The following is a 72,089-nucleotide window of genomic DNA, read 5'->3' on the forward strand; positions in this document are numbered from 1 at the left end:
GGCCAGTTGTGTTTTGCTATGTTGGTGGTTCAATCTGTTCTGGATATTTCTAGCCATGGCGGGAGTTGATATCGGAATCCTTAAACGTTAGTTCAGGAACAACTTTAGGTTCATATAAGGACAGAATACAAACAAGGAATGCATGGATAGAAGTTTGCAAAGAACTGAACGAACGCTTTGAACGGATGTGTGACAAAGACACAAAGACAGGGACGACCATGGTAAGTACAAAGCTTTATTTTTTATGTTAAATACAAAAAAAAACACATCAGTGGCACATTAAATTTTAGATGAGTCATTTCACAGATTCCTCCCCCCCCCCCCCCCAGGGTCATAAAATAATCCGTCATCAATTCTCGTACGTTATTGTCAGAAAATCCCCCACGTACCTACCCTTTAAAGTCCAGGTATGGTATTGTGCAAAACAACACACGCCTTGACAATGTCAAGAGCAAAATCGGGTTTTAAATTTATTGCTCTGTGGAAAATCCTCCATATATTAGTCAGTATCCCAAATGAACATTCTACGTACCTCCGAGCTCATAACAGGCGATAATTGATGGAACCACAGCCATCAACGCTATAGACGAAAATCCTTTGTAAATGTAATACATTGATCGTGCATAGACGACACGAATGTACTTTACATCTACAGCTCTAATGCACTGAGGAAAATTTGCGCTTTGCTCTAATTTTCCAGCAATGTTTTCAAAGTCGTCTTTGTTGGGTGGAGGCATATATTCATAACGCAGACACCAAATAGCTTGGCACACACATCTGACTATTTTACTGACTGTGGAAATATTTAACCACTGTTTTAATTTTTCAAGGTGACAACAGAAATGTACATCATTTAGAATAATAACTTTTTCTTTAAATTTCAACTATTGTTTTCTTTTCCACTCACATGACTAGAATTGCCAACATCTGTATAGGCTGGGTACATTCTCGGAAGGATGGATTAAGGCGCTGCATGGAACTCTTCATTCGTGCATGTATATCGTCAGAAGTTCGTAAACCCATCCGAAAATAACTAAAAAACTTATTTCCATCGCCCTTAATTCCTCTAAAAGAACAAAGAATGCACCCCCTTCGTCTCTTCTCACATTGAGAGGATGAACCCAAAGCATTCCTCTTCTTGTACTGTTTTTCCAATTACTGTACAAGAAATACCACGCTAATAGCTGGTATTGCTCCATTTGTAGTCGAGGACAACTGAATATACCACAGACACGGAAGGACGGCACGGCATGCCGTGCGGCTGTTGGCTACGTGTGAAGAGGCAGTAGGTCCCGTGACGGCCCGGAAAAAATACCGGCTGGTCGGCTGCCGGGTTGGTGTGAAATAATCCATAGGTCTTGTTGACCGAAAGATCACTTTCTGACAGCCTCTTTGTTGTGCCAGCTACGACTCAACACCTCCGCTATATGGTGAGTAGCACCTAATTTTTTTAATAATGTTGTAATATACACTCCTGGAAATGGAAAAAAGAACACATTGACACCGGTGTGTCAGACCCACCATACTTGCTCCGGACACTGCGAGAGGGCTGTACAAGCAATGATCACACGCACGGCACAGCGGACACACCAGGAACCGCGGTGTTGGCCGTCGAATGGCGCTAGCTGCGCAGCATTTGTGCACCGCCGCCGTCAGTGTCAGCCAGTTTGCCGTGGCATACGGAGCTACATCGCAGTCTTTAACACTGGTAGCATGCCGCGACAGCGTGGACGTGAACCGTATGTGCAGCTGACGGACTTTGAGCGAGGGCGTATAGTGGGCATGCGGGCGGCCGGGTGGACGTACCGCCGAATTGCTCAACACGTGGGGCGTGAGGTCTCCACACTACATCGATGTTGTCGCCAGTGGTCGGCGGAAGGTGCACGTGCCCGTCGACCTGGGACCGGACCGCAGCGACGCACGGATGCACGCCAAGACCGTAGGATCCTACGCAGTGCCGTAGGGGACCGCACCGCCACTTCCCAGCAAATTAGGGACACTGTTGCTCCTGGGGTATCGGCGAGGACCATTCGCAACCGTCTCCATGAAGCTGGGCTACGGTCCCGCACACCGTTAGGCCGTCTTCCGCTCACGCCCCAACATCGTGCAGCCCGCCTCCAGTGGTGTCGCGACAGGCGTGAATGGAGGGACGAATGGAGACGTGTCGTCTTCAGCGATGAGAGTCGCTTCTGCCTTGGTGCCAATGATGGTCGTATGCGTGTTTGGCGCCGTGCAGGTGAGCGCCACAATCAGGACTGCATACGACCGAGGCACACAGGGCCAACACCCGGCATCATGGTGTGGGGAGCGATCTCCTACACTGGCCGTACACCACTGGTGATCGTCGAGGGGACACTGAATAGTGCACGGTACATCCAAACCGTCATCGAACCCATCGTTCTACCATTCCTAGACCGGCAAGGGAACTTGCTGTTCCAACAGGACAATGCACGTCCGCATGTATCCCGTGCCACCCAACGTGCTCTAGAAGGTGTAAGTCAACTACCCTGGCCAGCAAGATCTCCGGATCTGTCCCCCATTGAGCATGTTTGGGACTGGATGAAGCGTCGTCTCACGCGGTCTGCACGTCCAGCACGAACGCTGGTCCAACTGAGGCGCCAGGTGGAAATGGCATGGCAAGCCGTTCCACAGGACTACATCCAGCATCTCTACGATCGTCTCCATGGGAGAATAGCAGCCTGCATTGCTGCGAAAGGTGGATATACACTGTACCAGTGCCGACATTGTGCATGCTCTGCTGCCTGTGTCTATGTGCCTGTGGTTCTGTCAGTGTGATCATGTGATGTATCTGACCCCAGGAATGTGTCAATAAAGTTTCCCCTTCCTGGGACAATGAATTCACGGTGTTCTTATTTCAATTTCCAGGAGTGTATGTCTTTGACGTTTATAACTGATTACTGTGTAATTGTGATGTTACTTCAAAAGATTATGGCAATATATTTTAGTGGGTAGCAAGCTTCTCACTACCTTTTTCATAATTCTGTCAGTTAAATTTTTTTCTTACAATGGTGATCTAATGTTTTCATGAGCTAAATTGAAGAGCAAATTCACACTGCGAAGTATGTTTTCGGTGAGGTGCTACTGCCGCGTCTTTACATAAATACAGCGGAGGATCTGGCTGAAGGAGATACTTTGCAGATACTACAGATGATAGCTCGACTCAAGATCTTATCAGCGAAGGGGACAGGTGTCATCAATAAAAAGTGATGCTCCAAAACATGTTTTCAATAAGAATGACAATGAACTACGCTACTCTTCAAAACTTTTTGATGACGATATTTTCAGCATAATCGTAAAAGAAACAAATATATATTCTATTCAAAATAGATCTCTGTATAGGTGGAATATTGGTACAACAAAAGGATGGAATCCTACAAACATTAGGGAGATGCAGGCGTTCATTGGATGCCTTGTTATTGTGGGCATTCATGAACTTCCAGCACCACCAAATTTTTGGAGTGCAGATCCAATTCGAAGACTTGACGCTGTAGCAGAAGTAATGAACAGTAAGAGATTGTTGAAAATATCCATTGCAGCAACAACGAGGATCAGAAACGTCGAAACCACCCTCAGTATGACAACCTTCACAAATTGCGACCTCTTCCAACAAAACTTCTAGACAATTGCAAATCAAATTACGACCACTCCTCTTCCCTATCTGTTGACGAGAGCATCGTTGCTTTCAAAGGCCGCTCTAGTATGAAGCAGTACATACCGATGAAACCTGTCGATAGGGAATATAAAATGTGCTGTTTATGCGACACAGAGACAGGATACATACTGAATTTCGATTAGTGGAAAATCAAAAGAAAACAATGGTGGTTACTAACTAGCGGAAAGAGTAGTCCTAAAACTAACAGAATATGTGCATCTAATGGCTGCACTTGTGGTGTTTGACAACATTTTTAAATCACGGAAGTTGATGTCTATCTTACTGAACAAAGGCATTTACTCCTAAGCAACTGTCAGAGTGAACCGCAGAGGCCTGCCTCCTATGGTGAAAGATAACAGTAGGTTATCAAGAGAGAATTTCACTTTCAAATAAAAGGTGCCATCTCATCTGTGAAGTGGATGGACAACCGTGCTGTCACATTGCTGTCTTCATTCCATGAGCCACGACAGGCAGCAATAGTCACCAGAATAGAGATGGAACACGGTCACATGTATTCTGCCCGATAGTTGTGGCTGACTATAACAAGATCATGGGTGGAGTTCACAGATTTGACCAACTAATAGAAAGATACGCTCTAGGTAGTCGTTCTGTCAAATGGTGGCATATAATTCTTTATTTCTTTATTAATCTCGCTATAGTGAACCGATTTTTTGTGGAAGATTCACAAGCGCTCTACATCAAACAGGGATCAGTTAACACTTCGTTTCAAATTATCACAACAGTTCGTTGCTGGATATTCAAATACGAAACTTCGAGGCAAAATACCTTCATACCTTGCAAAAAAGGGAGTGGTTCCTGTGGACAGGCTATCACAAATTTGAAACCATCATTTTATTTTGGGAAGCAGTTATCGGAGACCGAAATTTTGCAGCAGTAAGCAGACTGAACACTGAACTCGATATACATGCACAGCTTGTAATTCCTCACTGAGCGTGGATCCATGTTTTCACCAGTTTCATGAGAAATAATTTGGTCTTACTCAATAGTGTGTTATTTTCAACTCATTCCGTCATTTTACGAGAAAATAAAATTAATGATTAAAACAAAATCGGTATTGTCATCATCTATCCTCATGATGAAAAGTGGCAGTGGGAAAAAAAACTCGTATTTCCCACTTGCTGGTACGAGTGAACTGTAGTTTGTAAACTAAATCGAGTTGCAAAATTGTAATTACCCACTAACTGTAATATTATGTTATACCTAACATAATTCAGTATCCTTTCCAATCTATTTTTCCGACGAAAGGGGTTAAGTTTACGAAATAATGACAAGTTTTATTCAACCTTTAGTAACTACTAGTAACTTATAAATCTTACACAAAAACGACAAACACTAATAGGATAAGGAATAATGTTTGATAGGTAAAGCATAAATTGGGGTGGAAGCTATATAATTTCTCATTTACAACGCATTTTGACTTTGTTTACATGAACCCACTCGGAGGTCCAACTCTATTCAAATGGAATTAACTACGATCAACTATCCACATACTATTGATCACCTGAGGGCAATGATCTGTGAATATCATTTAACAACCCTACACCAGTGCAGCAGTACTTTACCCTTTCATCTTCTTTAAGGCTGCAGCAGAAAATTGCGCGCTGTAGACGAGGAGCGGTCTTTGCGGCAGCTGCAATGTTCTGACACGGTCTGGCGTTCTGATCATCAGAGCGTGGGAATCTTCCCAATCAGACACCTGAAATCCTGGCAGATTCCTGTGTGAGGTGCATCAATGCGCTGGCCTGGCCAAACCAATCTGACTCACACACACAACGGTGCATGCTGGAATTGTGAAACACCAGAAGTCAACTCAGGACGAATAAGTTCACTCTCGTGATACACGATATGTCTGAGATCAATGCAGTTCCACTATTGGAACAGTTGAAATCTGCCACACGCTTTTAGCCCACCACAAGATACAGACCACAAATCTCTCCCATTAGGGAAAGACCTGAAGTTCCCCACCAGTGGAGGACCAGAAGACGAAGAAACTAAATAATCGTAGCCTTTCCACCAGGCCCCAGTGCAGGATCCGAATTAGCAAAACGAAATGCCCCCACATAGCACAAACCAATCGAACTATATTCAATTCACTGAATCTCTCCCCTTGACTGTTTTGTTGGCCTGGTAGCCAATCCATATACAGCACCGGGGATCCCATGCTGGGGTAGCAAGCCTCTACTTTGTATATCCTGAGAAGAGTCTATCAGCGACTCCAGATTTCTCTTGTCAGAAGATAAAGCGAGGCGTCGTTTTCACTGTAAGCTTGTCCATGTTTTGGCAAAAAACATCTAACTAGATGGAACCACAGACCGTCATTTATGCAGTGATCTAAACTTTCTGGGCTGACGATTTCCATTTTCTGAAAGAACGCTGTTAAGCTTCCCAGACAGTCATGCCCATGAAATATATGAGGGTTGTCCAGAAAGTAAGTTCCGATCACTTGCTAAATGGAAACCACAGAGAAAATCAGAAACATTTTATTTGCAAGGGTTAGCTACACCTTCCAGGTACTTCTCTACATAGTCGCCGCTCCGACTTAGACATTTGTCGGGGCGTTATACCAAATTTCCAACACCATCGTCATAGAAGGCAGCCGCTAGTGCTTTCCGATAATTCTCTACGTTCGCCCATAGCGCGTAGCCTGCGCCCAAGTGCTGTCTTCATATCCAGTGTTTCATGTGACCATAGATGATACTCAGGACGAGCGAATTAGGGTTGTGTTGTGGGTGATCGAACACTTTTCATCGAAAAGGCTGCAGGATCGTCTTCACTGACCCTGCAGAGTGCGGCTGAGAATTGATAGGAAGAAGGAAGTGCATGGCAGTTGTGTTATGTGGGCTGCATTCATTAAGGCGAAGCCTCTCGGCGGGCCCTCCTACTTGGCGAGAGCCATCGTTGTTCTAGGCACCTTTACTCGCTCACAGTGCGCTGACAAATGAAAAGAGCGACTTGATGCAATCGACGGTCACACTAGAGACACTACCCAACACATATGTGCAAACCTTCATCGGGTTTTCACTGTGGTGTCCATTTCGCGACCGATCGGGACTTACTTTCTGGACAACCCTCGTATGTTTTTCCGCTCACTAAATGAACGTAGCGACTTCATGGTGTCAGTGGGGGGTGGGGGGGGGGGGGCGGAGGGTTTACACATTAGACACCTACACCACCAGCTGTGTCCACATCATTCAAGACTCTAACATGAAAATTTATAGAGTTTTACGACTTCCACATAGTCAGCACAAAAGCTGTCTCTGTTAAATAACTTCCACCACCCACTTTGAGCCATCCGGGTGTCTTTCACAATGGACTACCCCCTGGCCCAGGTAAAATTTTTTGTGAACCAGCGCCCTTCTATCCGACCCTAAGCGGAAGGAGGAGAGCACGCCAGCCAGAAGTTCCTCTGCAGGTCAAAACCACTGAACACTGTTTCTACAGATTACACAATCAGTTACAAGAACATTCTGCCTACGGTGTAGAAAAAGTCATTAACAACACATAGCAAATATAGCACTGGAGAGTACTGAGATCATATCCTAAAATATGAATGTTAAAACTGGCGATGTTGCTGAAGTGAGAGAGTGGCGTGGCACCTCTCAGACACACTCAGTTGTGCTCTTCTGGTTGAATACGGGTGCTGATGACCACATTGTTGGGCGCCCTGTACATACCACCACCACCACCACCACCACCACCACCATCAAAAAACACTGCCTGGCAAATAACATCAGAAACCCAGCAGACATGGTCAAATTCACGGTAATTTCGTAATTGTACACATCATCAGCGAGTGTATAAGTGTTTTTATAATTGTAATTCCCCGTGACAGGTAGAACAGGCACCAGAGTGCATTAGTGCTGATCACCTTTACTGCTGTTACAGGCTCGGTAGAGCATATAAGGGGCTTAAATAGCGTCACATGTTCGGTGATCCTCCTGAAGGACATGAAGACGCCACGTACTCGTATGAGAAATGTTATCGGCAAGTGACAGAGTTTGAAAGAGGCAACTGCAGCTGGTCGAAGCGTGCGATATCCAGGTTTGTTGGGCGTTTGGATGTGACAGTGGCTCAATGTTAGACAGTATAGGAATGTGAAGGCACGCATAGTCGTCGTCAAGATTCTAGTAGGCCGTGGCTGATCATTGGAAGCAAGATTCGCCTTATTGTGCACTAAACACCTTCACGCATGGACTCCTTGTCTCTTCTGAAGTTTCGTAATTTTTCTCTTGACTGACCTCATATGGTAATCCTCTGGCTAAGAGAACGACGTTGAACATATTCTCTAATAGCTATCGACGAACTTCCCTTTGATACTGTTGAGTACCACACAACAAATAAAAGACCATCTTCTGTACCCCGAAAAACGACAAACAAAATCTCAAGGTACCACTATCACGCATGGTAGCAAGGTGCCTGAAACTCAAGCACAACGTCAGCGGGAAGTGTTGTGTGGTGGGGATGAAGGTTCGGCAACTTCGGGGACTTGCTGGGGCTGCAGGTCTCGTGGGATTGGCGGAAGACGGGCCTTGCCCCTCAAGTGCTCCCCTCCACCCCCCGCCAACCCACCCGCACGCACACACACCCTCTACACCTGCCACCGTACCTGTCAATCTAAAATAATTTTCAATAGACATTAGTAATCGAAGCTGGATAATGCCTTCCGTCTTCAACACGAGCAATATGACCGAATCGATTGATAACATTACAAAGGAACAGTGTAACAATATACTACCGATAAGCTACTTAATAAGCTTCTAGATGCGACAGCTGTATTAAACCACACACGCAGTGGAAGATAGTAAAGAGCATTAGAACCTGTAAGATTAACACCACAGAAAGTGCTTGGCATATTTTCACGGTCATGAAATCATTAGAGAGCTGGCGATAAAAGCCATCGATTCAGCTACTCAGAATTGTAATACAATGCAGCGGACTGGCGCAAAACGCGATGTGTTATAATTACACATTTATTACTTTGTAACGCATTTGCAACAGCATGTGAAGCTAGGAGCACTGAAGCGTCATAATACAGCTTCAGAAAATATGACATACTCATATTTGTATAGTAAAAGCGCGAATAAGATTAACTTCAAATACGGAGATTACGAGAGGACGTCGAGAGCCACTGATCTCTATGTTCGAGTTTAAAGAAGAGATAGTTTTCTGTAAGAAAAAGTCTATACCTACACACTTATCATACGATTTATGTATGTTTCTTTTGTGTGATAAATCTATAGAATTATGTATAACGTTAAACACAGTTAATGTCATGTACCTACCAGTGTAGAACATATCAATTACTCCTCTTTCTGTGTGTTTAGAGCGTGTATGCAGTACCGATTGTAGGTTTTGTGCAAGATACTTAAATAGTATATGTTGTACTGATAATGCTCTCTATACAAAATGAAATTTCCACTCTGAAGTGGAGTCCGTGCCGAAGTGAAACTTCGTGGTAAAACTAAAACTATGCCAAGAACCGAGATTCTAAGTCGGAAAGGTTCCAATTTCGAGTCTCGGTCCAGCACACAGTTTTATTCTTCCAGGAAGATCCTATACCAACTTTGTCGCAGATCTGTGGCACCAGAAGCCAGAAAGTAGGAAGCCAGAAAGTAGAAAGTAGGAAGCTATGAGGCCTGAACGCAATTAGTCCTGTAGGAGTAGTGCAGTTGGTTTTGCGGACTGGAAATAGACAAAATTTACTGTGTTGTCGATAGAGACGATAGGCTATACTAAATTAAAGAAAAAAATTACAAATTTAGTTTGAGGGAAAACTGAAACAATAGCACATTGCTGCCCATTAAAATTACGACACAGTGTGTATTACGTGCTTGCATATGCAACTGATAAAGCATTCAAGCGCAATTGCTCAAAGTGTGTAGGAGGAGGGCCATCTACATTCTGTACAAAAGCTTCGTTTACAGTGCGGATTTGTTGTTTAGAAATCGTTTTTGGTGTCGGAATTCGACAGCGCCAAAATCATGGCCTAACGGGGCTGAAGTTTATCATTAAACGTTATAACTGCTTGTATTGGTTGGGCCTAGACTCAAGGGACTCAGAACGACGATATTAAACGCTACGCAGGATCTCAAACATCCCACGCGACTAGAGCCCGAGAGTACAGACAAACGGCTCGCTTCACCGTGCGGGATCGTCTTTTGAGACGAGTGGTTCCGCTCATGTATCCGAGGCTGCCGCCGGGCGCATCGCGGTCGGCGCGCCTCCCTCTCTGCTGCTCGTCAACGAAAACCGCAACAACAATTGACATTCCGACAATCCGTGCTGCTCCAGATGTCGTCGCACTGTCTTTCTGATTACTTGTCTTGTTACAAACAAGCACATTTCCCAAGTGAAGGTATATGACGCAGCTGTACGAGCCCGCATGGCGTTCTCAAAAAGTTCCATAGTTTAAACTACTCATAAAAAGCAGTCGCGCTCACTAAATAAAGATGTTTCCTCTAAGACTTGAATAATCTAATACTTTTATTTCCAAATAGGAACATTGCATAAAGTTACGTCCTCAGAGGAAATATTTCTTTATGTAACCAGTATATGATGGCTGTGTACCCTGTTATAAATGAAATAATTGCTCACATAATACAAGGTACAGCGTGCCCATTAAAACTAAAAGTTGACAGCAGTGAGATTTTTAGGGTGAATTTAATTACATAGAGAAAGGATAGGCTAGTGGCCTACGTAGACAAGACACTCAGCTCCACCAAAATAGAAATTATAGCTGCATGCGAAACTATTTTTGCAAGACTCAGTATAAAATGTGTGCGTACGTTTGTAAATCAGTCCCACTATCCCCTGTCAGATTTCCACAGGATTTAACTAATCTTTTTTGAGAAAAACTCTTTAATACTTATACAATCATTTTTAAAGGAGAGTTTAATTACGCAATAATTGTTTGGGTTAATTACACTTCGCAAAACGTGGAGTTGACAAGACATCCTGCGAAACAATAAGTCTACGTAGAATTGAGAACTGGGGAGCCCAATAATGGTGGGAACATATTGGATCTAATAGCAAGAAATACACTTAATCACTTTGAGGAGATCTACTTTAAAACTAGTATCAGCGACATTAATGCTGTTGAAGCAACTTTGACCACCAGATTACAAAGAAATAGAAAGATGAAGATGCGTAGTGTATTATCTCCAGCAGGAGCTTGAATCTTTTGACTATAGACAAGAGAATGTAGAAGAAATGTGGAGAAAATTCACAAGAACATTTGAGCGAGCACTGGATGGATATGTATCCATAGAACACTCCGTTTTGGAACGGATATTCCATGGTATAGAGGTATAGAGTCTGGGTGAAGAAATTTCTAAACAAACGGCGACTGATGCACAAAAGGTGTAAAAGAATGTATGGGGTTACAGAATTTTTAAACATTTAACTGTCAAAAAGGAAATTGAACCGTGAAAATTTACTTTCAAAATCTTTTCTTAAAGTATTTACTTTATTTTCTAGCGATTCATCAAGAACATTAACACATTATATGAGCGTGGAAGTAGTTGCCAAGGAGTAACTGATGGAAGCAAATTAAATTTCAACCAATGGAAATTTTATTCATAAAAGCCTTTTCAGAAACAGATTTAAAGTTTATAAGCAGAAAAACACCCTCGAAATATCAAGTTACAATTTAACAAATGTGAATTTTACTCCTAAAGCTTTTTCAAAACAGTTTTAAAATTATAAGCAGAAAAGCACCCTCGAAATATCAAGTTACAATTATCTAGAGGCGGAATAAAAAGAAAAACGTTTTCTTTACAGTAGGAGCCTTCGGGCTGAGAAGCTTCCGCCCCCTTTCAACACGGCCGTAGTCACGACCGCTCACAACCACCTCTGAAAACCCACACTGGTGCAAATCTGTAACACACCAGATTACTTTAAACTAAAATTTTGAACAACTCACACACAAACACATTAACTAAGCACCCCGTAAAAGGGATGGAAATGGTACAAACACTCACACTAAGAACTAATTTTCCACCAAAAGTGCAATTTGTTTTTGAAAGGGCTCTTATGGTGGAAGTGTGGCAACCTTATAAAAATGACTATTTAAATAAAACCCATAAAATTCAGACTTACATAAAGTGTACAACATGCTCTACATTACACATATACCGCCTCGCAAGATGATAGGGAAGATAAAAACATATTTCAGGAATTCGCCCTTACCTTAATTCTATAAATTCGTTAACACCGTATCCTACATACATAACAGAGGCAGCTATTAACGTATGGCAGATTGACAGGGAGGCGGGGGGAGGGGCGGGGGGTTACTAAACAACCCGAACCGAAGATTACCCTAAACCTCCCCAATTCCACAAGGGAAAAGCGGACCACCCAATTCGCAATATCCAACTTCCCGCGGGGGGGGGGGGGGGGCAAACGGAGAAGAATGGTGGGACGACCCCAAAACAGAGCGGCTGGTGACCTCACCAAGAAAACACGTAGAATTTAACAAGTAAATGAAACAACATATCTCCAATCACTTCTAATAAACTGCGACTGCTGGCGAAGACCTGGTGCAGCACCCCCAACGCTCTCCCGAACCGTCCGCTGCCAGCCGCTTCAACGGACGCAGGAAGGCACGCCGATCTCCCGTCGCACGGCGTCGCAGCTCGCCCCGGCCAGCCCGATGTCGTGGTTCCGCTCCTGTTGTTCTCGTGTGGACCGCGAAGCCACTACCCCTTTCTATACGTCGCTACCCACTAGACTCACGTGGGTACCTCACAAGTGCCGACGCTCAAGACGGACAAGTCATCTCTTGTCTCAATGCGCCACCAACCAACCGACCAATCCATCCGCCAATGACCGTTGCCCGAGCAACTCGAGCAGACTGGCGAGCTAACGAGCAGACTCAGATGCAGGAATCAGCCCCGACCGGGCGACCACTAGCTGAGTTCTGTTACTGGCGGAATGGCAAGACTCTCATTTTCTAGCTTACAGTCTGATCCAAACGACAGCCATACTCGCACTCCGACGACAGACAGACACTGACTGCCCCACACTGAGCCAGCTGACCAACTGACTAGACTCGCCTCGACTGACTGTACAGAGCTCATAGCGCCCATTAAATGCCCGTGAACAGGCTACCTTTCCCCTTTCCCACCAGAGGGAGACACCAAAGCTGCGATTACCACAGCAGCGCTAACGCCAGAAACGGAGGGCGACTGCTTCACACAAGGCACTGCGGCGCGCTCTTCAAAACAGCAATTTTTTTACCACGGCTCAGAAATGTATGAAGCTTTCATTTGCTACTGTTGTAAAATCTAACCAAAAGCTCTTTCAAAAACCCAAATAAGTTCTACTACTGTAAACGCTAAACGCTGTCAGTGGCGCTAGAGTTAGAATCATACGTCCTGAGAAGAGTGTTACAAGAGATCTAGAAAACTACAATATCAATGAATCTTAGAGCATGTTATGAGCTCAAACGCAATGTGGTATTTCGAACAGAATGACCTTTTCCATGGCAACCAGCATAGATTCTAAAAATGGGCTTGTACTTTTCTCTCATGATACCTGAAATCAATTGATCATAGCAATCAAGTACATTCAGTATTTATTGACTTCCGAAAACCTTTGATTCTGTACCACGTAAAGGTGTATTATCGAAAATACGACCAAACGGGATATGAAACGAAATTTACGATTGATTAGGGGATTTCTGTGTTGACAGGAGGTATATATTGTCTTGGATGGAGTCATGTGTCAGATGTAAAAAACAATTCTATCCGTTCCAAGGGGGAAATGGGTTGTAATACTTACAGTCCATGTTGATTTCAGGTGTCATACAAAGAAAGTGCAAGCCCATTAGTAGAATCTATGCTGGTTGCCATGGAAAAGATCATTCTGTTCGAAATACCACATTACGTTTGAGCTCAGAACATGCTCTAAGATTCATTGATTTTGGATTGTATTTTTCTAGATTTCTTGTAACACCCTTCTCAGGACGGATGATTCTAACTCTACCGCCACTGACCTGGAAGGCTCTAACTTTGGTGCTACTGACAGCCTTCACATTATCAGAATTTCTTTGTTCTGTGAAAGGCCCTTTGGTTTGATTTTATTGTGGCAGACATTGAAAGCTTCACGCATTGCCCTTTTAACAATCTAATATATAAAACTTCTGTAACCCCATTTGTTCTTTTACACCTTTGTGCAGCAGTCGCTATTTGTTTAGAGATTTCTACACAGAGACTCTGTACTGTGTAACATCCCTCCGAAACGAACTGTTCTAATATTTACGTATCCATCCAGTGCTTGATCAATACGTTTTGCACATGATGTCATTCTCCATAATGAGGTATTGTTCCAAAAGAAGCTGCATTAATGTTCAGTCTAATATTGATAATATTTGAGAATAGTACTAAGATTTGCATATGCTATAACTATTTATAAATGTAAAATTTTACTTCACAAAACGCAGAAACCCAGTATCCTATGACTGCAGCCTCAATGAGACAGTTGACGTCCGTCAACTTATACAAATATTATTGCATATGATTCTGAAATGGAATGTTCACGTAGGTTCGGTAATAGGTAAAGCATATGACAAACTTCCGTTCATTGCTAAGACAGGGGAAAACGCATGGCTCTACAAGTGATATTGCTTGCAAGATGTTGATTACAAAACACTCATGCGAGCCATTGTAGAATGTTGATGAAGTGGAGCACTGATAGTCACTTGTGCATTTCACCCGCAAAGAAGCATGACTGATATACTGAAAAACTGTAATATGGAACCGTCTCGCGGAAGTCAGTATGCATAGTTTCAAAGGCTATATTAAGTGAGAGCCATAGGAATATAGCTCAGACCCATAGAAATCGCTCCCATAAAGACCACTGATACTACCTGCAGTGTACACGGAAGCTAGCTTGCTTCCTGTGCTCCAGACGCATATGGAACGGGGATAAAGCTCAATATGTGATACAATGCAAAGTGCTCTTCGCTTCGCATATAAGGATAATATGTAGGTACATATGCATAACAAGACATTCCGGATTCAGTGTGAAGATATCATGGAAAACTTGTATTTAAGTGTTTTGAACGTCTAAATGCGGGTCCTGTACGCTGATTACTGTGCCGTCGGGCAAGGATGACCTCTTGGAGATGAATTAAAGCACTGGTTCTTTTTCGGACTGACTCGTCCAGTTCAAAACTGGGCTTTTCTTACAGCATTATACCTCATCTTTACTAACATATATGAAAAGCGAAATATTCTTTTAACAGCAACTCGTCGTTCAATTTCTTATACTTCTTTTAATGAAGAAAATGTGTAACATGACGGTGTCTCACAGTTTTTAGGTGTTGTCGTGGTAATACACAAATTCTCATTGGAAGGCAATGCCTTAAATATCAGAGTTGTCGATTTGGCATAGCTTCCTGTGGTTTCTTTGGCTCAGTCAAGACTAGTTCCAAGATGAGTTCCACAGCAACGCCGCCTCCAGCTCCTTCCTCAACCTTGTCCACGTCTTACGACGACATTATCAACGATAGCATAATAGCTAACCATGAAATTTTTTCATTATAAACAATATATGTACGCAGCTCAGTTTTCACACTCATAACATACGTGTTGTTCCTCTCTATTCTGAAATGGCTGATACTAAAGTTATATTTTGAAATAAAATGACATGTTTATTTTAGACTGCAGTACCAAAGAAAGTGGTATAGGCATGCGTATTCAAATATAGAGGTATGTAAACAGGCAGAATGCGGCGCTGTGGTCGGCAACGCCTATATAACACAACAACTGTTGGCGTAGTTGTTAGATCGGTTACTGCTGCTACAATGGCAGGTTATCAAGATTTAAGTGAGTTTGAACGTCGTGATATAGTTGGCGCACGAATAACAGGACACAGCATCTCTGGGGTAGTGATGAAGTGGGGATTTTCCCGTACTACCATCAAATCTCAAACATCGCTGCGTCCGGAAAAATATCCTCCAAAAACGGGACCAACGACAACTGAAGAAAATCGTTCAACGTGGCAAGGGTGCAACCCTTCTGTAAATTGCTGCAGATTTCAATGCTGGACCATCAACAAATGTCGGCGTGCGAACCATTCAGCGAAACATCATCGATATGGGATTTCTGAGCCGAAGGCCCACTCGTATACCCTTGATGACTACACGGGCCCTGCTTGTCAGCATGTGAGGCTGGTGAGGCTCTGTACTGGTGTGGGGCGCGTCCTGTTGGAGTGACGTGTGACCCCTGATATGTCTAGGTACGATTCCGACAGGTGACACTTGCGTAAGCATCCTGTCTGATCACCTGCACCCACTCATGTCCATTGTGCATTCCGACAGACTTGGGCAATTCCAGCACGACAATGCTACACCTCACATGTCCCGGACTGCTACAAGTTGCTCCAGGAATACTCTTATGAGTTTGAACACTTCCGCTGGCCACGAGACTCACGAGACATGAATGTTACTGAGGATATCTGGGATGCCATGCAACGTGCTGTTCAGAAGATCTCCACCTCCTCGTATTCTTACAGATCTATGGACGGCCCTATAGGATTCATGGTGTCAATTCCCTCCAGCATTACTTCAGACGCCTGAACTATATTAGTCAGCTGTACCAGTTTGTCTCATCAGTGCATGATGGACTACTTGCACTATTAAAAAATCTTCCTGGCTGTCTAGTGTAAGATGTGACATTTTCTGGCAATGCTGCATACCTTATTCGCTTCAGTGATGACGGTGTGTGAATTGAACAGGTGATGAGCTTTAATTGTCTAGGGACTATTTTCATCAGCTATAAAGATAACCATGGAGCTGAAAAATCAAGTGACAAACGCCGGACGTCTGCAAAATATTGTATGGAGGAATAAACTTATGACAAGGAGAAAGAAAAATATATGACACAATTGCAGGTCCCGTTGTGAGATACGCAGCAGAAACTTGAGCAGAAACGATAAAGATGAAACAAAAGTTAACGACAGTGGAAACATAGGTAGACAGATCTAAAGAGTAACCATGTGGGACAAAAGAGCAAACGTCTCGATAAGGGAACAACTTAGAAAACAAAATGCAAATAAATATATGGACTCCCACAAGACTAGCTAAAATCTGTAAATATCGATAACCTCGAGGGAAATGACTGTACAGACGATGTGTCTCAAGTGATGAGACAGTAGCTGATCCAGTATATTAACGGATTGAGGCAGACAAACAGGGGCAAACCAAGTCCGCAGAAGAAGGAAGATGGATACTTACAGAAATCAGTACCAACTTTTACACTGAGGTCTCCCAAAGGCCAATAATGTGGTAAGGAAATATCTCATTTCAGTAAGAAGTCGCTGGTGCATAGCATAGTAGTTACCAAACATCATATTGTTTCTTGTGTAGAACTCTCGAAATTATCTTCAGACTGTATGGTGTTATGTATGAAGGAGAAGCCTATAATGTCCAGTAAGCCAAATTCATTCCCCATCCTTATCCAACTGACAATGAGGGAGTGATGTTTCACTAATGAAAATGCCATCACAGAAAAGATAACAGAGATCTTCCATTAACTTCAGCACTTCGACTGCCAGGTTACCAGTTACAGTGTCTTGTGAATGCTCGTGTATTCATTGATATACAAGGAACACATAGTAACTGACTTTCTAAAAATACTTTTGCTTGATTTACTATTGTATGTTCCGCCAAATTCACTGCAATAACACTTACACTGACAAGTGCTTTCTCTCATACTTATTTGATATTTTGCTGTCGTCTGTGACAAATTGTTTTTAATTAATCTTAACAAATCATTGACTTCCTGACATGATTTTTATTACCAGATCACGAAAATTATTATTATTATACACCACATCTGAAACCCAAATACATTTATAGATCAAAATGAGAAAATTTGTTTTCCACGTTCTTAGTGTGACATCTTAGTCTTATTATTATTATGTGTGACTTTTTGCAATAAACAGTGAATGGATATGCAGGGAATGTCATGTTTGTTCTAGTTTTGTTTCAGATGGAATACAATAAAACACTATTTATGGCTAATAAGATGATTTTATTTTTTGTTAAATATAGGTGTGTCAATCAGGGCTGCTTATTTGTAATAAAAGGCGGGAGCTGCGTGGTACGCGGCAGCGACTGCAGGGGCGGCGGCGACGACGGGGGCGCCGGCGGCCACAGCGAGTCCGTTGAAGTTCTGCGCGATGTACTGCGAGCTGTGCGCCGTCACGATGGCCGGCGCGGGGGCGGCGTAGGCCACGGGGGCGGCGGCCACCAGGGGGGCAGAGTAGGCCAAGGGGGCCAGGCCCGCCTTGGGGGCAGCGCTCACGCAGCAGGCGGCCACGACGACGATCAGCACAAGCTGTAGCAGATGTGAATGAAAAGATACAGAGAGTGATCGCAGTCCGAGAAAGCAGAAATCACTCTACAGCGGAACTACTGCTTTAACACTGTTCCGAGTATTCAGAATGAAAACACAAGAAACATAATGTGTTATAGGAGCTGCAGCAGAATGAAAATCATGAACAAATACGGGGTACCGTAGCAATTTTCACTCAAAACATTAGTAGCCAAGTCTTATCATAAACAAATTTTGTGAGGTAATGTGTCTATAATCAGAAATCTCATTAGCGTCACTTAATCAATGAGATTTTCACTCTGCAGCGGAGTGTGCGCTAATATGAAACTTCCTGGCAGATTAAAACTGTGTGCCGGACCAAGAATCCAAATCGGGACCTTTGCCTTTTGCGGGCAAGTGCTCTACAAACTGAGTTGCCCAAGCACGACTCATGACCCGTCCCCATAGATTTACTTCCGCCAGTACTTCGTCTCCTACCTTTCAAAGTTCACAGAAGCTCTCGCGCGAAACTTGCAGAACTAGCACTCTTGGAGGAAAGGATATTGAAGAGACAAGGCTTGGCCACAGCCTGGGGATGTTTCCAGAATGAGATTTTCACTCTGCAGAGGAGTGAACACTGATATGAAACTTCCTTGCAGATTAAAACTGTGTGCCGGACCTAAGCCTCTCTCGAGCAAGTGCTCTACCAACTGAGCTACCCACGCAAGACTTATGAGGAGAGCTACTGTGAAGTTTGGAGGGTAGGAGCGGAGGTACTGGCGGAAGTGAAGCTGTCAGGACGGGGCGTGAGTCGTGCTTGGGCAGCTCAGTTTGTAGAGCACTCTCCCATAAAAGGCAAAGGTCCCGATTTGGATTCTCGGTCCGGCACACAGTTTTCATCCGCCAGGAAGTTTCACATCACTTGATGATGATTCCTATGAGATCGTGTAGCACATACTTTTACCAAGTCTTATGATAAATAGATTAAAACTGAAAGAACCGGTCCGCAACTTGTGGTCGTGCGGTAGCGTTGTCGCTTCCTACGCCCGGGTTCCCGGGTTCGATTCCCGTCGGGGTCAGGGATTTTCTCTGCCTCTTGATGACTGGGTGTTGTGTGATGTCCTTATGTTAGTTAGGTTTAAGTAGTTCTAAGTTCTAGGGCACTGATGACCATGGATGTTAAGTCCCATAGTGCTCAGAGCCATTTTTTGAAGAAACTGCAAAAAGGTAGGAAATTAAGGAGATCGGACCTGGATAAACTGACTGAACCAGACGTTGTACAGACTTTCAGGGAGAGCATAAGAGAACAGTTGACAGGAATGGGGGAAAGAAATACAGTAGAAGAAGAATGGGTAGCTTTGAGGGATGAAGAAGTGAAGGCAGCAGATGATCAAGTAGGTAAAAGAGGGCTAGTGGAAATCCTTGGTTAACAGAAGAAATATTGAATTTAAATGATGAAGGGAGAAAATATAAAAATGCAGTAAATGAAGCAGGCAAAAAGGAATACAAATGTCTCAAAAATGAGATCGACAGGAAGTGCAAAATGGCTAAGCAGAGATGGCTACAGGACAAATGTAAGGATGTAGAGGCTTATCTCACTAGGGGTAAGATAGATACTGCCTTCAGGAAAATTAAAGAGACCTATAGAGGAATAGAACCACTTGTATGAATATCAAGAGCTCAAATGGGAACCCAGTTCTAAGCAAAGAAGGGAAAGCAGAAAGGTGGAAGGTGTATATAGAGGGTCTATACTAGGGCGATGTACTTGAGGACAATATTATGGAAATGGAAGAGGATGTAGATGAAGTGGAAATGGGAGATACGATACTGCGTAAGGAGTTTGACAGAGCACTGAAAGACTTGAGTCGAAACAAGGCCCCAGGAGTAGACAACATTTCACTAGAACTACTGACAGCCTTGGGAGAGCCAGCCCTGACAGAACTCTACAGTCTGGTGAGCAAGATGTATGAGACAGGCGAAAAACCCTCAGACTTCAAGAAGAATATAATAATTCCAATCCCCAAGAAAGCAGGTGTTGACAGATGTGAAAATTACCGAACTATCAGTTTAATAAGTCACAGCTGCAAAATACTAACACGAATTCTTTACAGACGAATGGACAAACTGTTAGAAGCCGACCTCAGGGAAGATCAGTTTGGATTCTGTAGAAATGTTGGAACACGTAAGGCAATACTGACCTTACGCCTTATCTTAGAAGAAATATTAAAGAAAGGCAAACCAACGTTTCTAGCATTTGTAGACTTAGAGAAAGCTTTTGACAATGTTGACTGGAATACTATCTTTCAAATTCTGAAGGTGGCAGGAGTAAAATACAGGGAGCGAAAGGCTATTTACAATTTGTACAGAAACCAGATGGCAGTTATAAAAGTCGAGCGACATGAAAGGGAAGCAGTGGTTGGGAAGGGAGTGAGACAGGGTTGTAGCCTCGCCCCGATGTTATTTAATCAATACATTGAGTAAGGAGTGAAGGAAACAAAAGAAAAATTTGTAATAGGAATTAAGATCCATGGAGAAGAAAAAAAAAACTTCGAGATTCGCCGATGACATTGTTATTCTGTCAGAGACAGCAAAGGACCTGGAAGAGGAATTGAACGAAATGGACAGTGCCTTGAAAGGAGGCTATAAGATGAAGATCAACAAAACCAAAACGAGGATAATGGAATGTAGTCGAGTTAACTCGGGTGATACTGAGGGAATTAGATTAGGGAATCAGACACTTAAAGTAGTAAAGGTGTTTTGCTATTTGGGGAGCAAAATAACTGATGATGGTCGAAGTAGAGAGGGTATAAAATGTAGACTGGCAATGGCAAGGAAAGCGTTTCTGAAGAAGAGAAATTTGTTAACATCGAGAATAGATTTAAGTGTCAGGAAGTCGTTTCTGAAAGTATTTGTATGGAGTGTAGTCATGTATGGAAGTGAAACGTGGACGATAAATAGTTTATACAAGAAGAGAACAGAAGCTTTCAAAATGTGGTGCTACAGAAGAATGCTGAAGATTAGATGGGTAGACCACATAACTAACGAGGAGATATTGAATAGAATTGGGGAGAAGAGGATTTTGTGCCACAGTTTGTCAAGAAGAAGGGATCGGTTGGTAAGACATGTTCTGAGGCGTCAAGGGATCACCAATTTAGTATTTGAGGGCAGCGTGTAGGGTAAAAAGCGTAGAGGGAGACCAAGAGATGAATACACTGAACAGATTCAGAAGGATATAGGTTGCAGTAGGTACACGGAGATGAAGAAGCTTGCACAGGATAGAGTAGCATGGAGAGCTGCATCAAACCAGTCTCAGGACTGAAGACCACGACAACAACAACAACATGATAAATCTAATTTGTCAATTGAGGAGTTTAAGTTCACCAATAACTTTACATCCCCTAATGACGATTCCTATGAGATTGTGAACTTATTGTCGTTACCAATAATATTTCCATTGCGATGTTATTAGACTAGCACAAAATGGAAAAAATGTAGAAATTTGTCACTAAAGTTGAGTTCCTCATCAAACATTCATTGAGGTCACTGAAGAATTGTTCTGCATATGCGGCCTTAAGATATTGCATCCTGTTGCAATCATATTTGATTTACTACACAGTAATATTTCGTTACTAGGATCATAGAGGATTTGTAAACAATTTAGAGATGTCGGAACGCTCTCGATGAACATTTTCTACCCAATTTACAACTATTTTCCGCTAACTTTGTTTCACAGTTTGAAAGATTATGTAGTAGAAGGGATGGCTGTTCCAAAAAATTTACCGTCACATCTGAGACATCTGATATACCTCACTGTGTAAGTGTATGGTATTGTAATGGGCATGTGCAGACAGTGTTGATCCTCTCTCGAACACAGCGGAATATGTCATTCACGACCGTTAGCAAAAATTTCTTACCAGACAGTCTATGAGCAAGGAAACCGGTTGCTGACACGTATATCTGTCAGAGCAGTGAAATGCAGGGGTCGATTTATGGATGGAACAATGTCATCTGTAGCCATGCGAGCTGATCATACACTGATGTAAGTGATAATCTTTCATGTGTGTTGGTTGCACCATTATAAAGAAGACTGCCAAAAGATGCTGGTCAGTAACATATTGCACCAACTGCTGTCGTTATGGAATCAACATGATCATTAGGACTCGCTCACAGTGTTTGAAGGTCAAATGTCGTTGTGGTTTATGACGTCTCTGTTAATTATACATTCAGTTCTGAACATTCTGTTAAGCAACACACGAACAGTTGTCACTACGGGTATCATACACTCAAAACTATCACACAGAAACGTAGAACAGAACATAGACTGTACCGTATCGTTCAAAATATTAGCTTCTGCACGGTATCTCATTACTTTCAACAGTTTCGAAACTCCGTGTGATAATATTGACACTTTAGCTGGTGCAGCCAGCCTTCTTCCCACAGAACATCACCACCTTCGACTAGTGTCTACGGCATATCGTTCGTTAACTCCATACGGTGACCTCTCAAGCCATTTCTCTACTTAAGGCATTTGCTTAAGGAGAATAGATCAATTAAAGATGCAGCGTACTCTTTTGCGAATTCTATCTTTTTTTATATGAGGAGGAACTGCTTTTGTAGCTGGACAATATTCGTTCACACAGTCTCCTGATTACTTGAATTGACCTGGAAGATATCCAACAACTTTGGTGGGAGCTACCACCGACTGTTTCTCCATTAAGCCTACGAGGAGAATGATAGCTCGGTGGGGCAATACTTACGACCTTGCCTGCATACTGACCAAATTCCTGGACCAGTTCTGACAAACAGTGGGAATGGGGTGTTTTCTTCCAAGGCGACGCCTGCATCAAAATGATTTACGCATGGTGAACTGTATATGCATGATACTAGTAAGATGCTGAAACTACTGTCCAAATCCACTTGTCGGTAAGGAGTATGACCATTTTTGACTACAGCGGAAACTAATCCGTGACGTGTTCCTTATAAGTAACATTTCCGAGCACGACTTCTCTACTCAACACGTAAAACATCACACAATGATACAAAGGAGGATTCTCCTTTATACTCCTTGCCCGATAATATTCCATTACTAACTCTAGAAGAAACAGAGCAGATATATAATTAATTCTCCTGTTTACAATTTGATGGGAAAGCAAGTAGTGTATATCATGGAATCTGTATCACCATAATACTGAGCGAGACGGAGTCGCAATAATCAATAATTAAAACACGTGCAATAAGTTTTCTTTATAAATTTCCCATTGCTTTTAAGGAAAAAGTCCATATTTCGTAATAGATGACTAAGTGCGCAGCTGCAGAACACGGCTCTTGTAGCTTACTAAGCGCCCAGCAGCGCTAGACGTACCTTGAACATGTTGGCGACGTCTGAGTGGACAAGACAGTGCTCAGTGGCTGAAGCGGCCAGCTTTTATAAGGGGCTGCTAGCGCCGTGGCAGCGATGGGCGCAACGTTGGCAAGTGACCAGCGCCTTGCATCACAGGAACCCACATCACTCCACAGCGAAGAGCTGCTTCACCTTGCTCCGTCAGCTAACGGCCAGAATTAACCAATGAACGAGCTTCTTGCATTCGAAAAATGAGTAATTAATTGCTTCGTTTATCATCCGTGACAAATCTGCTGGGTGCTTCAGTTCCAGGCTTTTTGTAGATTTCTGCCTTAGAAGTAGCGATACACCCACAATGGTCTGTTTAAAAAAAAAAACAGGCTGGACAGATAAGCGATAAATTACAGAATGTTCTATGTCAGTCACGCGAAATTTGAAGTCGGCTGTGCTATTGAAGACGATGCCAAAATTATAAATCCTTGGGTAATAAACGAGATAATAATATTAATTGAGGAATGGAGAAAATATAAAACTAGTGCAAATGTTAAAAGGGAATAGAGACCTCTAAAATGATATGGCAATCAGTGCTAATGACTAGAGGAGGAATGCAAATCTATAGAAGCATGCACGACTACTGGAAAGCTGGATACTCTCTACTGGAAAACTGGAGAGACCATTGGAGAAAAGAGAATCACAAGCAACAAGAGCTCAAATTGCGAGGTAGTACTGTGCTAAGAAACAGAGGTTCAAAGACGGAAGCAATATGCATATGATCCACACAAGGGTAACGAAGATTGAGACAGTGTTGTAGAAGATGTTGGTGAAGATAAGATAGGAACTATGATACGGCGAGAAAAAGGTAACAGAGGACTAAAACATCAGAATCGGGAGATCGCCCATGAAGTTGACAAAATAGCCGTACAATTACTGGGCAGAAGTAAAGCTGTGAGGACCGGTCGTGAGTCGTGCTTCGGTAGTTCAGTTGGTAGAGCACTTGCCCGCGAAAGGCAAATGTCACGAGTTCGAGTCTCGGTCGGGCACACAGTTTTAATCTGCCAGGAAGTTTCATATCAGCGCACACTCCGCTGCAGAGTGAAAATCTCATTCTGAATTACTGAATACTTGCAATACACAAGTATTCCACTTCATAAGCAGATTATTTGAAATCTGTGAAATACCGTAATATGTCAGAAAGTTTGTAAGACATTACAATGAAAGAAAATTTATGATATTAGATATGTTAATAATACCGAATCATCAGTTGAATAATTGTCGCATGTGACACGGTGGTTTGTAACGTTACTATATCGGTGCGGCAGAAACAGCGTGTTGTAATCCAGCTTCGAATTTTAAAAGTTCGTCCACACAAGGAGCACCGTCTGCCTTAGCATGACAATGTCAGACCACACACGAGCGCTGCGACATCTTCAACAGTTCGACGCCTTGGGTTCAGCCTCATTGATCGTCCTCCATACATCGCCGATTTGGCTCCATCGGATTTTCATCTGTTCCCAAAACTTGAAGATCACATTCGATGACTACACTGCGGCAGTGATGAAGCGGTGCAGGCAGAGGCTCCGTCAACAAATATTCTACAGTATCAACAAACTGGTTTCTCTCTGGGAAAAATGTGTTCGTCGCCTTGGTGACTAGGTTGAGAAATAAATAGGTAGACATGAAGAATAATGAAGTGGAATATTAAAAAGATTTGTTTCATTTAAAAAGCTATAAGAGTTTTCACATAAGAATTTTGGGGGAATCACCTTTCAGCACTTCCTTGTGCGCTGAACATGGTGTGAATAGTAAATTTGGAAGAGGTATTAATGTTCAGCGAGAAGAAATAAAAGCTTTGAGGTTGGCCGATGACATTGCAATATCAGTTGAATGGAGTGCACAGTTTCTTGGAAAGAGGTTACAGGAGGTACATAAACAAACTTAAACGAGGAATGTAGTTAAATCAGGCGATACTGAGGGAATTAGAATAGGAAATGAAACTGCAAGTTGATTCATACAATATTGGTAACAAAGTTTGTGGTGATGGTCGAAATAGAGAGAATATAAAATGCAGAAAGGCAATAAGAAGAAAATCGGTTAAGACAAAGAAAAACTTGTTGACTTTAAATGTAAACTGAAATATTAGCATCTATTCCCTGAAGGTAGTTGTCTGGAGTATAATACCCGTTTCACACGATGAACGAACTTGTAATCGATTGACTGCCAGTTGCGCGAAAGGCGGCCTCCTATCGTGTGGACGGGCTCACTATTACGATGGCGTTAGTAGCAACGCGCGACATTTCTAGGAATAAAAGAATAAAGCCAGTTCTAAATTCGGTACAAGTGGCCTCACTGCGCATGCGCAAGCTAGTAGCGGTCTGCTGTCGTAACGTCTCCTCTGAGCGTTAAGTCTGTCATATTGCTTTCTGGTACACTTACTGTAGGTTAACTTTTGTTTCTGTTTATGGTCGTTCCGTAGTGACAAGGAAGTTACTGAGTAAGTGAGTATTGTACACTCTTCGTAAATATTTTCATAGATGTTTTTGTTTGTTGTTGTTTTTTTGGGAGAAGAGACCAAACTGCGAGGTCATCGGTCTCATCGTATTGGGGAAGGATGTCGGCCGTGCCCTTTCAAAGGAACCATCCCGGCATTTCCCTGGAGCGATTTAGGGAAATCACGGAAAACCTAAATCAGGATGATCGGACGCGGGACTGAACCGTCGTCCCCCCGAAGGCGAGTCCAGTGTGCTAACCACTGCGCCACCTCGCTCGGTACAGATGTTTTTAAAACTTTGTAAATTTTATTAAAAATTAATGATATGCTAATGTGAAATCACGACTTTGGCACTGCTATACTATTAGCGGTACGCTCTGTCTACGTTTATCATTTAAACACGCTGCGAAAAGATTTGCACAAGTGTATGGTTTTGGCCTAGTACGCTTGGAGTGCTTCAAAATGGTTCAAATGGCTCTGAGCATTATGGGACTTAACATCTGCGGTCATCAGTCCCCTAGAACTTGGAACTACTTAAGCCTAACTAACCTAAGGACATCACACACATCCATGCCAGAGGCAGGATTCGAACCTGCGACAGCAGCGGTCTCGCGGTTCCAGACTGAAGTGCCTAGAACCGCTCGGCCACAAAAGGCCAGTAATCTACAATCTTTCTTGAAGACTTTCGCTCATTGTGTAAAAATTACTTAACCATATGTCAAGTAAATATGATAAAGAGTCACCTGAAATGTCATTATACACGAGAATGTAAATGGTTAGATGAGTAGGTAGTGTAACTAATCAAGATATACTGAACAGAACTGAGGAGAAAAGGAATTTATGGCAACACTAAAAGAAGGGATCGGGTAATTGTGCCCAACCTGACTTATTAAGAACTCGTCGATTTGGCGATTGGAGGAAGTGTAGGGGAAAAATTGCGGAGGAGCCCAAGGCTTAACTGAGGTAATCGGAATCAAAAGAATGTAGGTTGCGCAGTATAGGTTAGCTTGGAGACCTGTATCAAACTATTCTTCGGACTGAACACTAAGTGCAGGAGATTTTCGTCTTATGCAGTTTCTATCTATTAATGTATGTTAATGAATGCACCCCGTTGAATAAAAAGTTCTAGGGTTTCCACCCGCATTAAGTGATTAAAATTACACGAGCTTCCGGCCAAACACTCCTCGGCCATTGTTAAGTGTTATGACTGCCAGTGGGCTGCTGGAAAACCTCTTACACACTCTAGCAGCCGGCTGGCGCTCGCAGCATCACCATATAAGAACATATATTGTCTTGGCGTTCAATTTGCCCGCTTAAACCACGCAGTCGCTGAAACCCATGCCGTGCTCGGCAGCGCCATCATCTCGATTTAGGGTGTTGTCGGTGAGTTTTATTTCAATGGTTTCTTTAATTAAAGAATCCCGGAAGCCGTTAGTGCGAGCCGCGCCGGATGTTTCACCAAGTTTTATCCAGTGACCGTTTTCTAAAGCATGTTCAGCCAAAACAGAAGAATACCCACACTCGCAAGGTATCTTGTACACCCCAACTGACTTGAGAGTTGCTGCATCTTTCATTGCTCTCAGTAATTGATGGATGTTTATCGGAGACTGAAGATCGATTTGTTGTTGTAATCTGCAGGAAGCTTATCTTACCCGACACGCAGCCACGGAACGGCAAAAAACAAAATTTCTTTTCCTGCTCCTCGTCGGTGGTTTTATTAGGATTCTTGCTTGAGATTATTTCGTTTGTATGATGGACGCTATAACCGTTGTTGCTGAAGACCTTGCGTTGGTGGCTCAGTTCATGGGGCAGTTTATCAGCGTCCGACTTATTCATGCATGATGCACCAATGCTCGTAGCGTAGTGCGTTTGTTTACCAGATGATTAAGCCTAACGGCATGAAAGTAGAGGCCGGTGTGGGTAGTTTTTTTGTAGACTCTGTGACCAAATTATCTATCTCTTTTGTGGCGGACGAGAATTAGTACTTGCGCCGTGAGAAGTGAAGGACGGAGGTACGTTAGTGGAAGAACGGTTTATGTTAGGCCGTAAAGATGAAGTATTTTGACGTAATATTTATACTATGACGTGTAGAGAGGAGAGTGGAAGAAGTATTGTAAGGACGAACCATTATAGTGAATCTGTTTTGAGAAACAGTCAGTCTGATGAAGGACATCGTCAGAGATCGAGTAACGCGTCATAGTCGAACATGTTAGTTGACTTTCTCTGTCGGAACATTCAAAGAATGTTTAGATGTATCAAGAAAGAAGAGATCCTGACTGGAAGACGAAAAAAAGGAGGGGAATTAGTTTTTCTGATGAAGATTTGCAAGACAGAAGAGAAGAACAAGAAGGTCAAGAATTGTGTAATGGTTAACGGTGGCTATGTTAAGTTTGAAAAATTTTGTATAACTATTTAGAATCCCATTGAAGAGGAAGTCGAAGAAGAATGAATGGGGTGTGGAGCCACAAGAAAAAAAATTATTCGCCGCCAAAGTGGAAGCTGTGCGTATAATGTGTCGTGCAGACGGACTGTGGCAAGTAAAGGAACAATGTTTATGAATAAGTGCCTGTTTTGAACCTTTCATGTTAAGCAGGACAATTCATCTCATTAATAATTTGTGAGGGCATATTGCGTGTTATGTTTGAATTGAAAGTGCATTTCGCTGGTCCATACATATCAAGAGCGCTAGTGCGCATTGTTAGAAATAACTTTTGCGAGTTCTAAAATATCTGATCTAAATTAATCTTGAAGTTTCTCTTGTCTTATTCAACACATTTAATGTAAATAAAAATATTGATTGGAGTTTCCGCTGTATTAATTTTCAGCTTAATGTTGGTTATTTGACCTGGAGACGGCACCATTTTCTCAGCTGTCTCTTCTCAGCGATGACAGAGCGGTCCAGCGATACTCTGCAGCAGTTAACGGTCTTCTGCCCGAGCCGGGGGAATCGCAGAACTCCAGCTTACAGCAGACGGCACAAAATAACAAACATCGCGATCATTACTAAATCATTTCAGAGAACTGAATTAAATGAACCTCAAAACATTTTTTGTAGTAAGATTAGAAATAATAAAATATATTAAACTTACACACTTTTAAAATGACATTCAGCTTCGTTCTTCACCGATTGCTGTTATTGGAAGATTGTCCTTGATGACATTACCAGTTAACAGTCAGCAATCCTTCACGTAACCTGTCATATATAGTAGTTCAAACTACTTGCGCCATTTATGACATTAGCCAGATTATGTTTATTTTACGTGCCACTATTGAATATCGTTGTATTTGGTGCGCTATTGAATCATTCATGAGTAATATGCATTTTTGATACACCTGATGTACTATTTTTTCTTCCAGTGATGATGGTAAGAATAACCGGAACAGGTAAAGAGTAAAGTTGAGCGTGTACAACTGATAGCTTAAAAAATGGTGTTCTTCAAGTATTTAGCAGCTGTAGAATGTAACAGTTCTTTTTTTGTACTTTTTTGTCGTCAGGTTTCTGGGTTGTTTGATGCTGTCCGCCACGAATTTATCTCCTGTGCCAAACTCTTCATCTCAGAGTAGCACTTGCAACCTACGTCCTCAATTATTTGCTGGATGTATTCCAATCTGTCTTCCTCTACAGTTTTTACGATCTGCAGCACCCCTTATCACCATGGAAATTATTCCTAGCTGTCTTAACAGATGTCTTACCATCCTGTCTCTCTTTCTTGTTACTGCTTTCATTTACTCTCCGATTCTCTGGAGAAACTCCTCATTCCTTATCTTATCAGTCCACCCAATATTCAACAGTGATACTCTACCTTCTCCGTCCCCCTTTCTCCGTCCATCATGGGTGATTTTGCTGTCTAGGTAGCAGCATTCCTTAACATCGTTTATTTCGTGACCCTCAATTCTGATCTTAAGTTTTTCGCTTTTCGTATTTCTGCTACTTCTCATTACTTTCGCTTTTTTTTTTCAATTTACTCTCATCCATATTCTATACTTATTAGACTTCATTTCATTCAACCTAGCTTGTAACTCGTTCCCACTTTCACTTAGGGTAGAAATGTCATCAGCGAATCTTATCATTGATATCTTTTCACCCTGAATTTTAATCCCATTCTTGAACGTTGCTTTTATTTAGGTCACTGTTTCTTCGATGTATAGATTGAACAATAGGAGTGAAAGATTACACCCCTGTCTAACAACCGTTTTAATCAGAGCACCTCGTTCCTAATCTTCCAACCTTATTGTTCCCCCTTGGCTTGTGTACGCGCTGTATATTAGCCATTTTTCCCTATAGTTTAACTCATTTTTCTCAGATTTTCGAAAATCTTACACCGTTTCACACTGTTGCACGCTTTTTCAGGGTCAACAAATTCTATAAACGTGTCTTGATTTTTCTTTAGTCTTGCTTCCATTATCAACCGCAACGTCAGAATAGCCGATCTGGTTCCTTTAAACTAAACTAAACTCCTCCTGGACAGGGCATGAAGGCCCATCGGTACTGACCGGCCGCCGTGTCATCCTCAGCTCACAGGCGTCTCTGGATGCGGATATGGAGGGGCATGTGGTCAGCACACCGCTCTCCCAGCCGAATGTCAGTTTCCTTGACCGGAGCCGCTACTTTTCAATGAAGTAGCTCCTCAGTTTGCCTCACAAGGGCTGAGTGCACCCCGCTTGCCAGCAGCGCTCGGCAGACCAGATGGTCACCCATCCAAGTGCCAGGCCATCCCGACAGCGCTTAACCTCGATGATCTGACGGGAAACGGTGTTACCACTGCGGCAAGGCCGTTGGCTCGTGCCTTTACCTTTCCTAAAGTCAAAGCGATCGTCATGTAACACATTCTCAATTTTCTATTCCACTCTTCCGTATCTTCAGCATCTTCGATGCATGAGCTGTTGAGCTGACTGTGCGCTAATTCTCGCACTTGTCGACTCTTGCTATCTTCGGAAGTTTGTGGACAACGTTTTTCCTAATTCCACACACCAATGTGAAAAGTCGTTTTGTTGCCAATTACACCACGGATTTTAAAAATTCCGATGGAATGTTATCTACTCTTTCTGCCCTATTTGATCTCAAGTCGTCGAAAGCTCTTTTAAATTCTGATACTAATACTGGATCTCCTATATCTTTCCTATCGACTGCTGTTTCTTTTTCAATCGCATCATACAAGTACTCTCCCCCCCCCCCCTCCCCTGCACACACACACACAAAAACACACTGAGGCCCTCAGTGTAATTTTCCCACCTATCCGTTCCCTCCCTTGCATTTAACAGGGGAATTTCCCTTCTATTCTCAATGTTACCGCCATTGCTTTTAATTTCACCGAATTTTGACTTTTCTACACGCTGAGTCAGTCTTCACGACAGTAATTTCTTTTTTGATTTCTTCATATTTTTTATACGGCCTTACCATCTTAGCTTCCCTGCACTCCTTATTTAATTAGTCCCTAAATGACTTTTGTATTCCTGAATTTCCCAGCACATTTTTGTACTTTCTTCTTTCGTCGATCGAATGGAGTATTTCTTGTGTTATCTACGGTTTGTTCGAAATACCTTCTTTGTGCCTACGCTTTTCTGCCCAACTTCATTTTCTGCCTTGTAAGAGACGTCCACCCATCTTGAAGTGAACTAACTACTGAGCTGCCTACTGCAGTATCTACATCTCAGAGAACTTCAAGCATCTCTCTGCATTCCTTAATATTTCCGTGTCGCACTTCTTTCCGCACTGATTCTTCCTGACTAGTCTGTTAAACTTCAGCCTACTCTTCATGACTACTAATTTGCGATCTGGGTCTATATCTCCTGGGTGCAACTAAAAATCCAGTCTCTGATTTCGGAATCTCTGCCTTACCTATGGAAAGTAATAGTTCGAAGATTGCCTCAAGTTAACCGTAATTAGTCCTATTTCAGGAGAATACACAGACACTGTATCTTACAGTCTCTTGCCATATAACTTCTGTGTATGTATAACCAGTTAAATCTATATTCCTTGTGAGTAATCTAGAAAGTTTGGATAGTCGGCCGCGGTGGTCTAGCGGTTCTAGGCGCTCAGTCCGGAACCGCACGACTGCTACGGTCGCAGGTTCGAATCCTGCCTCGGGCATGGATGTGTGTGATGTCCTTAGGTTAGTTAGGTTTAAGTAGTTCTATGTTCTAGGGGACTGATGACCACAGATGTTAAGTCCCATAGTGCTCAGAGCCATTTGAACCAAAGTTTGGATTTTTGTGCCAGTGATTTATGTTAAGGCGGAGAAAGTTACTCCAATGATTTTTTTGATTACACATTGACGTTATATTGAAGCTGGCTCGAGTGGTCTAAGGAGCTGCAGTCATGGACTGTGCGGCTGGTCTCGGCGGAGGTTCGAGTCCTCCCTCGGGCATGGGTGTGTATGTTTGTCCTTAGGATAATTTAGGTTAGGTAGTGTGTAAGCTTAGGGACTGATGACCTTAGCAGTTAAGTTCCATAAGATTTCACGCACATTTTAACATTTTTTTTTTTTTGAAGCTGGCTACAGAGTGTACTAAATAATAACAATCTATAAATAAAAGAAATTCTTACAGGAAATTACTGCATTAGTAAATCACATATACTAGCATAAACTACACTATATGATCAAAAATATACGGCGACCTGGCTGAATATGACTAACAAGTTCGTGCCGCTCTCCATCGGTAATGCTGGAATTCAAAATGGTTTTGTCCCACCCTTAGCCTTGATGACAGCTTCTACTTTCGCAGGTATACGTTCAATGAGCCGCCGGAAGGTTTCTTGGGGAATGGCAGAACATTCTTCACGGAGTGCTGCACTGAGGAGAGGTATCGATGTCGGTCGGAGAGGCCTGGCACGGAGTCGGCGTTCCAAAACATTCGAAAGGTGTTCTATAGAATTCAGGTCAGGACTCTGTGCAGGCCAGTCCATTACAGGGATGTTATTGTCGTGTAACCACTCCGTCACTGGCCGTGCATTAAGAACAGGTGCTCGATCGTGTTGAAAGATACAAGCGCCATCACCGAATTGCTTAAAACATCAATGTTGCCCTGTGCTGTGATAGTCCCACCAAAAACAACAAGGGGTGCAAGTCCCTTCCATTAAAAACACGACCACACCATAACACCACCGCCTCCGAATTTTACTGTTGGTACTACACACGCTGGCAGATGACGTTCACCGGACATTCGCAGTACCCATTCCCTGCCATCGGATTGCCACATTGTGTACCGTGATTCATCACTCCACACAACGTTTTTCCACTGTTCAGTCGTCCTATGTTTACGCTCCTTACAGCAAGCAAGGCGTCGTTTGGCTTTTACTGGCGTGATGTGTGGCTTATGAGCAGTCGCTCTACAATGCAATCCAAGTTTTCTCACCTCCAGCGTAGCTGTCATAGTGCTTGCAGTGGATCCTGATGCAGTTTGGAATTCCTGTGTGATGATCTGAATAGATGTCTGCCTATTACACATTACGACCCTCTTCAACTGTTGGCTGTTTCTGTCAGTCAACAGACGAAGTCGGCCAGTACGCTTTTGTGCTGTACGTGTCCCTCCACGTTTCCACTTCACTATCACATCGGAAACAGTGGACCTTATGATGTTTAGAAGTCTGGAAGTCTCGCGTACAGACGTATGACCCAAGTGACACCCAATCACGTGGTCACGTTAGAAGTCCATGAGTTCCGCGGAGCGCCCCATTCTCCTGTTTCACGATGTCTAATGACTACCGAGGTCACTGATATGGAGTACCAGGCAGTGGGTGGCAGCACAATGCAACTAATATGAAAAACGTATGTTTTTGGGATGTCCGGATACTTTTGATCACATAATAGTGTATATATTATAGTGCATTATTATTATTATTACACGATAACGAAGTTCTGTCTGTCTGGAATGTGTGAATAAGTGCTCATGTTTGTATCACTTACGTAAACGTTCCTCGGCGAACAGCGGTAGATGATTCTTTTATCAGTGTATGTTATTGTCGATCAGACGGATGAGAGCAAAGTGATAGCCATGTTTTATTAACTTTCAACTGTGTTCTACTGGGACAATACCCCAGTTAAGTTCAGTTAACAATAGTGTGGTGTCAGTTGTTCACTGTACAAAGCAAAGTCGGTGTCAGGCATTGTAAAGAGTACACTGAAAAGGATTCAAAGTGGTTGAAATGGCTCTGAGCACTATGGGACATAACGTCTGAGGTCATCAGTCCGCTAGAACTTAGAACTACTTAAACCTAACTAACCTAAGGACATCACACACATCCACGCCCGAGGCAGGATTCGAACCTGCGACCGCAGCGGTCGCGTGGTCCCAGACTGTAGCGCCTAGAACCGCTCGGCCACACCGGCCGGCAAAAAGATTCAGCGAAGTAGGAAGTTGCTTGGTACAAGATAAGAGTAGTAACGTTGTCGAAGATAATACCAACATAGTACAGAGACTGAACAACACTAAACATTTAGCAGAACGGTAGACGTTCGTTTGTAATCTTTTTAACCACAACGACAACATCTGGCTGTTTGTATTACAGCTACATCAAATGTTACTACGGAATTGTCATTCCAAGCTGCCAATGTTTTAATTAAGTGTTTTGTTTTAACTCCTTTCCTTTTATACATAGATGATTGTCAAACGGAACACCAACAACCACCATCATCAGGTCTATCTGCTTGCATAAGTGCCATACACATATGATGTAACAAAAAAATTGTGTTTTCGGTTTTCGCCACGGGAACGAGAAGGATGGGTGTCGTTTTTCACTAGTGGTGTACATATTTTGTTAAAAATGTAAAGTCCATAATTACTGAGATGCCTTTCTGTATGTTGCTGTAACGTTCGTATGCCTGTTACTACACGTTCGAATACAGTGCTGGTTCACAATTTTTACAAGGCAATTAGTTGAGTTGTTCCATTTCAAATATTACACGTAAGCCTTATACACACTGGAAAATATTTTATGAGCTTCTCACTTTTCGGTCGGATCCACTAGTTGTGTACACTAATTTCAAGATCTTCTTGTAGTTCATTCTAAACTCTTCTTTTTTATACATCAAAGAGGCTGCGTATATTTTCATATTAATGTCAATTAACTTTTACGCGTGTAGATATTGCTGTTCCACATGTTGTGCTGTATTGGAAATCGTTTCTGTGTTTCTAGTGCCAGATTCAAAAATTTCTCAACTATGTCGGTGGGTGAACATTACATGACAACATGCCATGACTTTCGTAGCTGTAGATCGTCAAAGACAGCGTCTGTTTGACTAGACACGCAAGCATGACTTAAAGACATTGTATTGTATTGAGCCGAAACATTATGACCACTGCTCGTGAATGTTCTCATATTGATAAACAACTTCAGTGAGCGATCATCAATCACCCAGACAGAACCGTTATCAATGGAAACGTGTCGGGTGGTGGGATGAACAACGTTTCTTGCCACCCATTTCGACAACTGTGTCCGGAAACGCCGCCACCCCGGCTGCTCGAAACAAGCACTGTGCCAGAAACGCTGGCCGTTGGTGCAGCGGGGTGGGGGGTGGGGGGGGGGTGTTATATTATGCTGTGTGGGATATCCACCTGGGCTTCCATGGGATCCGTGGCAGTGTGCAGGGGGGGAGGGGTGGGGTTTTACATTATGCTGTGTGGGATATCCACCTGCGCTTCGATGGGATCCGTGGCAGTAACCGACGGCACCATGATAGCTGCAGACTACGTAGACATTAATGCGGACCACATGAATAGATCCATGTTTGATGTCTTCGCTGACAGCGATGGCATTTTCCGGCGTGATAACTCACACTATCATTAGGCCAGAATTGCGCTACTTTGGTTAGAGCAGCATGACAGTGAACTCACAGTGATCAACACGCCAACAAATTCGCCCGACATGAACCAGATGGGACACATCTACCGACGCTAACGGCCGCCATCTGCGCGCCCGCAAACCACTGGCAAGTAATTTAAAGAAATTGGGTGGCTTCTGCATTCACATCAGGGCCCACGAACCTTCGGAAACTTTCTAAGGATAGCAGTAGTATTACGTTACGAAGGTGGCCGAGCACACTATTAATAATATGGTCGTAGTTCCTTGTTGTATCTCCAGAAAAACTGTTAAGCCACGCCAGGTGGTGTAGCAGTTCAGTACCATAAACCGCGCGCTCAATGACGCTGGATTCCGGGTAACACTCATTTTGACGTCATATGCAATATCGACGACAGCAGGAACTGCTACCACCTTTCGTTAACTTTCAACGTGATCCTCTCTCGCTTGGGTAACAGCTCACACATGTCCTTAGCGGCAGAAATTTGTCAACCGGAAGTGATATTATCTTTCAGGAGTTTTTGTGAGATGATTGTTGTCCGTAAAATTTGGAAATTGGAAATTTCTGGTAAGGTCTTATGGGACCAAACTGCTGAGGTCATCGGTCGCTAAGCTTACGCACTACGTAATCTAACTTAAACTAACTAGGGAGGACTAACGAGGGAGGACTCAAACCTCCGACGGAGGAAGTTACGCGGACCGTGACAAGGCGCCCTAGACCGCGTGGCTACCCCGCACGGCTATCTGTAAAATACTTGATTCAAAGAAGAATATGAACGTTACTGCTAAGCGTTTCACTCGCAGCTCTTTAAACTGTCTTCTTAGGTTCCTGCCTAACCACACACTCGGAAATCGCCACATACACGGAAATAAACAGCCAAACATGTATTTCATCTTTCCTTCTCTAATCAGATGGAAATGTTAATTAACATAGAATATTGCAGAAATATTGGTATTAATTCTTATGAAAGAGCCAGAACGTGGTCAGATACGAAAAAAAATATTAGCGTGTTCTGAGATGCGTACCTACTGAGCCGTGGTGAAATTGAATTAGTAAATTGTTCTGTCTGGCGCCACTGGCTCAGGTGCAGTATCGAATATCCCTCTTGCGGCTCCATTGTCGATATCTATGACGAAGAGTTGGTATCTGCGGGTTGTGTCCTTAAAAAGGTCTTTGCTTGCCGATATGCAGGGTGGTCCATTGATCGTGACTGGGTCAATATCTACACGAATATGTAATAAAAAATGGGGGTTCCTATTTAAAAACCCCAGTTGATATCCGTTTGACCTATGGCAGCGCCATCTAGCGGGCCAACAATAGCGCCATCTGGTTTCCCGCTTCAAGCTAGACGAGTTTTGTTCTTTGTAGTTTTTTCGTTTGATGCTTATTTCGTGAGATATTTGCCCCGGTCACTATCAATGGACGGGGATCGCTGACCCGAGAGAGAGGCACGAAGTTTGCGGATTGACGGTACCGTCGCGCCAAGATGTGCCACGAGCTGCCCAAGGAGGGCCTGCGCAGAGCGAAGATAGCGGAGTACTTCACTGGGGTCAGGGTCGACTACAAGCAGCAGGCCGACATCCCGTCGGTTGGTTGGCAACATTCGTGTCGGGCGACCGCTCGTGGCCTGGCTGCTCTCTTCTAGTTGGCTTTCATCGGTACCACTCAGTCACCGCTGCGACGTACCGTAGTCCATGGAAGTGCTTGCTGATAAAGGGTAGTAAAGTTCTGTAACAATCGTGGTGATTGTTTCATTGTCTACCTGCCCTTATTATTATTTTCCTGTTTGTACCCGAACCTCGGAGTTTTACTCGGTTGGCTCTTTGGTCGTAAATATAGGCAGTAGTATTGTACCTAGACACTAGCTGTAGTTTGAAAATTTACCCCCAATTATATGGCCTTTCCTTTCTGGTTTGAACCCGATCATTAATATTCTAATTAATCAACTCTTGGTTGTAAATACAGCCGGAACAATTGTACTAAGACACAGGTTGCCGTTAAACAAAGGAGGGACCTTGTGGTTAGATTTAGCCGTTATCGTTCAGTTCTTTGATTGTAATTGCATTTCTCAGTCATTATAATCTGAACAACCTGTTGTATTAAGCTGTTCGTTTCCTTGTTTGAAAGACTCGGTCATTATTAGTGTATTTTAGCTGGATCTTACGGTTCCGCCGAATGAGTTCTCTTGTAGTAAGTGTTCACAAGTAATGTTTTGAGACGTTCCTTCAGAGTGGTCTTAATAACTGACAGTCAGTTTAACTTTGAAACTATTAACAGCCAACTGTGACCAGGACTTTAGCCTGAATAAGACTGTCAAAAGGGACAGGTTGGGATCCAGTCGAACCTTGGTTGCCGATTGAAATTAAGAGGTTGGTTGCTATGAAGTAAGCCTTATCATTGTCAAATTGTTTGCTAATCTGTTTAACCTTTAAGCACAGGTGCGCATCTTAACGCCAAACCTTTCAACATACAGCTTTCAAATTAAAAGTAAAGTCATCTGTTTTGAGTAATTCAATCGCTCTTGTCATCGATGGTGCGTTTGTTGTTGTTGTAGTCTTCAGTCCTGAGACTGGTTTGATGCAGCTCTCCATGCTACTCTATCCTGTGCAAGCTTCTTCATCTCCCAGTACCTACTGCAACCTACATCCTTCTGAATCTGCTTAGTGTATTGATCTCTTGGTCTCCCTCTACGATTTTTACCCTCCACGCTGCCCTCCAATGCTAAATTTGTGATCCCTTGATGCCTCAAAACATGTCCTACCAACCGATCCCTTCTTCTAGTCAAGTTGTGCCACAAACTTCTCTTCTCCCCAATCCTATTCAATACCTCCTCATTAGTTACGTGATCTACCCACCTTATCTTCAGCATTCTTCTGTAGCACCACATTTCGAAAGCTTCTATTCTCTTCTTGTCCAAACTGGTTATCGTCCATGTTTCACTTCCATACATGGCTACACTCCATACAAATACTTTCAGAAACGACTTCCTGACACTTAAATCTATACTCGATGTTAACAAATTTCTCTTCTTCAGAAACGATTTCCTTGCCATTGCCAGTCTACATTTTATATCCTCTCTACTTCGACCATCATCAGTTATTTTACTCCCTAAATAGCAAAACTCCTTTACTACTTTAAGTGTCTCATTTCCTAATCTAATTCCCTCAGCATTACCCGATTTAATTTGACTACATTCCATTATCCTCGTTTTGCTTTTGTTGATGTTCATCTTATATCCTCCTTTCAAGACACTGTCCATTCCGTTCAACTGCTCTTCCAAGTCCTTTGCTGTCTCTGACAGAATTACAATGTCATCGGCGAACCTCAAAGTTTTTACTTCTTCTCCATGAATTTTAATACCTACTCCGAATTTTTCTTTTGTTTCCTTTACTGCTTGCTCAATATACAGATTGAATAACATCGGGGAGAGGCTACAACCCTGTCTCACTCCTTTCCCAACCACAGCTTCCCTTTCATGCCCCTCGACTCTTATAACTGCCATCTGGTTTCTGTACAAATTGTAAATAGCCTTTCGCTCCCTGTATTTTACCCCTGCCATCTTCAGAATTTGAAAGAGAGTATTCCAGTTAACGTTGTCAAAAGCTTTCTCTAAGTCTACAAATGCTAGAAACGTAGGTTTGCCTTTTCTTAATCTTTCTTCTAAGATAAGTCGTAAGGTTAGTATTGCCTCACGTGTTCCAACATTTCTACGGAATCCAAACTGATCTTCCCCGAGGTCCGCTTCTACCTGTTTTTCAATTCGTCTGTAAAGAATTCGCGTTAGTATTTTGCAGCTGTGACTTATTAAACTGATAGTTCGGTAATTTTCACATCTGTCAACACCTGCTTTCTTTGGTATTGGAATTATTATATTCTTCTTGAAGTCTGTGGGTATTTCCCCTGTCTCATACATCTTGCTCACCAGATGGTAGAGTTTTGTCATGACTGGCTCTCCCAAGGCCATCAGTAGTTCTAATGGAATGTTGTCTATTCCCGGGGCCTTGTTTCGACTCAGGTCTTTCAGTGCTCTGTCAAACTCTTCACGCAGTATCTTGTCTCCCATTTCATCTTCATCTACATCCTCTTCCATTTCCATAATATTGCCCTCAAGTATATCGCCCTTGTATAAACCCTCTATATACTCCTTCCACCTTTCTGCCTTCCCTTCTTTGCTTAGAACTGGGTTGCCATCTGAGCTCTTGACATTCATACAAGTGGTTCTCTTCTCTCCAAAGGTCTCTTTAATTTTCCTGTAGGCAGTATCTATCTTACCCCTAGTGAGACAAGCCTCTACATCCTTACATTTGTCCTCTAGCCATCCCTGCTTAGCCATTTTGCACTTCCTGTCGATCTCATTTTTGAGACGTTTGTATTCCTTTTTGCCTGCTTCATTTACTGCATTTTTATATTTTCTCCTTTCATCAATTAAATTCAATATTTCTTCTGTTACCCAAGGATTTCTATTAGCCCTCGTCTTTTTACCTACTTGATCCTCTGCTGCCTTCACTACTTCATCCCTCAGAGCTACCCATTCTTCTTCTATTGTATTTCTTTCCCCCATTGTCAATTGTTCCCTTATGCTCTCCCTGAAACTCTCTACAACCTCTGGTTCTTTCAGTTTATCCAGGTCCCATCTCCTTAAATTCCCACCTTTTTGCAGTTTCTTCAGTTTCAATCTGCAGTTCATAACCAATAGATTGTGGTCAGAATCCACATCTGCCCCTGGAAATGTCTTACAGTTTAAAACCTGGTTCCTAAATCTCTGTCTTACCATTATATAATCTATCTGATACCTATTAGTATCTCCAGGATTCTTCCAGGTATACAACCTTCTTTTATGATTCTTGAACCAAGTGTTAGCTATGATTAAGTTATGCTCTGTGCAAAATTCTACAAGGCGGCTTCCTCTTTCATTACTTCCCCCCAATCCATATTCACCTACTATGTTTCCTTCTCTCCCTTTTCCTACTGACGAATTCCAGTCACCCATGACTATTAAATTTTCGTCTCCCTTCACTACCTGAATAATTTCTTTTATCTCGTCATACATTTCATCAATTTCTTCATCATCTGCAGAGCTAGTTGGCATATAAACTTGTACTACTGTAGTAGGCATGGGCTTTGTGTCTATCTTGGCCACAATAATGCGTTCACTATGCTGTTTGTAGTAGCTAACCCGCACTCCTATTTTTTATTCATTATTAAACCTACTCCTGCATTACCCCTATTTGATTTTGTATTTATAACCCTGTAATCACCTGACCAAAAGTCTTGTTCCTCCTGCCACCGAACTTCACTAATTCCCACTATATCTAATCTTTAACCTATCCATTTCCCTTTTTAAATTTTCTAACCTACCTGCCCGATTAAGGGATCTGACATTCCACGCTCCGATCCGTAGAATGCCAGTTTTCTTTCTCCTGATAACGACGTCCTCTTGAGTAGTCCCCGCCCGGAGATCCGAATGGGGGACTATTTTACCTCCGGAATATTTTACCCAAGAGGACGCCATCATCATTTAATCATACAGTAAAGCTGCATGTCCTCGGGAAAAATTACGGCTGTAGTTTCCCCTTGCTTTCAGCCGTTCGCAGTACCAGCACAGCAAGGCCGTTTTGGTTAATGTTACAAGGCCAGATCAGTCAATCATCCAGACTGTTGCCCCTGCAACTACTGAAAAGGCTGCTGCCCCTCTTCAGGAACCACATGTTTGTCTGGCCTCTCAACAGATACCCCTCCGTTGTGGTTGCACCTACGGTACGGCCATCTGTATCGCTGAGGCACGCAAGCCTCCCCACCAACGACAAGGTCCATGGTTCATGGGGGAAGCGATGGTGCGTATATGGTTCAAATGGCTCTGAGCACTATGGGACTTAACATCTGAGGTCATCAGTCCCCTAGAACTTAGAACTACTTAAACCTAACTAACCTAAGGACATCACACACATCCATGCCCGAGGCAGGATTCGAACCTGCGACCGTAGCGGTCGAGCGGTTCCAGACTGTAGCGCCTAGAACCGCTCGGCCACAACGACCGGCGGTGCGTATATAGTTTTCATGTGTTGCTGAAGGGCATTTAATAAGATAGTGTGTGTCCAACGTGGTAGTAAAGACCGCTATTTCATCCGATAATGGGTGGGTTGCAGGTCCGGCCGTCTTGTAATCATTGTCATATTGTTTGCAGTTTTGCAGTATGGCACTTCAGATTTCTTTGGCAAAGATTAAAAGCTTAATGAACTTAAGGTTTAAGGTCGAAGAATTTTGCAAATTTGTTAATTTGTTAAAGAAAATTATCACAGTATCTCTTGAAGGCTCATATCGTTGATGCGTTGTTGACTGCATTTATGATAAGGGTAATGTGTTTCTGATACATTTTGAACACGCCGCGCCCTTGGAACGGCATACTGCAAATTATAATACAAAAAAATTAAGCAAATCGAAATAAATATGGATGTGACCCACATTCTCACCTTGTATGTCCACACACTACATTCGTAGTGTCCCACCCCAACACACTCATTGCTCGTGGAAGACATTCTTACCAAGTCCCGTAAGAGTTCGGGGAATATGTGGCATCCGCACAGAAGAAGAAGGTCATGGCCGGTATTGTCAGAACGATGTACTTATATGGATATGGTGTCTGTTCCTTCGGACATTTCCGAAAGAACAGACGGCATTGATGACCTGCAGCCGTCTAGAACGAAATTAGAATTATATTAATACCTTCAGCAGCTGCCATGATTTCGCGGACGACGTCGGTGCAAGGCTCGGTAACATTAACTTTACGTCCTGTTACTCCCGCTCTCTTGATATAAAAATAGTTACGTTAGAAATTTCTGTTATCACAGGAATTTGAATTGGCGACCTCTGGTTCGAGCACCAACTCACTCACTAAAGTGTTTTAGCAGCCTCATTAAGGAAGTGGATTCAATGGTGTGTGTTGTACCAATATTACAATGTGACTTTGACACAATACAATAGCATTTTTCCAGCAGCCTTTTCCTGCAGTCCAAGTTTACTTAATGTCTGTAGTTGACCTAGAAGAAGTATTGAAAGATCCACCAGTTTTCTCACTGTGGCGATTGCAAAACCAGACATCGGTGACAGTGAATCCAACAAATGGCTGCCTCACAGGGCTGAACCAACTAATTAAATCAGGACGTGCTGACGTGTCTTATGCTAACGTGTCTTTCAGCAATACTTCGCGAGATTCTAGCCTGAACCAGTTACACAAGACAGACAGAGGGAGTAGTGATATCTACAAAAAAATTTTATAAGAGTTTGCACCATGACGTAGCGTCTGAACGTAGTCATAATACTTAGGATATTTATAGATATTTAAAGTAATAGAGAAGACGGGAACTGTGTGTGTCGAATGTAGCACTAATAAAAGAAATCGTGATAAGTTCGAGTAGTACTGGTATGCCGTGGGTTTCGTGCAAGCCTAATAGTGTATAACAGTTCATCCATCTCAACGACTTTTTGTCTGTTGTCGATTCGAATCCCGGGAATTCTAAGACATTTTTCTTTTGATATAAGATTTTTTTCGTGTAATTTAATTAAAAATTGACAACTTTCTGACTTTCCTTTAGTTTTACTGCAAGACCTTGCTTCTTTCCAAATTTCTTGATTCTAGACCAAGCAGAAGTACGCTATAGGTTTCGATGAGTTGGTTTTCGAATATTGAAATATGTGATAGAAAGGGCCGTATCCTTAGATTGCTCTGAGTTAGAAGCTTACATTCATTATAATGCCAAGGAACCACAGACCTGAGTTTGTGACATAAATTTCAACTCTTCACGTCTATCGGTTCCTGAGAAAATGGGTTTTTAACACTTGGACAGAGAGATAAACAGACGGATGGAAAACCTAGTGATCCAATAACGGTTCCGTTTTCACCCACTGACGTACGGAACCCTGCAAAATAATTAAAAAAAAACATAAAGATTACAAGTGCGCTAAAGTCACCAGGAATCAAAAACAAATACTCCTTCTCCTCACGCGGTGCACTTCCAATGCTGTGTTTTTTGGTATGGCATATCAAATCACTTTTCAGGTGATCACTTCTGGAAAAGGAAAGAGACAGTATTTGGTTTATGATAGCCGTCACCTAATCTGGTATACTGATACTCTCCTTCCTCAGAATTCTCTAGTTGGCGTAGTAACTGTGTAACGCATGATCAACTGGAAGAAAACTGCCACCAAGAGAGTTTCAATCAGTCATGAATTTTCAGATGTTGACTGATTTGCGTGAATCAAACAAGAATTGACCTTTTTTGCAATATACGTACTCGTTATATATACCTCCCGCTTAATTTATGGTTGAAACTTTATCTCGTAAGTCTAAATGAAATTTGGCCATACATCACGATCGCATTTCATTTAACTGCCAGTACCTTTCCGTCAGTCTCAAATTTATTCTTTACTATAAGTTCATTGAATTCACTGATTACTCTCGATCATCAGGTAACGACATGACATAGATCTTGTCTGGTAATATTTTCAGAATTCTTTATCTTGTGGATGGAGCTACAGTCTGTAACTAACGAGTGAGCAGGCGCCCCCACTTTCTATGGCCAGCTATGTCTGAAATAGCTCCGACAGCAATAAAGGAAATTCCGCATCACACCGTCTTAAACCAATGATGGTACAGTTCTCGGACAAGTCTGCGGTGTGATTATTAAAACAAAAATAGTGTGTGGAATACAGAAGTTATTGCCGCCACTGTGGCCGAGCGGTTCTAGGCGCTTCAGTCCGGAATCGTGCTGCTGCTACGGTCCCAGGTCCGAATCCTCCCCGGGCATGGATGTGTGTGATCTCCTTAGGTTAGTTGGGTTTAAGTAGTTCTAAGTCTAGGTGACTGATGACCTCTGATGTTAAGTCCCATAGTGCTTAGAGTCATTTGAACCATTTTGAACAGAAGTTAATACCTAACAAAAGTTATTAAAGAACGCACATGAAAACAATCTTTGTAAATCGACACACACACAGCACTACACTCCTACACCGGGAATTCAGCCTTGGTGTAGCGTTCATCTGGGAAAGATTTATTCTTCAGTTTACTATAGCAAGCTAGTATGTTGAGTGATTGTAATATGTTTAGCATATTACAGCGTAACGAAATGGTATCAGGAGGGATACTAAATAAAAGTAGTCATTGTCTAGCAAATAACTTTATTTCACTTTAGTGAGAGAAGCTGTGTCAATGACAAAACCATTATCTGAAATAGACGGCGGGAGCGGCGTGGTATGCAGCAGCGACTGCAGGGGCGGTGGCGACGACGGGGGCGGCGGCGGCCACGGCGAGTCCGTTGAAGTTCTGAGCGATGTACTGCGAGCTGTGCGCCGTCACGACGGCCGGCGCGGGGGCGGCGTAGGCCACGGGGGCGGCGGCCACCAGGGGGGCGGAGTAGGCCAGTGGGGCGAGGCCGGCTTTTGGGGCGGCACTCACACAGCACGCGATAGCGGCCAACAACAGCACAACCTGTAGACAAAACACTATGATATACTCAGTACATACATGCATGGCAATTTCAACGGACTGCACAGTAACTGTAATGACAGTTCTTTCCAATACACACCCATATGCATTTCTGCCAAGCTGCTTTGTTTGAGAACACTTTCTTCTTTAACTTTATGGAAACGCTACAATAAACTAGCAGAGCTCATTTATAGTTTCAATGGAAGTTGTGTTAATGAAGTGCAAGGTTTAAACTCTGTTCTAGGCGCTGTAACGTGCTAAACTGAAAGTGAATGGTATCCCTCGCCGTTCGTGTCACAGTTCAGCACACTATTTTAATTTTTCACCTGTAATCTTCTTGTGACATGGAAGCTTAGGTTTTCGCTGCCATAGACACAGTTCTGTGTATGTGACCGCATTGTCTGTTTTTAAAATTCTAAACATTTCGGCCACTGTTGCAAATGCCCTTAGTCAGAGTGTTCTTGCAACCTACTAGGAAAACCAATCTGAGGAAGGACAATTGCAACAGTGGCCCAACTTCCAGAATGAGATTTTCACTCTGCAGTGGAGTGTGCGCTGATATGAAACTTCCTGGCAAATTAGAACTGTGTGCCGGCCCGAGACTCGAACTCGGGACCTTTGCTTTTCGCGGGGAAGTGCTCTACCATCTTAGCTACCCAAGGACGACTCACAGCCCCTCCTCACAGCTGTTCTTCTCCCAGTACCTCGTCTCCTACATTCCAAGTCGTGCTTGGGTAGCTCAGATGGTACAGCACTTGACTGCGAAAAGCAAAGGTCCCAAGTTCAAGTCTCGGCCCGGCACACAGATTTAATCTGTCAGGAAGTTTCATTTTCTGACTTTTGTCTTTTTCGTCTTCAACAAATTATTTCAGTTGATAAAGAACAATTGTTTCCGGAGGAAGTCCACAACAGCGGATTTAAAAGACTGATTGTTGTAGATAAACAAAAGTGTCGACGAAACGAAACTTAAGACTTCATTTGTGGTCGCATGGTTTACGATGGCTTACAGATTCAATTTATGGACGTTAGTCTTCAGTTGCGTGACACTGCTTTCTTCATTTCGCTTCACAGGTTGCGCTGGTTTACGCATGTGTCTACCAAAACAGCAAACTTCATTAACATCAATATAAGATTAAACAGCCAACCGGTTGCACATAAACGTTAGGTATAATGACCTAGGTTTCGATACCAACTAGGGGTGTCTTCATCTGAAAGAACAGTTGCTAAATCCTAAAATATAATACATACAAAATCAGGTAAGACAAAAAACAGATTAACCAAGATGACAATTTTCATGACACACAAAGGTTACTTACGTAAAAAGCAATAGTCAGAATTTGGAGCAGCTATGCTCAAGTCAAAAATAAAACGGAACGTTGTGGTCTTAGCCACGTGTACCCAGCTAAGAACAACCTCCGACTTATCCGCCCAGTGGCTCACATTACTGTCACGAAAACAATACGAGTTGCGTTGCCTATCAGGTGTGGCCAGTTACGTGTGCCCACTTGAAACATTATTTAGAAATAAATGATAAAATAGACAATTAATTTTAAAAAAACAAAAATAAACATAGCTTAATGTCTTTTGAAATAACACAGAAGTAAAGCAGATTGTGATGGAGCAATCCGTTACGGTTTACGGAAATTAGAATTACATTAAGTTCTAAATGACAGAAAAAGTCTTACAAACAGCTGCACAATCCAGAAAATATTAGCATAAAGGTAACTTTAGCAGCACGTATCAATGAGAGTAGAAGAAAATATTGTCTCTAAACCAGAAGCAGGAAAATATATTAAAAAATACAGGAATCAAAACTCTGCGAACAGTAAATTGAAACCATTGGAAAAAATTGTGTTACGTAGTTGTAACTCTTCATTGAGGGTGAGGCCATCGTTCTTAGAAATATGCTTGAAAATCACTAGCTCTTCGAATACATCGACCCATGACCTTTCCTGTCTCTACGTAAAATGGAAATTTCTTCAACGCAGTTCGGTTTGTGTCCGGAAATTAGCAGATGATCAGCAAAAGTGGAATTGTGTACATTAGTACCTCTTTTTCCCAATAAATATTCTGTGTACCTGACACTAAAAGACCTTCGGGTTTGTTCTATATAATAAAGTGGACACGTATCACAAGTGATTTTATACACTCATGAATTGTGTATCGGAGCCACTGTGGTTTTGATACTACGGATGAAACATTTTGTGAGTTATAATTCATGGAAAATGCAACTTTGAATCCGTATTTTGTAATCAGAAGACGATGAATTTTATATGAAAAATATCCTAAAAATGAAATCGAGAAAACAATTTTATACTACTTACTGTCAGGAATAGCACTGCTGCATAAAGTGGTCACTTTAACGTCAGTTTTAACTTTAAACATCTTGTTAACTAACAATAGTTTTTATTTTGTTCATATCTTCATTAAGGTTGTCAGGTGACAATGCACAATGCACGATGAATGGCTGAAAGGAAAAATGCTTTCTTACGAGAATAAGGATGCACTGAAGTAGTGGGCGCAATTTGATCTGTATTGGTGGCTTTTAGAAAAATACTGAAAAACAGCCTGTCGTTTTATGTAAGTCTGCATGTTTTCATGGCCGTTGTCACTAAAGTTAAAATCTTCTGGGTTGTTAAGCCGCGTCATATTTCCTTCTAAAATAATCGACGTTTCGACCCCTGTGCTGGGATCTTCTGTGTCCACTATTGCAAGTGTTCTAGCCAGCAGTGGGGTCGAAACGTCGATTATTTCAGACGGAAATATGACGTGGCCTAATACCCCAGACGATATTAATTTAAAGTCTGTCGTTGTCAATAGAAATATTGAGGTCCAATAATTAACCTGACGTTCGTTATTTTCTAACTCAGAAGTTAAGCTAATTTTTTCGTGAAGACTATTACAAATTTCAAACAAATCCTGAATTCCTTCGAGTATATGATCAAGATGTCTTCTAAGTACCGAGCGTAAGACATAAGACAAAACACCAAGACCAGCAGCTGAAAAATTTATTAAAGAATTTCTCTTACAGCGAATTAATGAAAATGTCGGCCAGTGGCTTACCCATTACCAGGACGCCAGGCTGATGGTATAATTTGCCATTGAAATATATACGGTTGCTGAATAACAACCATTGTCAAAAGTGTAAAGTTACTTAAAACACATTTTTTCGTTCCTTCATGCATATAAAGTTTTTATAGACAGAATTCACTCTTTTTAATCTTAAGCTATATTTAGTCAGTCTAAATTATTTTCATAACTGACTGGCAACAATAAGAAAAATGTTTTGCATATTCTAGTTGATTTACATAGTCAATGGAGAAGCTTCAGCGGCGTTTAATGGTTATGAATCATATCAGAAAAGTTTCAGATTTCAAAGCATGTAATTTCTTCTCTTCTTATTTTACGGTCAGCTCTTCTCCTCTGTTAAACGTGGTCATAGAATTTTCGGATTCCTGGATGCATCGATACTAAGTAATCTATCAAAACTGGAAAGAAAATTTTAATTTCTACGACCCAAGACCTCTACTTTTTCGCTGAAACTAGAGGAACACAAGGATAGAGTAATTTTGCACGTTGTTGTTATGTCTCTGGCCGGTTCGCTACCATAATTGATGTTGTCTTTTGGTCTTTAAGTTCCCCGAATATGAGGAGGAGATGGTGTGCTTGTGACACTTCAAGCATGCAACCAGACCAAGGCAACATTGTACCAAATAAACATGTCAGCAGAATGAAAAAGAGACTTCATTAGGACTATAAAAAACCCATCTTACAGTTGACAGTGCAAACTGAAAAGCTGCATTACGTAAGTGTCCCTCTGTACATAACATCTACAATACATATCAACTGAAACGTGTCGCCTGAAATCAATATATTTTCACGTGAAGCTACTCATATTACCGTATGTTTTATTATGTGGAGAAAAATATGCAAAGTTCAGAATATGAATTTATATGGACGATGATTTATTTCAGTAAACAGCGATAGTGAGATGTTTTCTCAAATACTTAGCTAGTAGTGAACTGCAGTATGCGCACCGTACCTTGAACATGTTTGCGACGTCTGTGAGCACGGTACAGTGGCCACTGAGTGGGACGGGCAGCATTTATAGGATGCCTGAGAGGCGTGGCACGCATCGCTGTGCCGTGTTGCACTAGCAGGTGATGGCAGCAACGCTGCCTTGGTAGGCGGCCAGCCGGTTACGTCACTTGAACGTATCCTTACGTAGCACCTAGGCAGATCTCTTCTTCGTGTCAGGCAGGTTGCTTGTACCATGCAGTCACTACATTAAAGAACAGTAAGTGCAGAAATGTGACACTATCACATTTCGGAGCTACTGACTATCAACATATACAGAAGAATCGAAAAGAAATTTCGGAATCTGTTAGGTGACGATCAGTTTGGTTTTAGGAAAGGTGAAGGCACCAGAGAGGCAGTTCTGACGATGTGATTGATAATGGACACAAGACTCTAGATAAATCAAGACACGGTTGTCGTGTTTGTAAGCCTACAAACAGCGTTCGACAATGCAAACGGGCACAAGATATCGAACTTCCCAGAGAATATGTGTAACCTATTGGGAGAGTTAAGTTATGTGTAACATGTACAAGAAGAAAGAGGGAAAAATAAAACTGGAAGACCAGGAAAGAAATGGTTCGTTTAGGAGGGACATAACACAGGGAAACAGTCTTTCACCTCCACTGTTTAATCGTTACATGGATAAAGCAATGGCGAAAATAAAAGAAAGTTTCATCAATAGGGGTAATATTAAGGGTGAAAGGATCTAAATGATGACACTAGTAAGCTTAGTAAATAGAAAGAAGAATTGTAGAACCTGTTAAATGGAATGGAAAGTCTACGGAGCGTGCACTATGTGTGGAGCGTAAACAGAAGAAAGGTGGAAATAATAAGATGCAGTAATAAGGTTAATGCCAAACTTAACACCAAAAGAAAAAGCAAAACTCATGATGTGATAAAATTATTCCACCTTGGAAGCAAAATAATGCAAAGCGGACGAAGCAAAGAGGACGTAAAGAGCAGACTAGCACAGGCAAAGAGAGCATACGTGTCCAAAGGAAATATAAATTAGTACCAAGCGTCAGTCTGAATTTGGAGACGACGTTTACGAGAATGTGCACTTGGTGCGCAGAACTGTATGAAAATGAGTCATAGTTTATGTGAAAACTGGAAAATTAGAGAATCGAATCGTTTTAAATGCGGTGCTATGAAAGGAGTCTGACAAAAGGTGAACTAGTAAAACGAGAAATGAGGTTCATAATTTTACTACTTTCCCGTTTACATTTGACATTCCCACTGTTCTACGTCCTTAGTATTTTAATGGGGATTTTTACCTAATTATACTTTCCATAATTTCAGCAAGTCCCCTCTCGTTAAACGCATGACATGCCCAAGGACCACACTCTGCTTCCTTTCTCCTCCTCCAATCACTCTCACTCTATTTATCCTTCTACCCCACCCCCTCTCCCCCACATCCAACACATACCTACACTACTGGCCATTAAAATTGCTACACCAAGAAGAAATGCAGATGATAAACGAGTATTCATTGCACAAATATATTACACTACAACTGACATGTGATTATATTTTCACGCAATTTGGGTGTATAGATTTTGAGAAATCAGTATCCAGAACAACCACCTCTGGCCGCAATAACGGCCTTGATACGCCTGGGCATTGAGTCAAACAGAACTTGGGTCGCGTGCATAGGTACAGCTGCCCATACAGCTTCAACACGATACCACAGTTCAAGAGTAGTGACTGGCATATTGTGACGAGCCAGTTGCTCGGCCACCATTGACCAGACGTTTTCAGTTGCTGAGAGATCTGGAGAATGTGCTGGCCAAGGCAGCAGTCGAACATTTTCTGTATCCAGAAAGTCCCATACAGGACCTGCAACATGCGGTCGTGCATTATCCTGCTGAAATGTAGGGTTTCGCAGGAATCGACTGAAGGGTAGAGCCACGGTCGTAACACATCTGAAATGTAACGTCCACTGTTCAAAATGCCGTCAATGTGAACAAGAGGTGACCGAGACATGTAACCAATGGCACCCATACCATCACGCCAGGTGATACGTCAGTATGGCGATGACGAATACACGCTTCCAATGTGCATTCACCGCGATGTCGCCAAACACGGATGCGACCATCATGATGCTGTAAACAGAACCTGGATTCATCCGAAAAAATGACGTTTTGCCATTCGTGCACCCAGGTTTGTCGTTGAGTACACCATCGCAGGCGCTCCTGTCTGTGATGCAGCGTCAAGAGTAACCGCAGCCATGGTCTCCGAGCTGACAGTCCATGCTGCTGCAAACGTCGTCGAACTGTTCGTGCAGATGGTTGTTGTCTTGCAAACGTCCCCATCTGTTGATTCAGGGATCGAGACGTGGCTGCACGGTCCGTTACAGCCATGCGGATAAGATGCCTGTCATCTCGACTGCTAGTGATACGAGTCCGTTCGAATCCAGCACAGCGTTCCGTATTACCCTCCTGAATCCACCGATTGCATATTCTACTAACAGTCATTGGATCTCGACCAACGCGAGCAGCAATGTCGCGATACGATAAACCGCAATCGCGATAGGCTACAATTCGACCTTTATCAAAGTCGGAAACGTGATAATACACATTTCTCCTCCTTACACGAGGCATCACAACAAAGTTTCACCAGGCAACGCCGGTCAACTGCTGTTTTTGTATGAGAAATCGATTGGAAACTTTCCTCATGTCAGCACGTTGTATGTGTCGCCACCGGCGCCAACCTTGTGTAAATGCTCTGAAAAGTTAATCATTTGCATATCACAGCATCTTCTTCCTGTCGGTTAAATTTCGCGTCTGTAGCAAGTCATCTTCGTGGTGTAGCAATTTTAATGGCCAATAGTGTATTTAAAACATTGACCACAGTTGCAAAACAAAGTACCCCATATGAATTTCTGAATAGACAAGGTGGGTTTCTTCAGTAAACTCTACATTTATCACAATTCTATTTTCTTTTGTCTACTTATCGTAAAATGTTAGAGGATAAATACTTATTTTACTTTGTTTTAGATCTGAAGATAATCTTGCTTCATCGAAATAGATCATATAATTAAAATGTCCAACTGAGACATAACAATAAATGAGAGTTACCGTAATCAACAACAGAGTTCCTGGTTCTCACGAGACGAATATGTTGGCTATAATGATTTGAAACTGCGTTCCCGTGCATGTGTATGAAAGTATTCTTAGGCAGCTATCGGTTTGTCAGGTGAGTGTTTCGGGTTTGTGAGGATGCTCGTCTTCCGAAGTCAGAACCCGTAGATAAGACCGCAGATCTAGCTGCTAGCTGTAGGGAGTGTTCAATGAAGTATGTGTACTCGGCACCGTTTAATTGAAACTAAATTAATTTACACCTTTTTCTATGAAAAACTGAGAGTGCTGTTTTGTGTGTGAATTACTTCGTACTGATTTTAAATTGTTACCCTTTTTTGTTTTTTTGGAGATTACCGTCTGAAGAGGCCAGGAGTGAGCTGGATTTCCTCTAATTACGAAACTTTACCCCACAGAACAGTGAGCCAGTTTATGGTCTGCTTTGAGATTCTGTATTCACTTATTTCTGTATTTTTTGCATGTCGTGGTTGGAGTTGGCCCGCAACTTCCTTGTGACTACAATAACTGTTATAAGAACCTTCTTAAATTGTACACAAAGTACATTTATTTGCCAATGAACAGTTCGGGACTACTTGTCCATTACCAAACCAGCCTGAGGGATAAAACACAGCAGATATTACAGTACATATCAGTAATGTTTGTAAAACTGCATTACAGTAGCAACATAGGCTTTACAACACTGTTCAAAAGTAGTTGAAAGTCTTGCGTTACAGCAGTCACACAAGTGAAACATCGACTATAATATCAATAAGTGTGATAGTATATAACGTGACCTCTACTATCACACTTATTGATGTTATGGCCAGTTTCCACTTGTATGACTGGTGCAAAACAAGTGTGTCATCAATTTCTGAAAGTCATTAGTGTTGCAGAGATTGTGTTGCTACTGTAATGCATTTTTATAAACCTTATTGCTGTGTACTGTAACATCTACTGCATTTTATTCCTCAGGCTGATTTTATAATGAACAATCAGTCTGAAACTAGTCATTAATAAAAAAATCTTCTTCCTTTTGCAACTTAAGACGTTTCTCATAACAGTTATTGAATTCACTTATTGTTTACAAGTTATCTTGGATAATAGACATATTTGATCTTGAGTAAGGTATTTGTTCGTTATCACTTACTTCTCACTGCAACTTGTAAGGTGAACCTTAGAAATAAGACAATACGCAACCATGAATGTGTGATGGAAAACCCTCAGCATGCGTGAAAGAAATGATTGCTCGTGCCACCATCTGCACAAAACCCTTTACATTAAGGCGACAATGAAACATAAAATAAATTAAAAACCTATTTAAAAAAGATATTACAGACCTAAATATATCAGCCAAAAACATCATATTTCCTAAAATTCTTTTCCTTTTCTGAAAACTCAAAAATCTAGGAGAGAACATGGTGAATATTTATCATGGCTACTAGAGTTCTTGAAATTTTTGGCTGAAAAAGGCACTATTTCATTATTTCTAGGTCCATAAAACCGCATATTTGCTAACGGTAGCGTCGGGTAGCCGAGAATGCTGAGTGAACTCTCTAAGTCGATGATAGGAAGTGTGACAGCTAATGTGTGACTCAAAGGCTGCCGCGGCTTCTTTAGTCACAGCACGTGAGATACGTGCTGGAGGTCTTAAAGCACGAACTGACCGTAACTCTGAGCTGTGGCGTTTTATCGTCTGCTCCTGTCTGCTATTACATTTTGCCATCCGAATCTTCTCCACAGCCGGGATATGACACTACAACTATTTCTTTTTATTTGGCATCCAGAGTGTGAACTATGTTTAGCCACCTAAAACACATGGGGACAATGTACACGGAACTGTATGAAGAGAATACATGAGTCCATATTCACAGATATAACAGCCCTAACTGTTACAATTCTGTTCAAAATAAATTGTTAACCAAAAGATTTAGAAGTAAATTACACAGTAGTGATTTTTAAAGTACACCATTTATGAAATTTCATCACAAGAAACATATAAAAATGACATATGCACATCGTCAAAGCCTACAGAATTTTCCAACTTTTCTTCACCTAGGCAAATGTCTTGGGCAAAAAAAGAGAACAAGCTGATTGAGGGACCTGGTATTCCATAACCAACAATGTTTCCACAGTCAAAATTGGGACTCGAAAACAAGAAGCAGTTTAAATAAGCTTGCGAATCGCAATCACACTCACACGCTGGGGAGCTGTAAATGTTGATACGATGTAGTGGAGAGGAAAAGAGACGTGGTTGAAACTAAGTAGAATGATGATGTAAATCGTTGATCGGTCGAAATGGGATCTCATGAGAACAGCTTTGAGGGAAGTCGTGATTGTAACGCCGCAAAGAACTACCTTTTATTTGTTGGAACACTTTCAACACCCCCCGCCTTTAATGTTTTCCGTGGCTCTTGACTTCAAATGGTTCAAATGGCTCTGAGCACTGAGGTCATCAGTCCCCTAGAACTTAGAACTACTTAAACCTAACTAACCTAAGGACATCACACACATCCATGCCTGAGGCAGGATTCGAACCTGCGACCGTAGCAGTAGCGCGGTTCCGGACTGAAGCGAGTAGAACCGCTCGGCCACTTCACGTATGAGGCCCGTATACGGCAATTTCAGATCAAGCACGGTGCCTATATAGGCAGCCTGCTTCACTAATACGTCAATTTCCTTAATCTAGCGGATACCTGCGTGGTAATGCACCCACAGCAACTGGATTGTCTGCCCTCTGCATGTACTGCGAACATATTCCAAAAGCACATACAATGTATACAGAATTGTTGATCTATCCCATCTCCGGTGTTCAGTACTTTTATGGACGCTCTGGGAGGCAGACACGATTAGTGTCTTTGAGAGGGGAGTTGAATATACAAATCTGAGTGTTTCCAAAGGTGCTACTGTCCCCACTGTAAAAATACAAGCACTTTTAGGCGGTTTGAAGGCTTTACAGAACTGGAGCTGAGGTCATAGAAAAGCAAATTCAGTATAATCCTCTTGCGGAATTTTGGATCCGTCGGTATACGTACACATATAATCAGGCCACTGAACTGCAACGAAACCATTAAAATTGCAATTTACATCAACACTTTCCGAGCTGGTCACAACAAAATAATAGACTGAAATCTAGCAGGTAAGTATACCAGGATCATATTTAAATAAAGGCAAATGCAATGACTATCGAACAAAACGTGTGATAGGAAACCACGAATCAAAGCTGGTACTAACGAGCGGAAGTTTATCTTCTGTAGGAGGCAGTGCATAATCGGTAAGTGCAGTGTCTATTTTTACATATGAACTGCCCCTGGAGGCCATGCTTTGAAAATGAAAGTTATTGGACACCATTTGGCGTCTAACTGAACCCGCCAAGTTAGCCGAGAGCGCTACTGCGCTGCTTCCTGGACTCGGGTAGGCGCGCCGGTCTTGGATCGAATCAGCCTGGCTGATTAACGACGAGGGCCAGTGTGCCAGCTAGCTTAGATGTGGTTTTAGGCAGTTTTCCACATCCCACTAAGTGAATTCCGGTCCCCACGTCCCACTTCAGTTACACGACTCGCAGACATTCGCAACACGTTCGCATTATTTCATGATTTACACTAGATGCAGCCAGCTGGGGTACACTGATTCCGTCCCAGGGGGTATGGGGTGGCAGCAGGAAAGGCATCCGCCACCCCTTCAAACTAACCTTGCCAAATCCGATTGTAACCACCCCGACCCTGCGAAAACTGAGAGACTAAGGCGTAAGCAAAAGAAAAAGAATTTGGCGTCTAAATATCAAGGGCATGTCCCCTGCCTTTACTGAAAGTAAATTTGTGAGCGTCGAACGCACGGCTCCGAGACGGCTACGAATGGCTTTGCAGTGAAGATTATGCCCTTTGGAGAGATAAACCTTATGCACTCAGACAATCGTAATCTGGTCGAGATCGAATAATCCTTTAGTACATGGTGAGTAAGGTGCTGTGATGCCCTGCCCACTACACAGTCCATCTTCGAGCTTATCATGGAATCGGCTATCCTTAAGGCGTAGCTGCAGGTAGTGCGATAACATGTTTTGTATACAAGGAATAAACAAACAACTCGTGGCTGAATTTGTCCAGTAGTTCTAGGTGGTATGAACTGCAATGTTACGCACTTTTCAGGAGGGACAGTTTGCTCTAAAGGAGTATGATTTTTATACGCAGGCAAGGAATCAAGCAAAGGCAAATTTTTTTGACCAGCTATTGGCCAAAATCAGTGCTCATTCCACAAATATAGTTCTCTTGTGTCCATTTTCCTATTGTTGCTAGCTGTGACGTACAGATTCTCTACCGCCCTTGCAAGATCACCCACACAAAAAAGTATAGTAGCAGGCAGAGTACCTCCAACTTCTCACAGAACAATAAATAACATTACAGCTAATCTACCATCCATATTAACAGTAGGTATAATTTATACGAATGCATTAAGCCATTGCTGTTGGTTGATCTTGATACAACTCCTTTGATAACTCTAATTTTCAGCGTTCCTTTCACATGCATTTCAAATACCAGCTGATCGGAGATGAAAAAAAATTCCTTATTGAACGATGGAATAAATTTGTTTATCTCATCTACAAATTTTCTGGCCGATTCCGCAGTTAACTGTGCATCGTCAAGTTGATGCTTTCTTTGAAATATAGTTATCTTACGTCATCCAGTTCTGTAGCACTGAGGTTCTGCAACCATCCACTGCTTCCTTGAAATCACTGTAATCAATGTCGCGCGCACTTTGATGTGCATAATGTAGTAGGTCATTATCAGCACATTCTGTAATTTTTATCGAGCAGCCTTGAACCGGTCAAACATGTGCGCCTTGACCTCCCTTTAACATCTGTAGTTTTTCTTACACATTACAGTCATGTTGCTGCTAACTTATTCGAAATCTGTTGATAAGCTTTCTTTTTTACTATGCTGCGGATTATCTTCCACGTATGTAATTATTTTTAGTACAAGCTCCTTGTTAAAGATTGTCCTTTACTATGTTTCACTGGAGACGAGATCTCTGGCTCCCTGCCCAACAAGGATGATGAACTACATGGCTCGACACCTGTTTCATTATCACTTTTGCTTGTTAAGCACGTATAGTCATCTTTGTACTCCTCATGTCATTGCCCGCACAGCTGACCGTATACTGTATCACAAATTCCACTGACTCATCTCGCAGAAAACCTAATATTTCATCTGCTACTTCTTTCTCACTGCCGAATTCTTTGGATTTCTTTCTGATGTAATGCCAACTTCGGCAACTGAAATTGTTGTTACAATGTAATGTTTGCATTGTTTATTGTTGTGATTGCTCTGCTTTGTATCAAATCATCAGCACTTTAGCACTGTTGTGAGTTACTCGTCGATTAAGCAGTTCAACTACACTCCGTAGCCCCATGCCGCACCCACCATGGGATACCGCCAGTTCCGCTTCCTGTTGCGATTAGCGGCCAATATTGTGCTTGCATTGTAAAGAATATGTGGGGCATCGAACGGCATAAACATCATTCGCCTTTTGCGACCTCGCACTTAAGGAGTTCTTTGTGACTATACAAGAGTGGATTTAATACTGCACCGTGCCGCAAGCCCTGGAAGACAAGAAAAGGTCCGAATAAGTTGACTTTGAATCTGACATAGATTTTTCTTGGTGCTGCTAGGTGTTGATACCAAAATCATCCTTGAAAGAATTTCGAATCCCGCGATTTTGTACAAGAGAAGCGGTAGCTGGACGTGACGATCACTTAACGCTAAGTAAAGTGGCGAAAACCGTTTCTATCGTTTGCAGGGCCGACGTGATATTCATAGCAAATGAATGTAGGTCGTCCATTGCCCCTTTTTATTTCCTGAACGTGTATTGACTCTAAGGCATCAATTATTATTTTCAAGCCGTCATACTAGTTTCTCGCTCCAGCTTGGAAGTACGTGCAAAGGTTTTTGCAACACATGAGAAAAATGTAATCGATCGATACTCAAAGGCCTTGATTGGAAATTTCCACTTTTCAGAACTGAAAATGTTACCTGTGTCTTCCGTGTTGCCATGAGGTCCTGCTGCATCTAATACTGTGTAAAAATGTACAAAACCAAATTTTCCGATTATATGGGCAGATTCGCAAACACGAAGCAATGAATAATACCGATATCAGGTCAGCTGTCACTGCATGATTTAACAGATTCGTGGAGTTCTTTCTGAGAGAAATAGTCCACGCATTCTACAACAACCTAGCGTTGAGTTGTACAAATTATTACGTGTGAACAAAAAATTGAGTGTACAGGACATTAAATTTTAAATAGAATTGCTTGTTCAGGAAACTCAACCCGAAATGGCAAGTACGGTCAAAAAAATCCGCATAGTGGCAAACAAATGTTTTTAAATAAGTAAAACGCTATAGCTCCGGTTCGAAAACGTTAAAGAAGAAAGTCTTGGGGTTGAAAAAGGTCTATCGAGTGTTTTGTTGTAACTATCGATTGCTTTCTTGCGTTTCAAGATACACTGAAAAAACCATTGTAACGTTTTTCTACAGTTAGTCAACATTCATACTCCCATACCCGTTATTTACTGTATGTTTTGCCGCGGTAAGTCAAAAAATACTTCTTTAAAAAATGAAAAAATAGAAATTAATTATTTTTCGAGATATAACGATTTTTGAAGGAAAAGCACTCCCGATAATTGGATGGATCTTCTCAGTGGATAGCCCTACAGTGGTGGTGTTAGTCTTATTTTTATTACATAGAGTTGCGCTACCATGCTAGTAAGTAACTTTACAATTTTGTGCCGGCCGCAGTGGCCGAGCGGTTCTAGGCGGTTCAGTCTGGAACCGCGCGACCGCTACGGTCGCAGGTTCGAATCCTGCCTCCGCACTGATGTGTGTGATGTCCTTAGGTTAGTTAGGTTTAAGTAGTTCTAAGTTCTAGGGGACTTGTAACATGACCCTTTTATTTATTTTATTGTTCCCGCTCGTTCGGGATCAAAATACACTCCTGGAAATGGAAAAAAGAACACATTGACACCGGTGTGTCAGACCCACCATACTTGCTCCGGACACTGCGAGAGGGCTGTACAAGCAATGATCACACGCACGGCACAGCGGACACACCAGGAACCGCGGTGTTGGCCGTCGAATGGCGCTAGCTGCGCAGCATTTGTGCACCGCCGCCGTCAGTGTCAGCCAGTTTGCCGTGGCATACGGCGCTCCATCGCAATCTTTAACACTGGTAGCATGCCGCGACAGCGTGGACGTGAACCGTATGTGCAGTTGACGGACTTTGAGCGAGGGCGTATAGTGGGCATGCGGGAGGCCGGGTGGACGTACCGCCGAATTGCTCAACACGTGGGGCGTGAGGTCTCCACAGTACATCGATGTTGTCGCCAGTGGTCGGCGGAAGGTGCACGTGCCCGTCGACCTGGGACCGGACCGCAGCGACGCACGGATGCACGCCAAGACCGTAGGATCCTACGCAGTGCCGTAGGGGACCGCACCGCCACTTCCCAGCAAATTAAGGACACTGTTGCTCCTGGGGTATCGGCGAGGACCATTCGCAACCGTCTCCATGAAGCTGGGCTACGGTCCCGCACACCGTTAGGCCGTCTTCCGCTCACGCCCCAACATCGTGCAGCCCGCCTCCAGTGGTGTCGCGACAGGCGTGAATGGAGGGACGAATGGAGATGTGTCGTCTTCAGCGATGAGAGTCGCTTCTGCCTTGGTGCCAATGATGGTCGTATGCGTGTTTGGTGCCGTGCAGGTGAGCGCCACAATCAGGACTGCATACGACCGAGGCACACAGGGCCAACACCCGGCATCATGGTGTGGGGAGCGATCTCCTACACTGGCCGTACACCACTGGTGATCGTCGAGGGGACACTGAATAGTGCACGGTACATCCAAACCGTCATCGAACCCATCGTTCTACCATTCCTAGACCGGCAAGGGAACTTGCTGTTCCAACAGGACAATGCACGTCCGCATGTATCCCGTGCCACCCAACGTGCTCTAGAAGGTGTTAGTCAACTACCCTGGCCAGCAAGATCTCCGGATCTGTCCCCCATTGAGCATGTTTAAGACTGGATGAAGCGTCGTCTCACGCGGTCTGCACGTCCAGCACGAACGCTGGTCCAACTGAGGTGCCAGGTGGAAATGGCATGGCAAGCCGTTCCACAGGACTACATCCAGCATCTCTACGATCGTCTCCATAGGAGAATAGCAGCCTGCATTGCTGCGAAAGGTGGATATACACTGTACTAGTGCCGACATTGTGCATGCTCTGTTGCCTGTGTCTATGTGCCTGTGGTTCTGTCAGTGTGATCATGTGATGTATCTGACCCCAGGAATGTGTCAATAAAGTTTCCCCTTCCTGGGACAATGAATTCACGGTGTTCTTATTTTAATTTCCAGGAGTGTAGCAGCCCAAAATTAGATAATTGATTAATGTGACCGTGTACCTAATGGGCTGGCAATCGGATTGGACTGCTCAGGGGATGTTACATTCCGTATTGTCCTTCGCAAATACTGTAATACGTACTGTTTAGTGACAAGAAGGACACAACACAGTTTCACAAACAAGATCTATATTCTCAGCAAAAGCACAAAATAAGGAGACAGCCACTGCCTTCGTCAATACACTGTTAATGACGGCTAATCTCAGCACAGGTTTCTTTAGTTATTCTTAATCGTCACACGCAACATCCAATCACTGTAATCCAAGTAATGCCGACGCGGTAGACGCGGAAGTTCAATAACGGCACTTAATATCAGTGAAATCACTCTGTAATTAAACTTTCTCACTTTCCCGTATAATACTAACACAAAGGGGTTAAACCGCGGCGATGGCCACTCCCTTTGTCGATAATTTACATTAATTCAACTGCTGGCTTCTGCACAGCTCTGCCCGCCTCGCGGGAACCTACCACAAAAATGGTTCAAATGGCTCTGAGCACTATGGGACTCAACTGCTGTGGTCATAAGTCCCCTAGAACTTAGAACTACTTAAACCTAACTAACCTAAGGACAGCACACAACACCCAGCCATCACGAGGCAGAGAAAATCCCTGACCCCGCCGGGAATCGAACCCGGGAACCCGGGCGTGGGAAGCGAGAACGCTACCGCACGACCACGAGATGCGGGCGAACCTACCACACCCTGACTCGGCACTCTCCACTCTCTAACCGCTCTCTGCCCAGTTCTTCCCGCCTCGCGGGAATCTACCCAAACAGCACTCGGCACTCCGGTGAACCCCCTCTAGCTCTCTCGATCCTGCACACACTATTCGATAGTTGCCCTACCGACCTGTGTGAGTGCAAACTTAGTAGTAAGGGCCTGCGGACCCCTTACATCCCCGCCCTCAAAAACTTCTTTTGAACCGCAGGCGAAAAAGAATCGGCAAGGGATTAAAAAACATGGTTACATTTGAACAGAACATACAATACAAATAATTAATGAATTTACAATTTGCAAAATAATCCTGGACTCCGGTAGTGGGCTGCCTCCACAACAATTTCTACAAAAGGTTATTACATCACATAAATGGCATTGTTCAAAATTACAATTTTTCCTTTCAACCAGCAATAGTCCTCTCTAATCCAATATCAAATGAAAACACACAACATATACACTCAAAAATCCTTACCTAAACACAGAACATATGAATTATTACTAAAAAATAGTTATTACAGGTTTTAATCATTCTGAGACAATCTTCGACATGAAATATGCAACTCTAATTGTAATACATCACAAAGCACAAATGTAAATAAACCCTTTCCTCTTTCAATTGTCCATTTTACAGCTAATTGTCCTAACCATGTCTTAGCAGGTTTATTCGGGTCCTGGTAGCCCTCACTCTTCACCGGACCTCACCTGGAGTGTCCTTCGGTTTTTCGGTTCCTCCACCTCTTCCTCTGTAATCAGACGAATGATTAATATGAATCCTTGGGTCATTACTCCCTTCTCTGTTTCGATCATTAGCTCGCTTGTATTTCTGTGATTTAATAGACTCCAACTGCTACAGTATCTTCATTAAGGCCTCTCTACCTTTAATTAGGCTCCTGGATACGGTTCCTTGCCTTTTCTGATTTGATCTTCTTTTTATCGCAGATACCATTACGTTGTCACTCAGGGGTTGTTCCAACATCTCGTTCCATTCCCACAAATGTTTGGCAAATTCTTCCGACGTTCCTTTCCAATTACTAAGTGGTCTGCATCGTAGTGGGTCCTCAAGTGCTGCACACTGACGACTTTTGGGCCAGCATTTCTTCAATAATCCTCCTCCAAACTGATCATAATTAGTAGTCCCTTTCTTCCTCTTGATTCCACAAGTGAAGTCCTCACCTTCGATTACAACCCACTGGTCATCTTCTTCTCGCTGCACGGCTATAGCATTTCTCGGATTGACTGCCAATTGGTTTTGCTCCTCTCCTATCTCCTTAACCACATCGTTGCATTGTTTCTGCATCTGCGTCACCTCGGTGCTCCTTTCTCCCACTTCGGTTTTAGTTTCTTCAACATCGTCTTCTATCTTCTCTATTAACTTTCCTTCCATCTTCTCCACGTCTCCCTGGACCTGGTCTATATTTGCCTGTAGCTTATTTTCTCTCTCGTCGACGTTCATCTTCAATCGTTCTGGTAACTCCTGCATTTCCTTCTTCAGACTGCATTCCATCTTTGTGTACGATGTTTTGATCTCTTGTATATCTTCCTTTAGTGATTCTCTTGTTTCTCGTGAACTCTTCTCTATTGATTCTCTGAGTTATTGTGAATATTCCTCTAATGATTTGAGCATTTTTCTTGACCTTTTAGCAACTCTACTAACATCGACCATATATCGGCATCCTCTGAAATTGCCTTATTTCTCGTCGTTTGTTCCGGTGTCTCGGGATAATTAGTTGGAGTTTCTGATGGGCTTCCTAATGACAATCCACAATCACTGATTCCCGAATCATCTCTGTCTTCCTGTCCTATCCCTTTCCTTTCAACTACTGCCTCACAGACCTGCTTATCTTCAGTAGACATGTTTGGTTTATTTTTATATACACAGCCAAGTAATACAAAATAACCTCCAATAACCCAAAACACTCCCAATTACCACAAAACTAATCAAACAGTACCTGCAGTCCTTTCAGTAAATTCCCAAATTGATACTACATGCATGAGTACCGAACATCACAACTCTCAAAAACCTAATAATTTCCAATAACAATTTCCACATACATACTTTATGTAGAAATGTTTTAAACAAGATAATCATAATACTCACAAAATCTATAAATGCAAATTCATCAAAACAATTATCATTTATCCAGTGCAGTTTGCATAAGTAGGCATGCTATACTCCAGAGTATGTTACGCAACTTTTTTGAAATTACTGCAATTGAGCACTTTTCCTAATGTAAATACCAGTTAAAAACTGTTTATTTATTGCGAATACTGCACACTGCAATTTATTGTTATGTTAGCCCGTCGTCTTCACTCACTAACCGACGTTACCGCGAGTCGCGATGTTTTGACGTTTGAGATGGGCGTGGCTGTGCCGCCGTTGGAGCTCGCGTGAAGTTGAAGATCAGCTGCAAGGCGACGTAGTTCCCCGTCGGCCGCTCCGTGGCGCTGCAGGCGGGCGTAGTTCGTAGTTCGGCCGCTAGATGCCGGAACTGCGCTCGTTGTCTCGAAGTCGCGTCGCTCGCCGTGGTGTCGTGTGAAATCACATCGCGGATCGAAGCTCTTTGGTGCAACTGCTACGTGGCTCTGCGTGACGTCACTCACTAATTGCGTCGCCACCATATATTATCGTCAGCATACCAGTTTATGGGTCCACACGAATTCGTCCGATTTTCACCGTTCAAAAAGCAATTTCAGTCAACATTTTAACATTAAACACCTTTCTAACAACTTTTGTGACGAAATCTTGGCTCGTTTTGCTATTTTACTGTTCACACGTGTCTTTCTTTAGCGTCCACTTTTCACAGTTTTTCGCGCGGATATTCGCATTTGCACTTTACAACACAGTTTATTGACGCTATTGTTCTATTTAATATGGCAAGAAAAAACAGTTTTGTCACAATTGTAAAATGTTATTACTTTGTATTGTTAAAAAAAAAATGCACTGTTCCTTGTCGCTATTTTAACGTTCATGCACTGTCCCGATTCCACATTGAAAAATTAGTACGACTCGTCCGAAAATTGCACTTGTCCTGTCACGGTCGCCAAGGGTGTAACATTACCCTTTTATTTATTTTATTGTTCCCGCTCGTTCGGGATCAAAATAGCAGCCCAAAATTAGATAATTGATTAATGTGACCGTGTACCTAATGGGCTGGCAATCGGATTGGACTGCTCAGGGGATGTTACATTCCGTATTGTCCTTCGCAAATACTGTAATACGTACTGTTTAGTGACAAGAAGGACACAACACAGTTTCACAAACAAGATCTATATTCTCAGCAAAAGCACAAAATAAGGAGACAGCCACTGCCTTCGTCAATACACTGTTAATGACGGCTAATCTCAGCACAGGTTTCTTTAGTTATTCTTAATCGTCACACGCAACATCCAATCACTGTAATCCAAGTAATGCCGACGCGGTAGACGCGGAAGTTCAATAACGGCACTTAATATCAGTGAAATCACTCTGTAATTAAACTTTCTCACTTTCCCGTATAATACTAACACAAAGGGGTTAAACCGCGGCGATGGCCACTCCCTTTGTCGATAATTTACATTAATTCAACTGCTGGCTTCTGCACAGCTCTGACCGCCTCGCAGGAACCTACCACACCCTGACTCGGCACTCTCCACTCTCTAACCGCTCTCTGCCCAGTTCTTCCCGCCTCGCGGGAATCAACCCAAGCAGCACTCGGCACTCCGGTGAACCCCCTCTACCTCTCTCGATCTTGCACACACTATTCGATAGTTGCCCTACCGACCTGTTTGAGTGCAAACTTAGTAGTAAGGGCCTGCGGACCCCTTACAGACTGATAACCTCAGATGCTCCCATAGTGCTCAGAGCCATTTTTACAATTTTGTAAATTGTAACGATCAGGACACGACTACGAAAAACCTGCACTTTTCACATGTTTGGGTGTATATTTTTAACGAACTATCTTACTGTGGACTTAGAGAATGTTTTTGACAATGTTGACTGGAATACTCTTTTTCAAATTCTAAAGGTGGCAGGGGTAAAATACAGGGAGCGAAAGGCTATTTACAATTTGTACAGAAACCAGATGGCAGTTATAAGAGTCGAGGGGCATGAAAGGGAAGCAGCGGTTGGGAATGGAGTGAGACAGAGTTGTAGCCTGTCCCCGATGTTATTCAATCTGTATATTGAGCATGCAGTAAATGAAACAAAAGATAAATTCGGAGTAGGTATTTAAGTCCATGGAGAAGAAATAAAAACGTTGAGGTTCGCCGATATTGTTATTCTGTCAGAGACAGCAAAGGACTTGGAAGAGCAGTTGAACGGAATGGACAGTGTCTTGAAAGGAGGATATAAGACGAACATCAACAAAAGCAAAACGAGGATAATGGAATGTAGTCGAATTAAGTCGGGTGATGCTGAGGGAATTAGATTAGGAAATGAGACAGTTAAAGTAGTAAAGGAGTTTTGCTATTTGGGGAGCAAAATAACTGATGATGGTCGAAGTAGAGAGAATATAAAATGTAGACTGGCAATGGCAAGGAAAGCGTTTCTGAAGAAGAGAAATTTGTGAACATCGAGTATAGATTTAAGTGTCAGGAAGTCGTTTCTGAAAGTATTTGTATGGAGTGTAGCCATGTATGGAAGTGAAACATGGACGATAAATAGTTTAGACAAGAAGAGAATAGAAGCTTTCGAAATGTGGTGCTACAGAAGAATGCTGAAGATTAGATGGGTAGATCACATAACTAATGAGCAAGTATTGAATAGAATTGGGGAGGAGAGGAGTTTGTGGCACAACTTGACAAGAAGAAGGGACCGGTTGGTAGGACATGTTCTGAGGCATCAAGGGGTGATCACAAATTTAGCATTGGGGGGCAGCGTGGAGGTAAAAATCGTAGACGGATACCAAGAGATGAATACACTAAGCAGATTCAGAAGGATGAAGGATGCAGTAAGTACTGGGAGATGAAGAAGCTTGCACAAGATAGAGTAGCATGGAGAGCGGCATCAAACCAGTCTCAGGACTGAAGACAACAACAACAACAACAACAATCTCACTGTTTATTTTATGAAAAAAAACTTTTGATGAAGGAAATTGCTGATATTTTTTCATGATGTAAAAAATTTAAAAAGTCTGAAGGGTAGATAACTTTTATTCTTTTTTAATCTAGTGAACGCAATTAACATTTTACAGCGATGCACTTGATGGAAATTAGTACTGAATAGTTATATTGACAAGAAATAAGTAATACGATACGTTTCATTGAGTAATAAAATGAAGTATGCAAGCGCGGAGTGCGTCAGCTGGAGCGGGTGGTGGAGAAAGGAGAGGTGGGGGCGAGAGCGGCGCGCACTCGCTCTGAAAACTGACTGTGAATGGCCCGCGCTTGCATATCTTTGATATCTCGCGCTCTCCGTTATTTGATCCGTAGGAACTAGGACACAAATCCTAGTAATTATTAGCATCCGATGCGTTTGATATGAAGTCATAATCAGAAAAAGCGGAACACTTGAGCTACTAGAGATGGGACGTTCATATTCGCATTACGTTAGTATGTTCTGCAGAAATGATTGGCATTTGAACTATGTCGGCCCAAAGGTTCAACATCAATACTGATATCACGTCGGAACACCACCTACCCGTAAAATGTACCTACGGCTCTCGTTGTCACTATAAACTGAAGGCAATGGATAAGTGTGACTTGAGCAGAAGTGCAGGATGCCTCGCAGTCGTATGAGCGAGCTGTACCATCAGATCAGTGAGTTTGAAAGAGCACGCGTTATTGACATGAGAGAATGTGAGACCTTCTGGTCTCCTCTATATCTCTTTTGTTGTTACGCAACCTTCCCTTCTACGATAACCTATGAAACCTTCCCTTTGGATTTCTACTTCTTGGTTAATAATAACAAATGAAATCTTCCCTTTGAAATTAATTCCTTTTCTCAATCTTCGCATAGAAATTTAAATGTTGCTTATTAAAAGTTTTTTTCTGCTTATTTCGACGAAACATAGAATGTGTCGTCGTCATGGCCCTCAGTCATTACCTGCAATAACCCAAAACTGTTCCTTACCTTTTTTAATGTTACTGGATCGCCATCTGACTGCTACTTCGAACTGTGAAATGAATATACTTACTCTGTTTTACTATACTCTGTTAGCTGCTGGTGGGCTGTCATTATAAGTGGCTGTATTTAGTACCAAAGCTGACGTTATTCTTTAATAGCAAAGCTGACATTATTCTTTAATTAATTTGACTGACGTTAACTAAAAAATGGTTCAAATGGCTCTGAGCACTATAGGACTCAACTGCTGTGGTTATCAGTCCCCTAGAACTTAGAACTACTTAAACCTAACTAACCTAAGGACATCACACACATCCATGCCCGAGGCAGGATTCGAACCTGCGACCGTAGCAGTCGCACGGCTCCGGACTGCGCGCCTAGAACCGCGAGACCACCGCGGCCGGCCTGACGTTAACTAATTCATAGTTAAACTTTTTCTTGAGAACAATAAAATTTTGCATAGTTCTACGTTGATGGTTTTTGGGATGGATTATAATCAGTAATGCTGTTGGCAAAAATTAATTATATTCTGAATGAAATGATTTTACCAACGTTCAAATGGAACTTACTTTTTACAATAACCTTACAACTAGTATTGCGCAAACATACCTTCAGTAGCCTTGAGTTTCTCAAAGAAAATAATTCAATAATATTAGTTCCTCTTATGATAATAGTTAGTTGATATCTCTGTACATCTGTTTATAATCTCTTGTAAATCATAGCTGGTGGCTGGCAGGCACACTGCTCTTCTCAACCTCTCGCTTCAGGCCTGCTACCAACTCGCTTCACATCTCGCTTACTACTGACTTCCTACGAACGCGAAAGTGCGGTCTTTCCTGCCAACAATGCTTTCTGGTGCAGACAATCCCTGCTACCATTACAAAATGTATCAATGCGCGGTCTTTCCCGCTCTTTTCTTAAAATGTATCCATACGCGGTCTCTCCCGCTATTTTTAAAATTATATCAATTTTCGGTCTCTCTTGCTAACAATACTTTGGTGCAGACATTCCCTGCTACCACAATTATTTCCAACATGAGAAATATTACATCTTCCATAAATAAATAGACAATAGAAATATACACGTCTTACAAATGTGATGCATCAATCCAGGAAACTGCTGCTTGTGAGAGACTAAGTGATTCGGTAGTGCAACGGATGTGCGTAGAATGATTCACTGAACGGCGTAGAACACGACGAAATAGGTCAGATCGCACCGCCCGACTACCCCCCCCCCCTCCCCCGCAAGAAGATCTGAGTCCTCCCAGGCTCTGGTGCAGCACTGGAATAGAGTAACAGATCGTGCAGAATGTGTTAGGTGCGTGTTGTTCACTTTTCCGCCTACCTCTGACGAACGTTCAGAAACATGCTAGACGGCAATGGTGCATTGAACGACGTCACAGGCGACAGGAATGGTATCAGATAGTGTTTTCGGACGAATCAAGGTTCTGTTTGTCTGAAAATGATGGCTGCATTTTGGTTCGCTGCAGATTAGAGTAGGGGCGTCACAGTGACTGCATTCGTACAAGTCATACAGCACCAACTCAAGGCGTTATGGTGAGGGGTGCTAATGGTTACAATCACAAGTCACACTTTGTACGAATCCAGGTTACTTTGATCAGTGTGACCTACGTGAATGACATCCTGCTGCCGTAGCCATACCCTTTCTGCACAACGCCCCAGACACTATTTTTCAGAAAGACAATGCACGACCATATGTTTCTGCATGAACACGTGCTTTCTTGGTGGGTGTCAGCCTTTTGTCGTGGCCCTCAGATCACCAGACTTGTCACCAATCGAAAATGTGTGGGATGTGGTGATATGGTGAAATGACGGATGCAGCGCTGTGACCCAGTGCCAACCACCGAAGACGAACTTCGGAACCAGGTGAATGCAGCATGGATGGCTATGCCGCAGAACTCCTTCTAGTCTTGTACACGTCGATGCCATCATGCGCGGAAGCACTTAAGAAGCCACATGGTGGACTCTGTACCCACTAGGCAACTGATCACATGCTGAACCGAGGTGACTGAAATTTTAATCATTTTTGCAGAACATACTAACGTACATGTCCTATGACTATGAATAGCGTGTCTGTAATCCAAGCTATTCTGTTTTCTCCTGAACATGAGTGTAGGGGCCTATACTATAAGTAATTTCGGCTCCAGAACGTCATAGAAATTTACTTTTTTTTTAAATTCGTAAAAAAAATGTCAGCAGTATCTCTCTTTAAAAGTTATTTTCATACACTAAAAATTAAGATAGTTAGAAAACACGCCCAATAACACTGCAAGTTTTTCGTAAATCTTTTGTGATCAATGGAATTAGTAAAATCGTAAAAATTATTTAGCAGAATGTTAGCACAACTTCTTGGAAGAAAATGATTCTAAAATCGTTGTTCTACGGCCGTATAGAGAGAACATCTAACCAATTATCGGGAGCGCCATTTCTTGATAAAATCTATATATATATATATATATATATATATATATATATATATATATATATATATATATATATATATATATATATATATATTATTCACGTTTGGGCCCTACTGGACCACGCGAAGTACAATCACGGGGCATTCAGTTATTTTCTTTTAGACTTTCTCTCTGCCCAAATTGTTTTCATTCTCTCGGAATGAGCTCTTTTCCTTTCATCAGACCATGTGGTTCCAGTTTTCTTTGGTTTTTCAGCTTGACCAACTACCCAGTCATGAATTTTTTGCCTAAATAATTTTCTGTCTTGAATTTCATCTTGTTTTATATCTGCCTCTTTCATGTCCTCTTTTATAGCAGCAATCCATTTTATTGTCTCAAATTTAGCTTTACTTCGATTTTCGTAGAATTCCACTACTTGTTTAGTTAGTCTGGTAGCATCCATTCTTTTAATATGCCCATAAAATTTTAATCTGCGTTTTTTCATATCTGAATATATGCTGGTGTATTGTTGAATTTCACTATTTGCTCTTAGCCTGTATGTTCCTTCTTCAGTATATTTTGGACCTAGAATTTTTCTGATTACTTTTCTTTCTCTTTTTTGGATTTCTTGAATGTCCTTTTTCTGTTTAAAATTAGCGTTTCAGCCCCATAAAGGCACTCTGGTTTTATGACCGTGTTGTAATGTCTCAATTTAGAGTACCTCGAGAGACATTTTTTGTTGTAGATGTCTTTTGTAAGTCTAAAAGCTGTCTCCATCTTTTGACAACGAATTTCATTTCCAATTTTTTCTAGACCAGTCTCTGAGATTGTTTCACCTAAATATTTGAATTGCGAAACTCTTTTGATTTTTCCATACTTAGTTTCCAAAAGTTTGGGTGCCAGTTTGTTGCTAGTCATATACTGTGTTTTTTCAAATGAGATTTGGAGACCTACTCTTTCTGCTGTTTCTTTAAGGATTTCTATTTGTTTCTGAGCAATTTGGATGTCCTGCGTTAGAATAACCAAGTCGTCTGCAAAGGCCAAACAGTCTATTCGAATATTTGTTCGTCCTAATTTCACTGGTTGGTCAATTTTGAACTCCAATTTTCGTTCCCGCCACTCTTGTATTACTTTTTCTAGAACGCAGTTAAATAGCAACGGAGAGAGTCCATCACCTTGCCTCACGCCTGTTTTTATTTCAAAGGATTCTGAAATTTCTCCTCTGAACTTTACTTTTGATTTTGTACCAGTTAGCGTGTCTCTGATAAGTGCCGTGGTTTTAGGATCCAGGCCTTGTTCTTTCACAATTTGGAAAAGAGATTCACGATCCACTGAGTCATAAGCCTTTCTAAAATCTACAAAGGTACAAACTAGTTTTTTATTGTAAATTTTTTGATGTCTGAGAATTAGTTTGAGGACTAAAATCTGTTCTGGGCAAGATCTATTTGGCCTGAAACCTGCTTGATATTCGCCAATTTTCCATTCAAGTTGCTGTTGTGCTCGGTTCAGAAGACATTGAGAGAGGATTTTGTATGTGACTGGAAGAAGAGAAATTCCTCTGTAATTATTAACATCAGTTTTGTCTCCCTTCTTATGAAGTGGGTGAATCAAGGCGGTTTTCCATTCATCAGGAATTTTTTCAGTTTGCCAAATGTTTTGCATGATTGAAGTAATTTCTTTAACGGTTTTTGGACCAGCTGCCTTTAAAAGTTCTGCAACAATTCCATCTTCACCAGATGCTTTGTTGTTTTTCAACCTATGAATTTCTTTAATGATTTCCTCTTCATTTGGTGCAAGTGAAACTGGATGCATTGTTGGGGAATTTTTGGTGGAAATCTTTCTGTGGGCTCGGGGCAATTTAGAAGATTCTTAAAATATTTAGAAAGTTCTTTGCAATTTTCTTGGTTGTTAAGAGCCAACTGTCCATTTTCCTTCTTGAAGCAAAGATTCTGGGGTTGGTACCCCTTTATTTTGGTTTTAAAAGTTTTATAAAAATTTCTGGTATTGTATTTCTGAAAATCTTCTTCAATTTCTAAGAGTTGACTATTCTCATATTGTCTTTTTGTTTGTCTAATTAGTTTTGAAGTGTCTTTTCTAGTTGCCATGAATGTATCATATGTGTCTTCTGTCTTGTTGCTATTCCATGCTTTAAATGCCTCTTGTCTGGCTTTAATTGCATGATCACAGTTTTCATTC

The 72,089-nt window shown here is 42.3% G+C and overlaps 1 protein-coding gene across 1 annotated transcript; it reads right to left on the reverse strand.

Annotated features, from left to right (window-relative positions):
* Positions 1 to 44,798: 44,798 nt before the first annotated feature.
* LOC126252870 (cuticle protein 16.5-like) lies at positions 44,799 to 49,198 on the reverse strand. The gene is made up of 2 exons (XM_049953824.1): positions 49,165 to 49,198; positions 44,799 to 45,125 (listed from the first exon to the last, which is right to left on the reverse strand). The coding sequence occupies exons 1-2, from the start codon at positions 49,171 to 49,173 to the stop codon at positions 44,859 to 44,861; spliced, it is 276 nt and encodes a 91-aa protein (XP_049809781.1). The 5' UTR covers positions 49,174 to 49,198; the 3' UTR covers positions 44,799 to 44,858.
* Positions 49,199 to 72,089: the final 22,891 nt, after the last annotated feature.

This window comes from Schistocerca nitens, chromosome 4 (genome assembly GCF_023898315.1).
Source record: "Schistocerca nitens isolate TAMUIC-IGC-003100 chromosome 4, iqSchNite1.1, whole genome shotgun sequence".
NCBI lineage: Eukaryota > Metazoa > Arthropoda > Insecta > Orthoptera > Acrididae > Schistocerca > Schistocerca nitens.